Source organism: Dama dama, chromosome 14 (genome assembly GCF_033118175.1).
Source record: "Dama dama isolate Ldn47 chromosome 14, ASM3311817v1, whole genome shotgun sequence".
In the NCBI taxonomy this organism is placed as follows: Eukaryota; Metazoa; Chordata; class Mammalia; order Artiodactyla; family Cervidae; genus Dama; species Dama dama.
Window position 1 is genome coordinate 68,049,322 of NC_083694.1, and position 71,302 is coordinate 68,120,623.

The 71,302-nt window shown below is 46.1% G+C and overlaps 1 protein-coding gene across 4 annotated transcripts; it reads right to left on the reverse strand.

Annotated features, from left to right (window-relative positions):
* Positions 1–16,688: 16,688 nt before the first annotated feature.
* On the reverse strand, positions 16,689–60,207 carry TRAF5 (TNF receptor associated factor 5). Of its 4 annotated transcripts, none has more exons than XM_061161016.1 (11): positions 60,122–60,207; positions 32,977–33,195; positions 31,940–31,997; positions 30,224–30,325; positions 27,468–27,632; positions 26,771–26,848; positions 26,357–26,431; positions 23,382–23,474; positions 20,833–20,973; positions 19,300–19,468; positions 16,689–18,660 (listed from the first exon to the last, which is right to left on the reverse strand). In XM_061161016.1, exons 2-11 carry the CDS (start codon positions 33,192–33,194, stop codon positions 18,083–18,085), a joined length of 1,677 nt encoding a protein of 558 aa, XP_061016999.1. In that variant the 5' UTR covers position 33,195; positions 60,122–60,207; the 3' UTR covers positions 16,689–18,082. The 4 variants fall into 4 exon arrangements, with proteins under 4 accessions (XP_061016999.1, XP_061017000.1, XP_061016998.1 ...); XM_061161017.1 differs by lacking the exon at positions 60,122–60,207 and adding an exon at positions 59,980–59,998; XM_061161015.1 differs by lacking the exon at positions 60,122–60,207 and adding an exon at positions 36,597–36,819.
* Positions 60,208–71,302: the final 11,095 nt, after the last annotated feature.

The window sequence follows — 71,302 nt, forward strand, 5'->3', positions numbered from 1 at the left end:
ATCTGTGTATATGCATATATGCACATGTATATGTTTACTGGCTCACAACATAAACTGTATTTCTGTGGGTCACCAAAGGCATTTGGAAAATTCCAGCTATTTGGTGTTCATAATCAGTTTGCCATTGGGATTGATTATATGAACAGTTCTCCCAGGACACTTTATACTGTCAAAAATCTATTAAAGAGGCCAAAGAGCCATTGTTTATGTGGATTATATCTATCAACATTTACTTTATTAGATACGAAATGAAAAAAATACAATACCTTACTAATTCATTGAAAATAACAACTAGAAATCCATTACATATTAGCATAATAACATGTTTTTAATTACACATTTTAAAAAGGAAGAAGAGTGTTATTATTTTTTATTTCATATGTCTGTATGTATCCTTAATGTCTGGGATGGTGGGCACACCCTGAGGTGACCCAAATGAGTCAGATGAATGAGGGAGAAACTGCTACTTGCTGCTGCTTCTTTTTTAATTTTAGTATAGCTGGACTTCTCTGGTGGCTCAGTGGTCACCAGAGAATCTGCCTGCCAGTCAGGAGACACAAAAGAAGTGAGTTTGATCCCTGGGTCGGGAAGATCCCCTGGAGTAGGAAATGGCAACCCACTCCAATATTCTTGCCTGGGAAATCCTCTGGACAGAGGAACCTGGCGAGCTACAGCCCATGGGATCACACAGAGTCAGACACGACATTGAGACACAGCACACACACAATGGGAAACCAATACAGATTACTTCTTGTGTCAGCTTCTGCATTCACTCTGCTGTGATAAGTTGTTTTCATTGAAGTATATGAAGAAAATCCATCCTCACACAGACATTTAGATAGAAAAAGGAACCATATTTTAATAGCTTCTTCAGATCCTCTCCTGTGGGAGAGGGGACTAGAGAAATATTTTTTCATGGGAACAGAGTTTCAGTATGAGATGATAAAAAAGTTCTGGAGATAGAGAGTGGTGATAATTGCATAACTAATGTAAATGTACTTCATGCCACTCAACTATGCACTTAATAATGGTTAACAAATTTTATATTGTGCATATTTTACCACAGTTAAAAAAACAAATAAGTTGCCCATGATTCAGAGACCAAAAAAAGAGTTAGTTGCAATGCAGAATCTGAAATCATATCAATTTTCACACTGTCATGCTAAAATCCATTAGTCTATCTTGTACTTTAAATGGCTCTTTTGGGACTTCCCCGGTGGTCCAGTGGTTAAGAATCTGCCTTGCAATGCAGGGGACTCGGGTTCAACCTCTGGCCAAGGAACTGAGATCCCACATGCCAGGAGCAACTAAACCCGTGCACTGCAACTACTGACCCCACGCACATGCACTCTGGAGCCCGCGTGCCACAAGCAGAGAGCCCGCCTGCTGCAACGAAGACCCAGGGCAGCCAAATACACAAATATTTAAACGCCTCTTTTACCTATGTGTGACTTTGTAACATCATGCATTGATTATCTGAAAAATACTAGTTTACTGAATCAGGCAGATCTTCAAGAAGTTAATTATATGATATAAAAAGTTCATATTCATTAATATCACTAGTAATCTCATCAGAAAAGTCAAGTCTGGAGAAACTGTCAAACTCATGGTGTAAGAAAAAAAATGAGGAAAATGAGTAGTGGACACAGGTTTTCCAAAATTCTGATTTTTCTCCTGAGCACTCAAATTTTGTCGTTGGCAACAATTACAGTCAGATGTTATCCTTGAAGTGAGAAGCTCACTTCATTTATTTTAGAGAAAACATCTGCCAAATACTCGTCTGCATAATCATATTTGTCAGTCCTTTCTTCAAGTAAGAGTAGTGTTCTGTGGAAAAAAAAAAAAAAAAAAGCAGCTATTTCAGCTCAAAACTCCAACGATCATATGGTGTTTTCCCCTGAAAAACTATTGTACTTCAGCAGACAGAAGTCATTGTATGCAGTTCCTATTTTGTCACACAGAATACTACAGAGATGAATACTCAAGGGTTGAGTTTAATAAAATGAATGATCTTTACTGCCTCACCAAGAGCATCCTTTTTGAAACTGGCTGGCTTTTCTTCCTTCCTTCCTTCCTTCTTTCTCTTTCTTTTAGTGCATGACAGAGAAGAACACATTAGCACTGTTTGGTGCCACTGCCTTGATTCATGCTAAGGTATCAGCAGAAAACTGCTGGTAAATAAAAACCCACCATTGCTTTTGTACCATCAGTGCAAATGTTAACACAGTGAAAAAGTAAAATAACCTTTAGTATTTTTATGGAAGCATGTTTGGTCTCTCAGACCCCCTAAAGATGCCCTGGAAGCCCACAGACCACACATTATAGAGCTCAGCTTTTTCGCATGAACCGCCACTGTTCCTCCACCCCAGCAGCAGTACCCACCGCCAGAAGAAGTGCTCCAAAAGGGACCAACACATTGTGTTTCTCAGATTAACCTCCGATGGGGCTCTGACAGCAAATATTCTTTACCTATCTCTTGCTGTACTCTTTCTCTTGCAGTTTGTTCAGCTCAGTCGCTCAGTCGTAACCGACTCTTTGTGACCCCATGGACTGCAGCATGCCAGGCTTCCCTGTCCATCACCAACACCAATCCTGGAGCTTACTCAAACTCATGTCCATCAAGTCAGTGATGCCATCCAATCATCCCATCCTCTGTCATCCCCTTCTCCTGCCTTCAATCTTTCCCAGCATCAGGGTCTTTTCTAGTGAGTCAGTTCTTCGAATCAGGTGGCCAAAGTATAGGAGTTTTAGTTTCAGCATCAGTCCTTCCAATAAATATTCAGGACTGATTTCCTTTAGGATAGACTGGTTGGATCTCCTTGCAGTCCAAGGTACTCTAAAGAGTCTTCTCCAACACCACAAGTTCAAAAGCATCAATTCTTTGGCACTCCGCTTTCTTTACAGTCCAGTTCTCATATCCATATGTGACTACTGGAAAAACCACAGTTTTGACTAGATGGATCTTTGTTGGCAAAGTAATGTCTCTGTTTCTTAATATGCCATCTAGGTTGGTCATAGCTTTCCTTCCAAGGAGAAAGTGTTTTAATTTCATGGCTGAAGTCATCATCTACAGTGACTCTGGAGCCCAAAAAAATAAAGTCTATCACTGTTTTCTTTGTTTCCACATCTATTTGCCATGAAGTGATTGGACCGGATGCCATGATCTTAGCTTCCTGATGTTGAGTTTTAAGCCAACTCTTGCAGTACTCTTTCTAAAACACAGATTGGTTGTTCTCGTGATTCAAAACCTCTAAACAGTGTAAGATAAAGAGGGTATCTTAAACCAATGGGAAAGGCTAGATTATTAAATGGTGTCAGGACACTTGGGTAAACATTTGAGAAAGTTTTAAAAAATTATCTTCCATATATATCAAAATAAGTCCAAACTGATTATTGCTCTAAATATTAAAAATTAAATCATAAACTAATTTAAGAAAAAAGATAATATGTATCTGAGTACAGGATGCAAAATGTTTTTCTACCTAAATATACCCAAGTAGAATCCAATGGGAAGACCTAGTTTCCAAAGGCCATAGCCAAAGTCCATTGAGAAGAGGGTGAGGAAATGGGAGGGGCTAAGAGGTACTTTATCTTCTGTTACCCATCCCAAGTCCCCCAGGACTAAAAGGATTGAGTTGAGGGGGGCACCTCAACCTGACCATTAGTTTTCTTTGATGCCATAGACCTTGGTCTGCAAACACTCTACTTTGTGGCCTTGGCTGGGTGCGGGCCATATGTCCTATTGGCTCTGCTGCTGGCTCTTAGCTCAAGTATGAAAGACCAAATTCTTCAAACAAACAGTGGATAGGGTTGCATAACATGTGAAATGTCAGACTGTAGGAAAATTGAATGCCGTTATATTCTAAGTTGCTAACAGTGACTGGTTTTTATTAGACAGCGAGATGGTTTTTATTTGCTATGCGTTTTTAAGTTTGTTAATCCATCACACATTTATTGAGGCCCTAAAAGTGTCAGACTTTATTTTGGGGGGCTCCAAAATCATTGCAGATGGTGACTGCAGCCATGAAATTAAAAGACGCTTACTCCTTGGAAGGAAAGTTATGACCAACCTAGACAGCATACTAAAAAGCAGAGATTACTTTGCCAGCAAAGGTCCATCTAGTCAAGGCTATGGTTTTTCCAGTGGTCATGTATGGATGTGAGAGTTGGACTGTGAAGAAAGCTGAGCACCGAAGAATTGATGCTTTTGAACTGTGGTATTGGAGAAGACTCTTGAGAGTCCCTTGGACTTCAAGGAGATCCACCCAGTCCATCCTAAAGGAGATCAGTCCTGGGTGCTCATTGGAAGGACTGATGCTGAAGCTGAAACTCCAACACTTTGGCCACCTCATGCAAAGAGTTGACTCATTGGAAAAGACCCTGATGCTGGGAGGGATTAGGGGCAGGAGGAGAAGGGGACGACAGAGGACAAGACGGCTGGATGGCATCATCAACTCGATGGGCATGAGTTTGAGTAAACTCCGGAGTTGGTGATGGACAGGGAGGCCTGGCGTGCTGCGACTCATGGGGTCGCAAAGAACTGGACACGACTGAGCGACTGAACTGAAAAGGGCAAAGCACTGTACTAGGTGCACAGTCCCTGTGCTTATTACAGCATCTGAAACGCTATTAATTCTTTGATGATTCACTTAACCTAGCCCACCAGGCTCCTCTGTCCATGGGGATTCTCCAGTCATTTAAGAATACTGGAGCAGGTTGCCATGTCCTCCTCCAGGGGATCTTCCCAACCCAGGGATTGAACCCAGGTCTCCCACAATGCAGGCAGATTCTTTACCAGATGAGCCACAAGGGAAGCCCAAGTTACTGATTACCTACCATTTTCTTGGTCTTATGAATACATGTATGTCTCCTTGAGATAAGAAACTAAACCTCAAGAGTTTTTGGAAACGGCAATTATCTTTATTGTCTTACAAAAATTAGCTGCTCAAATGTTTGCTGAGGACAGTGGTAATGACAATGACAGTCACACTGAGGAAGGGGAAGAGGGCTGTAATGAGTACATACTGGGTTAAGAGTACATTCTTAAGGAAGCATAGCACATTGTAAAACTCAACATTCAAAAAACAAAGATGATGGCATCGGGTCACATCACTTCATGGCAAACAGAAGCGGAAAAAGCAGAAGCAGTGGCCAATTTTCTTCTCTTGGACTCCAAAATTACTACGGACAGTGAGTGCAGTCATGAAATTAAAAGATGCTCGCTCCTTGGAAGAAGAGCTATGACAAATCTAGACAGTGTATTAAAAGCAGAGACATCATTTTGCCAACAAAGGTCTGTATAGTCAAAGCTATGGGTTTTCCAGTACTTATGTAGAGATGTGAGAGTTGGACCATAAAGAAGACTGAGCACTGAAGAAATGATGCTTTTGCACTGTAGTGTTGGAGAAAACTCTTGAGAGTCCCTTGGACTGCAAGGAGATCCAACCAGTCAATCCTAAAGGAAATCAACTCTGAATATTCATTGGAAGAACTGATGCTGAAGCTGAAGCTCCAATACTTTGGCCACCTTATGTGAAGAGCCAACTCACTGGAAAAGACCCTGATGCTGGGAAAGACTGAGGGCAGGAGGAGAAGGGGATGACAGAGGCTGAGATGGTTGGATGTACGTGAGTTTGAGCAAACTCTGGGAGATGGCGAAGGACAGGGAAGTGTTCATGGTGTTACACAGAGTGGGACAGGACTTAGCAACTGAACAACAATAACAAAGCACATGGTCAGTCAGTTCAGTCGCTCAGTCATGTCTGACTCTTTGCGACCCCATGAGCTGCAGCACGCCAGGCCGCCCTGTCCAATACCAACTCCTGGAGCCCACCCAAACTCATGTCCATTGAGTTGGTGATGCAATCCAACCATCTCATCCCGTTGTCCCCTTCTCCTCCTGCCCTCAATCTTACCCAGCACCAGGGTCTTTACAAATGAGTCAGCTCTTCACATCAGGTGGCCAAAGTATTGGAGTTTCAGCTTCAACATCAGACCTTCCAATGAATACCCAGGACTGATCTCCTTTAGGATGGAGTGGTTGGATCTCCTCGCAATCCAAGGAACTCTCAAGAGTCTTCTCCAACACCACAGTTCAAAAGCATCAGATCAGAGGAGAAATAACTTAAGAAAGAATGAAGGGATGGAGCCAAAGCAAAAACAACACCCGGTTGTGGATGTGACTGGTGATAGAAGCATGGTCCAATGCTGTAAAGAGCAATATTGCAAAGGAACCTGGAATGTCAGGTCCATGAATCAAGGCAAATTGGAAGTGGTCAAACAGGAGATGGCAAAAGTGAATGTCGACATCCTAGGAATCAGCGAACTAAAATGGACTGGAATGGGTGAATTTAACTCAGATGACCATTTTATCTACTACTGTGGGCAGGAATCCCTTAGAAGAAATGGATTAGCCATCATGGTCAACAAAAGAGTCCGAAATGCAATACTTGAATGCAATCTCAAAAACGACAAAATGATCTCTGTTCATTTCCAAGGCAAACCACTCAATATCACAGTAATCCAAGTCTATGCCCCAACCAGTAACACTCAAGAAGCTGTAGTCGAACGGTTCTATGAAGACCTACAAGACCTTTTAGAACCAACACCCAAAAAAGATAACTTTTTCATTATAGCGGACTGGAATGCAAAAGTAGGAAGTCAGGAAACACTTGGAGTAACAGGCAAATTTGGCCTTGGACTACAGAATGAAGCAGGGCAAAGGCTAATACAGTTTTGCTAAGAAAACGCACTGGTCATCACAAACACCCTCTTCCAACAACACAAGAGAAGACTCTACACATGGACATCACTGGATGGTCAACACCAAAATCAGATTGATTATATTCTTTGCAGCCAAAGATGCAGAAGCTCTATATAGTCAGCAAAACCAAGACCGGGAGCTGACTGTGGCTCGGATCATGAACTCCTTATTGCCAAATTCAGACTTAAATTGAAGACAGTGGGGAAAACCACTGAACCATTCAGGTATGACCTAAATCAAATCCCTTATGACTATACAGTGGAAGTGAGAAATAGATTTAAGGGACTAGATCTGATAGACAGAGTGCCTGATGAACTATGGACAGAGGTTTGACACTGTACAGGAGAGAGGGATCAAAACCATCCCCAGGAAAAAGAAATGCAAAAAAGCAAAATGGCTGTCTGTGCAGGCCTTACTAATAGCTGTGAAAAGAAGAGAAGCGAAAAGCAAAGGAGAAAAGGAAAGATATACCCATTAGAATGCAGAGTTCAAAAGAATAGCAAGGAGAAATAAGAAAGCCTTCCTCAGCAATCAATGCAAAGAAATAGAGGAAAACAATAGCATGGGAACAACTACAGAGCTCTTTAAGAAAATTAGAGATAACAAGGGAACATTTCATGAAAAGATCGGCTCAATAAAGGACAGAAATGGTATGGACCTGACAGAAGCAGAATATATTAAGAAAAGGTGGCAAGAATACACAGAAGAACTGTACAAAAAAGATCTTCACAACCCAGTTAATCACAATGGTGTGATCACTCACCTAGAGCCAGACATCCTGGAATGGGAAGTCAAGTGGGCCTTAGGAAGCATCACTACAAAGCTAGTGGAGGTGATGGAATTCCAGTTGAGCTATTTCAAATCCTGAAAGATGATGCTGTCAAAGTGCTGCACTCAATATGTCAGCAAATTTGGAAAACTCAGCAGTGGGCACAGGACTGGAAAAGGTCAGTTTTCATTCCAACCCCAAAGGAAATGCCAAAGAATGCTCAAATTACTGCACAATTACACTCATCTCACAAGCTAGTAAAGTACTGCTCAAAATTCTCCAAGCACATGGTGGGGATGCAAAATATTACTAAGCTCAGAGTCTAGATGCCTGATAAAATGGAACACTCAAGAGTCTGCCTGAGAAGCTCTGAAAAAGTTCTTAAAGGTCACATTTCCATAAATAGGGACCTTTTAGACCACATTCAGAAAAAATTCTCTGGAGAAGCAACTAAGGGGAGAACGCTCAGGATTTGTGAAAAGAGGAAGGGGTGAGTGCAACAGCTTTGGAGCCAGCTACACAATGGATTCAGATTTCAACCCCAGGCAAACTGTTACCTCTAGCAAATTAACTTTCCTATGCCTCAGTTTCCTATTCCTCAGTTTCCATCGCATCCTACTTGCGATGATTAAAAAAAGAATGCCTGTTAAACACACAGATCAGTGACTCTTAAGACATTCTTTTCGTTAATTGTTGTGATTATTTAACAAGAAAGGGGTTTTTTAGAGGGGAGGAGAGCCGCTGCGAGGAGAGGGCTGGTCCCTTGGTAGCCAATTTAGTTAGAAGACCCCGGAAGATTCTGAAGCGGAAAAGGAAGGTCGTATTCCCGGGGCAAGTAGGGGGAGATATGATGGTGGGAGCATTCCCACGGTTTATAAGCAGGACGAGAAAGGGCTGAGACAGGTGTGTACAAAGAACACACCCTCCAGAATATAAGCCAGAGGCTGGCGACCGTTTCAGATCAGGGAAGAAGAGCTCATGGGAAAGGACACAGCTTCTGGGCCAACCTCGAGCGCGGGGAGTGGCGGCAGACAGACCCGGAGGGGCCCAGACGCCAGGGAGGGACTTAACGGGGGGGGTGATGGAGGGGGAACCTGCGGCCTCTTTCCAGCCGCAGCCCCGCCTGCCACTGTAACGTACTGGAAACTGCGAGGGGGTGCGCGGGGGAAACGACCTTTCTGGGCAGGACTCGCAGGCGCGGCGCAAGGACGCTCAGGAGGCAGGGCGGCGGCGCCGAGCGGTGCCAGGTGCGACCCGCGGCTTCTCGGGCGCGCACGCCTCAGCCGGCCGGAAGCGCCCCGCCCACTACGTGAGCGGGGCGGGGCCAAAGGGCCTCTTCCGGCCTCGGGCCCTCCGCGGGGTGCTGCTCGCGGGGTGCTGCTCGCGGGTTGACTGCAGACCGTTTGCCCACGTGTCACGAGCCTGAAACCAGGGGCGAATTCTGTCACAGGTTGTCACCAAACGGCAACGTTTTCCCGGAACTTACTTGGGATTCCGTTTCAAATCTGTAATAGATTGTCGCCAGAGGGCAAAGTTTTCGGTAGATTTGCCCAGATAGGGTACTTGTACAACATGGAGACGTACCATTGAGAAAGGTGGGGTTGTTTCTCCGGGAATTCAAGGCTTCCCTTGTTATTCTGGTTAGTCTTAGTCTGTTAGTCTTAGGTTTTGACGAACTGATGTTTAAAGTCATCAGGATGTGGTGACTTTTTGAGGGATACGTTTTTTTTTTTCTTCTCCCCTAGGAAAGTACCCATTTCATCTACATTTTCAAACAGTATAAAATTGTCTATGGTATTAAAAATTTTTGATCTCATATTCTTAATTCATTCTTACATATTTTATTGAAGTCTTTTTTCTTTGTGAAGTTTATTGAATCAACTTTTTATTTTATTGATAGCCTCTATCGTAAAATATTTTCCTCTTTAATTAATGTGCTTTCCTTAAGTTCTTCCATCTTATTTCTTTGGTTTATTTTATTCTTTTTGTAGAATCTTGTGTAGAAAGCTCATGTCTTTATAATGTTTAATGTGAAATGTTACAAACATATATAAAGTTACAGGAAATAATTTAATGAACACTTATATACCAGCCACCTAACTACTGTATTTTAGCACTTTTCCATAGTTGCTTCAAATTTTATATTACCTATTCAGTTAGAGCCTCCTAGGAACCTTTCTGCAATCTCATTCTCCCTTTCTTCCTCTCCAAAGGATGTCGTATCTGTCATTCCCATGAAAGTTTATATATATATATATAAAACATATAGTATTATTTCATAATGTTTTTTAAACCTAACATAAATATACCATTGTGTAAATTTTGTTATATTTGTGAAAGTTATTCATGTTGATTCATGTGTTTCTAGTTTTTTTAGCTTAAATGTTGAGCATCATAGGACTAGAAAGCAATTTATCCATTCTCCTGTTGCTAGTAATTTAATGATTCCTGATTTATGCCATTATGGTATGAATTAATGGCCATACTTGTACACATCTCACTAGGCACATGGCAAGAATTTTGGGTACATGTCTAGAAATGAAATTGCACAATTCAACTTTATTTGAAATTGCCACATTGTTCTCCAGCACTAGCACCAGTTTACCCTTCCACCAGCCATGTGATGCTCCACACCCATGCCATCCCTTGTTTGCTGGGAGCTTTTCCTCCCCCTTGTTCTTTGCTATTATAGACAATCCTGGCAGAAACTCTTGTATGTGGCTTCTGGGCTTGTGCAAGAGCATCTCTGGATATATACCTAGTTGTTCTGCTTTGTTTTAGATGAATATTTAAAAGCATATACATGTTTGAGATATTTCCTGTTTTAATAGTAACAGTTCACTCGTTATTTATGTGTCTGGGTTTAATTCTAACTTGTTTTTTCTATGTATCATACTTCCTGTTGTGTTCATTTCTGTATTTGGTTTGATGTTTCTTTTTCCAGTTTTTTTTTTTTCTTTAATGGGTTGGAAATTATACATTCAGTCTTTGTCCCAGTGGTTATTCTTATTATATTTTAACTCATTTAATTTTATATATTTTTAGAAGCATGTAGAGTTAATCAGTACCCATATGAGGCAGCCTTACATAGTAAGAGTGGAGCCTCTGAAGTCAGACTGCCTGGATTCAGATCCTGGCTTTACCATTTATTAGCTGTGTAAACTAGAGTTTATTACATAACTTCTCTGGGCCCACTGCCTCATCTGTCAGCAAGGATAAAATTGCATATACTCCATAAGATTGCTGAGAGGATTTGCATGTTAACATACATTGGGTGTGTAAAATTCTTAGGACAGTACTTGGTACATAGCACATAGCTCTCTCTAATCATCAGTTTTTTTCAACTATGAAATGGGCATTATACCTGCCTAACAGATTGTTACAAAGATTCTGTGCATAACCGTGTAATACACTGAGCACTTTTCATGCACTTGAAATAGACATGGTTGTTTGCCTTCAAGGAGTTTGTGATCTAGTAAGGGCACAGACTTGTGAAGAACTGCAGTATGGTGTAACCTTAATCCTGTCCCTGTGACTTCTGTGTTGCCTTCTTATCTGTGCTCTACACAGAGCAGTTTTTTCAGAACACGTCAATCAGATCATGCCTTCCCCAGCCCAAATCGGGTCAACTTTCACTGCACTTCACATAAACCGCAACCTCCTCACCATGACTTCAGCACTAGATTCTGGGCCCTGCCTCCTCTTCTAACCTCGTCAGGTGTTATCCTTTCCTTTTCTCATGGGCTCCTACCACTCTGGCCTCTTCTCAACTCCTTAAAGCAATTCTTTACTTATTCCTTGGTGCCCTCTGCCCCGAATTCTCATCCCACCTGCTCCCCCCAGGACTCACTCATCTTTCAGGTCTCAGCTTGATTCAGTCAGGGTTAGTTACAAACCACACGATCCACTCTGAACGTGACAGGGGCTTCATTAACATTATGTCACCCACAGAAGCTCCAGGAAGACCACAGAGGCCAGTATGGGTACAGCACAGCCGGGTATGACACCCAGACACACAAGAGGTAATGGCGAACATCCACTGCAGTGGCCGCCATCACTCGACAGCAACACCACAGCTTCTAGAAACACAACCTCCAGAAGTTAAGGACAGGCTTCCAGAAACTGGCTCAGGTCCACTCAGCACTGGGAAGTCAGAGTCTGGCACGTTTCTTCTTCATCTTGCAAACCTTCTTAAACAAAGAAGTTGAGTCTTTGCAACTGCATCTTTCAAGTTGAAGTTTTGCCTGATGACTGGGACCTGGGCCACATTCCTGTGCTGCAAAGGAGGTCAAGGAGGCAAGCTTCCTCAGGAAATGGCTCAGATTTTATAAGGGTGTTCCACCATGCTGAGCATCCAGGAGACATGTCACCTGAGCACTGACTATCATGTTACCTTCCCTGACAGCCCAGAGTGTGTACATCTTCTCCCCATCCAGCGCCATTACCCCTTTACTGTAGTCTGTCATTTTCTTGAAGGCATTTATCACAAGTTGTATTGTCCTATACGTATCCTGGAGCCAGAGTCTACAGTCCACGTGGAGTTATATTCAAGCAAGTGTGACTCAAACAGCCAAAGTGACTTAAACATGTAGTTTAGTCTTTTTTAAGTTAAATTTTGTTGGAGTGTGGTTGCTTTACAATGTGGTGTTCATTTCTGCTTTGCCCCTCTTTGTTAGATTTTCTTCCTCTTTGGGTCCCCGCAGAGCAATGAGGAGAGTTTGCTGTGCCGTATGGTAGGTTCTCATCGGGCTGCGCTTAGCTGTTCGGTCGTGTCTGACTCTCTGTGACCCCACGGACTGTAGCCCGCCAGGCTCCTCTGTCCTTGGGGATTCTCCAGGCAAGAATACTGGAGTGGGATGCCATGCCCTCCTCCAGGGGATTTTTCCAACCCAGGGATTGAACCCAGGTCTCTTGTAGGCAGATTCTTTACCCTCTGACCCACCAGGGAAGCCCAGGTTCTCATCAGTTATTTTATACATAGTAATGTGCATGTGTCAATCCCAATTTCCCCATTTGTCCCATCCCCCCCCCCCCCCGCCCCCTTTGTAACCATAAGTTTGTTCTCTATGTCTGTGACTCTGTTTCTGCTTTGCAAACAAGTTCATTGGTACCATTTTTCTAGATTCCACATATAAGCAATACTATACAATACTTGTTTCTCTCTTTCTGACTTACTTTACTCTGGATAACAATCTCCAGGTCCATCCACATGTCTGCAAATGGCACTGTTTGATTCCTTTTTGTGGCTAAGTAATATTCCATTGTATATATACCACATCTTATTTATCCATTCCTCTGCTGATGGACATTTGGGTTGCTTCCATGTCCTTGCTGTTGTAAGTAGTGCTGTGATGAACACTGGGGTGCATGCATGCTTTTGAATTATGGTTTTCTCCAGATAACACACCTAGAAGTGGGGTCGCTGAGTCATATGGTAGTTCTATTTTTGTTTTTTTCAGGAATCTCCATACTGTTCTCCACAGTGGTCATAACCAATTTATATTCCTGCCAACAGTGTAGGAGTGTTCCCTTTTCTCCACATCCTCTCCAGCATTTATTGTTTGTAGACTTTTTGATGATGGCCATTTTGACTGGTGTGAAGTGATACATCATTGTAGTTTTGATTTGCATTTCTCTAATAATTAGTGATGTTGAACATCTTTTCATGTGTTTGTTGGCCATCTGTACGTCTTCTTTGGTGAAATGTCTATTTAGGTCTTGTACCCACTTGATTGGGTTGTTTGTTGTTTTGATATCGAGCTGCATGAACTATTTGTATGTTTTGGAGATTAATCACTTGCCAGTTGCTTCCTTTGCAAATATTTTCTCCCATTCTGAGGGTTGTCTTTTTGTTTTATGGTTTCCTTTGCTGTGCTTTTAAGTTTAATTAAGTCCCATTTGTTAATTTTTGTTTTTATTTTCATTATTGTAGAAGGTGGATTGGAAAAGATCTTGCTATGATTTATGTCAAAGAGTGTTCTATATTTTCCTCTGAGCATTTTATAGTATCCAGCCTTATATTTTGGTCTTTAATCCATTTTGATAAACGCGTATTCTAGTCTTTAACATGGCTCTCTTGGAAGAATAAAAGCATCAGTTCCCATAGGAACTGTTCTTTCGTTTAATTCTCCCCAGTCCCACTTAAGTGGGCTGCTTTCGCTTTTCTTTATAAATTTCACCTTGGGCTCTTCCTTCAAGTGTTTTCTGCCTATTCTCTTATTTAGCATCACAGATATTCAGGATGGTCTGACAGATACATGTTTCTGGCAGTGAGTGGAGGTGGGGGAAGTAGGAGGCAAAGTCTATTGGGACAACTGGGAACATGCACACAGTGGGCATTTTGGTTCACTGCTGTGATGACCTCTAGATTATGTTTTATGAGGACAAGGACAACATCTGTTTTATTTGCAGCTAAAGTAAAATCTGACAAAAATATAACATTTGTTATAACAAAAAATAACATTTGTTTTCTGGAAAAAAAGTACAGGAAGTGAATTATAGGCAAGGAGGTATACGGCTCAGAGCAAGGGCTCCTGGAGGGTAGGAGTTGAGTGCAAGGGAGTAAGGGCTAGTTTGAGAAGGCATTTTGGAGAGGTGAGGCCAAAGTGGAATCCTAAAGAGCAAGAATCCACCAGACAATGGAGGAGGTGAGGATGGAGAAGAGTATTCTAGATAGAAATGAACACAAGCACAGACAAATGTCAAAATGGCTTAGTATGCTGTTGCTAAATGCAAGGCAGGATGGTCATGAGGTGAGGCTGGAGAGGCTGAAGCAGGTATGCAGGGCCTTGCCTGCCAGGCCAGGGAGGCTGGAGTCTTGTCCTGTGGGTGATGGAGCCACAGGGGGTGGGTGAGGTGGGGAGTCACCCTTGGATTTTCATTTTAGAGATTATTGGGTGTCAGTGTGAGTCTGGATCCAAAAGAGGCAAAAGAAAACACAGCGAGAACAGTGTGAATCAAAAACTGTAGGCCAGCAAATAGGGCAGTAGTAGACAGAAGGGACATGGAATAGCAGAAATAGTTTTAAGACATCATTTGGAGGTTCAGTTGGCACACTGGCTGGGTGACTGGATGGGGGAAGTGAGGGGAATCCACAGTGTCCAAGTTCTGCCATGGATGCTGACGTCACTCCCTGAGGGAGAACACACACGGGGAGTCATGGGTTAGTGGTGGCGGAGAGTGAGGAGACCTCCCGTTCAGTTTTGGTGAAGTGTACTTGAAGGTACCTGCGGGACTTCTGTGCTTAGATATTCAGCAGGTACTTGGACAGAGGGGTCTTCAGGGAGATGACGAGTTCAAGGATGCTGTGGAGTGCCCTGGAAGCAGCTGCTGTTCTCAGCGGAGATTTGGCCCTGCTGACATTCAGTTCTCTTCCCATCTCCCTTGGTATCTAACCTCTGACCTCTGACCTCTTCTCCAAATGCTTGGCAGGCTCCTCTTCCTTCTCCCTAAAATGTGGTGTTCCCAGGGAATTTCACCACCCAAGTCCTTTCTTGTGCATCCATCAAAGCTTTCTCTGCAGCCCAGAATTCTTATGTAAGATGAAGGCCCATGTCTGCAACCACTTTCAAGAGAAAAGAGGAAGTTGCAGCATGGACTGACTGTCCTAGGGCCCCCACAAAGGGTTTGTGGCACTCTGTCCCATTTGTGTGTGTTCAAGATAGACGCTGGGAATGACCATTTCTTGTTTCTCTGAAATCATCACATTCGGAGACCAAGTGTCAGAATTCAGATCTGCTGAGGTGTATTAGCATGTATGTATTCCACCTCCTCACCCTCCTTGAATCCTGCACGTACCTTTCTTAAGGTTGTTAAGTCCCCGTTTATGCCTGCTGTGTCATTTTCTTTTCATCAGGAACTGAATCAGGCCAAAGTGGAATAAAAATTTAAATCTTACAGAATAAAAATAACTATTCAGATCATAAAAATGGAAAAATAATTTTTGTGGATCGATTTCCTTACGACAAAATTCACAACTCTTATTTTGTGAGAAAAAAGTGCTTTTTATTATAGAATACCTTGTTCTGTGTTCACTGTTTTAATGATGAAGGGACTCTGAGCTTGTAAGCAAACCATGCCATAACTTATACTTTTTATGTAGAGAAGTTGGTTAAAACACAGAATCAGTGTTTTGATAAATTCACTTTAAAATGTTTTTCACATCAAAGGCTTAAAACTAGTCACAACAGTGTGCTCTCCCCTTCCTCAGAACACAAGGATGACTTTGGACCCGATGAGAAACATTGAAGACCAGCGCAGAGAACCACAGCATCCAGCTGTGCGGTCTAGAGAAAGACTTGCTGACTCTGCCTGAGGGGACAGGCTGACCGGCAGCTGCACCCTAGTTTACCAGCACCTGCAGGGTGGTTCTCTACCAGACTTCTTCTGCGAACTCAGGTCTTTGAATTTAACCCTTTGGGAAGATTTGTGTAGCATGAGTCTTTGGTATCTTGAAAATTTCACAGGAGAGAGGAAGAAAGTTCCAACTATTCCAGAAGCCACTGGTATAAATCATGCTGCTCCTGTGAGGTCAATCGATCAAGAGTTGTGAGGTATGTGGTCATCACTGAGTGAGCTGCTTGCCCGTACACGCTCAAGGGAGCCAGCCTAGTGTTGGCAGTGCTCAGTGGCATAACAAGAGTGAGGGCCCAGGAAAACTGGGTAGTTTTGGGTTAAGCTTAGGCTTATCAAGAGTCCAGGCTTCCCTGCTTGCTTAGGTGGTAAAGAGTCTGCCTGCAGTGCGGGAGACCCAGGTTCGATCCCTGGTTCGGGGAGATCCCCTGAAGAAGGGAATGGCAACCCACTCCAGTATTCTTGCCTAGAAAGTCCCATGGATGGGAGCCTGGCAGGCTACGGTCCATGTGGTCAGGACAAAGGTCAGGCAAAGGTCAGGCATGACTGAATGACTTCACTTCAGGCTCATCAAGAGTCAGGGCTTCCTTGGTGGCTCGGTCGCTAAAGAATCTGCCTGCCAATGCAGGAGATGCTGATTTGATCCCTGGGTCAGGAATATCCCCTGAAAAAGGAAATGGCAAGCCACTCCAGTATTTTTTGCCTGGGAAATCCCATGGACAGAGGAGCCTGACAGACTACAGTCCCTTGGATTGCAAGAGTTGGACACGACTACACTACTACCACCATGTCAAGAGTCAGAAGGACTTTGTATAGACTTGTATTTACACTTTCAGACCCATACAGATAGATACAGAGGAACATGATCTTTCCGTCCTTCACAAAGTACTCAGGACTTTGACAAAAAACATCGTAAGTTTACATAAATGCCAATTTTCATGCCAATTTATGAACTCAAAATTCTACTCAAAAGAAAAAGAGACACTCTTTTTAGCCATCAATTTCAGATGGGAGTTCTCATACCAGAGGAAATTGTAATGGTGTTCTCCCTAGGTTTTAATTCCTCTTATCCATATGACACTTTCTCCATCATATACTAAATATTGCCCATCCTCATATTAATTTACTATAACTACCAAAATACTTCTAAGCTATGTTTAAACATGTATGTATATATTATTTATTAAGTTGAATCTTTTGAAATTGCTAATATTTGATCATTTTGTTTATAAACAGTTTTTTCATGTGGTTGGACCTAATAAGATACAAACTTTAGCTGGATGGCTGTAAATCATTATATGTATACTATGCAGTGTTTTCTGCTTTACTTCAGCAGGAAGAATGAAAATACTTACTCTATTCACAAGTTCTTATGCAGCCTTGCAAAACTATTCTTGCTGACTACTGGTAAATTTCATGAAAATATTAAAAGTGTACTAGCTTCCACAATACAGTATTTAACCTAAAAAAGTTTGATCCAAACTGGGTATACTGACTTCGAAGTACACTACCTATCTACTTGGGCTTCCCTGGTGGCACAGGTTAAAAAATCTGCCTACCAAGCAGGAGACACAGGTTCAATCCCTGGGTTGGGAAGATCCCCTGGAGGAGGAAACGGCAACCCACTCCAGTATTCTTGCCTGGAGAATTCCACAAACAGAGGAGCCCAGTGGGCTATAGTCCATGGGGTCGCAAAAAGTCGGACATGACATAATGACTAAATAACAACAACAACTCATCTACTTAACTGAAACAGCCTACCCTAAAAGATAGCTTTTGTAGGCTAAGGTCAGTTCTAGAATCCACAGGCCAAATATAAAAATACCAAAGCACTTTTGACTGGAAGTTCTATTAATACATCTGTGTCCTCAAAGACATTTAATATTATAGAAGGCTGAGACCCTGAGACCCCACACTAAGCACCAGTTAAAGAGGTATGCTGCAGTCCTTACATTAAGAAAATTAACGTCTTTCAAGAGATACAAAAATATAAATAATGAGAAGATAGTCTGAGTATTTTAAGTTTCAAACTGGGACAATAAAATGTAAAAAGAAGACAGCACTTGAGAAACCTTAAAATGACTTCACACGTTAAGGACAAAAAGCCAAGTACAAATGTGTACTGAGCCCAGATCCAGTCACTACATTAACCAAAGGTTCTGGATTCAAGGAATCCTTTTATCCCCTGGAAGCAATGATTAGAGATCCTCTAGGTCACTTAAGTCCACAGCCACTTTCAAGAAGAGGGTGTCATCTTTAATGTAGGTGTTCTTGGCATTCTCCAAAGTGGAATGAGCCACAAAGCGAGGACAGCCAGAGGCGATGTTCATCTCCCCATCGGGTCTCTTAAAGCTGCTGCTGTTGGGATCGGCCTTGAAGGTCTCCATAATGTGGTTCTTTTTGCCGCTCTGGTCCAAAAGCATCAGGGTCACCCTCTGCCTGAACGGCCACTGCAACAGTGAGTCAAACTCCCCTCGCATCACCACAAAGTACAAGGACAGGTGCGTCCCTTTTCCAGACCCGTCCCCGTTCAGGTAGGCTCTGGCGCAGAGGCGGTAGCCACACCGGCTGGTGTAGAAGGGCTGGCTGAAGATGGATACTGTGTGTCCCTCCAGCGCCTCCTTCTTCTTCAGCTTGTAGTCCGTCACCTTCCAGATGAGCTTTCCGTTATAGCAGGCACTTTCCAGCAGCTTAAATCGCTCTTCGTTTTTATTCAGCTGTGCTTTATGAATATTAATGTGGGCATCATGTTTGTTAGTCTCCCCTTCCAAAACAACTGCAAAGAAAAAAAGATTCTGAAGGCCTTAAAGCTGTCTTTCAAATATGCCCAAAGTGAAATTTGGTTATCCAAAGAGAACCAATAGAATTCTGACTTCCCCAAGATGAACTGAATTCAATGTCCACCAATGTGCCATCCATATTAATAATACCGACTCCGTGATTCTCATGTCTTGGAAAGACTGGCCCCAAGAAAACCCCAATGCGTCCTCTTGAACTGAAGCTCCCTGAAGTGTAGAGAAGACCCCCTCAGCACATGTCTAGCAGACTTTTGTGGTAAGCCCCACTACATTCTAAATGGGATGCTTTTAAACAGTCAAACTTGGCTCTGCTTTTCTATACTTGAAACAATGTTCCCCACCACATCTTTCCCCTAGCCTTCTCATTGTCTACTCTCCTTAAAAAACCATCATTTCCTGTTCTTGGAATTTCCTGGCCCATCTCCACCCTGTCCTTGTTCCAGTTTCCACTCAGGGCCCTTCATCAATTTTGTTTGAGTGGCCAGAACCTCATGTTGTTCTGTTTCACAAATACCAGACTCAGCACTGTTGACCCTGGACAGCTGTGCCTTTCCATTGGCCTATTTGCTTGTTTTCGTGAACACATGCAGAAGAGAAGTAGAAAACATTAGACATACCTAGTCTTTGGTCATTGGTTTCTAGCAGGGTGATTTTCTGTTTCATTGTATCAATTGCTTCCACCAAAGGCCTCAGATCAAATTTACTTTGTTGCTGGTTAGCCATTTGTAATAACTGACGCACTTGAACTTCTAGCCAAGCCGACTTGTCAATGTGACTAGCAAGAACCTTTCAGTACAAAATGGATCATCATGTCAAAAAAACGTGAATGATTCGTTGAGATCACATTTTTCAACTCAAACATTTCACCTTGAATTAACCAATTAATGCAGTGAAAAAATGCACGGTTCAGAAGAGAGAGGATGTCAGAGAGATGAATCACCTAATACCTTCCTCCCCCTCTGCAGTATCTCAGCTCCTGTTTCAAATCTTTGAACTGTTCTTCATCTGAGTCTTACTTCTCCCTTGGATTTTTCTCCTCTTGGTTCTTTAACCTATCTTTATATTTATGTTCTCCCTGACTGTCCTCTTGCCTTATCACTTCCTTCTCCATTGCAATGCTTCTGATTCACTCCCACTCTGCGAGAGGGCAGAGAATGTGCTGGAAGAAGGCCCATCTGTTCCGGTCTGAGCACTCCAGGTGGTACTCAGCGCCCCAAGATAAGGCCTGAACATTTGGTTGCTCTCTTTAGATGAAGGGATTAAATAAAACCGTATTTCTCCTGCCCTCGGCGCCTTCACTCTTGACTGGTTTTTGTGTTAGAAAAAGGTCAGAATTAAGATAATAATAATTGATGGATTTCCATACACACACACATCCATACAGTATGTGGACAAAGTATGGAAATGATATGGCCTACATTTTCTGGTATAATCCTCAAAAAGACTGCCCATATCACATTATGAAATATTTTGCACCATAAATTTTATAATCACAATAAAGACATTATTATTTAGAAATCTCTATTTATGGTTATTTAACATTCATGATTTACAAAGTAAGTTTTGCTCTATTTTAGTGATGTTTAAAGCATTTTCTTCCCAAAGGAATTAATAGTTTCACTTTGTTGACTGCAAAATTCAGAACTACAGATGCTCTCAATAAATCTGAAATCAGGTGACTAATACTCGGTCAATAATGACAACCCTCATTGCCATAAATTGTGTAAAAGTACTGTACCAGTGTAAATGTGTACTGACATGGCTAAGTGTACTGGGTTATGTAAAAGATCTCTATTCTTAGGAAATACATCACGAAGTATGCAGGGGTAAAGGGCTATAATAGATGGCTTACTCTCAAAGGGTTCAGAAAGAACACCCAAAAAGAGAGAGAGAGACAGGGACAGGATGGGGGCTAAGGACAGGGTTGGGATGAGGAGGGGGAGACAGGATGAAGGAAGCAAATGGGACAGAACACTGTCAACGAGTGAATCTGGGTGCAGAACACATAGGTGTTCTTTGTACTATCTTAGTTTTGCACATTTGAAATTATCTCCATTTAAAAAATTAGTTTTTCCATTTAAACAATTAGTTAAAAAACTAACTGGCTGTGAAGTTAAATCTTGGTTATGAATAGAAAGGCCATTTCTCACCTGCATATTTGACAGGAAGCTTCCATTTTTGCCAAACAACTGTGCAAATTGCTTGAACTCCTTTTCGAATTTCTTTACCGTTTCCGCTAGCTGCTGGATTTTGATTTCTTTTTGTTCTAGGCTCTTATATAAGTCAGAAATCTAATAACAGGAATATGAATGAAGTCATTTAAATGCATGCAGCCAAGTTAAAATAATTTGAATATAGTTCTAGGAAAATACTACAGGTAAGAAAGTATTTTAAGGAAAAATATATACACATATTTATAGAAAATATTTACAGGTAGATTACTATATAATTCTAAGAAAATGTTTGAAGTTACTTCAAAAAAAGAGAGCGAGATCCACAGATTTCTTGCCAGCCTTTGCTGTGTGTAACCCACTTTGATGGATCATCTCATGCTAGTGACATCACTTGACTAAATTTGCTGAACTGGTTCTTGTCTTTCTTTTAGCATGCACTTACTAAACAACCAGGACTCCCTGTAGCTCAAAGGGTAAAGAATCTGCCTGCAGTGAAGGAGACCTGGGTTCGATCCCTGTGTCGGGAAGATCCTCCAGAGAAGGAAATGGCAACCCACTCCAGTATTCTTGCCTGGAGAATCCCACGGACAGGGGAGCCTGGTGAACTTCAGTCCATGGGTTGCAAAGAGTTGGACATGACTGAGCAACTAACTACTACTACTAAACAACCACAGAATTCAGATCACCACACCACATGAGATGCTGTATGCACGGTGTCAACAGTAATAGCTGCAATTTACCATCCAATTGTCATATTCATTAGCTCTTTTAATCCTCAAAGAACCCCATGGGTTGGATACGACGGTCAGCCTCATTTTATAGATAAGGAAACAGAGGCAGAGAGTTTAACCTGCCTACTCTACTGCTCGTGGTATAGTGAGTGGCAAAACACACCACCTCTCAGAGTTTGTAATCCCTTTGAGGGAAATAACTAAAAACCTCTGAGTGATCCTAGACAACCTTCTCTTACCCCTGCATCCATTCAATCAGCAGTACCTGCCAACTTTAACTCCTGACAAAACAAAACAACTCTTACAACCACTTCTCCCTGTGCCTTGTTGCAGCCTGGCCGGTCTCCCAGCTGGGCTGCTAGGATAGCTTCTCAGCCGTCATACACCGTCCCTCACACACACACGCCTGAAGGCAGCTCTGCAGGGGCTGGCCTGGCATGGGGCCTGTAGTCCACTGGACCTCCAGCAACTGGTTTGGGGCCTGGCACCAGTGGGTGCTTGATAAATATTTATTGAATGAATGAATGAACATTCCCCCCGTCTTTAGCCTTGTTTGCCTCCAAATCATACTTCATACTATGAAGTATAAACTTTCCCCTTCTGGACTATCCTCTTCCCACAACATTTTAACTGACCTTCTCTTTCTTCAAGACAGTACAGCTTGGAAAAGCCTTGAAAAGCCTTACGCACTCCCACAGGGCAACCTGCTACAGCCTCTGTACCCCAACACAGGGCACCCCCATCCCATTTGCTACGGGGACAGCGTCTTATACATCTACATTTCGGTGAGCTCTTCAAGGGTAGGTGCTGGGTCTCCCCTGACCCAGTGTCCACAGCGACTAGCCTTGTACCTGACACACGGCACATGTTTGTTGAATGAATGGATAGCTGAACGAGGCAACTGTTACGGAAAGAACTTGAGAACGGCTGGAGGCAGCATGCCTTCTACCAAAGTTACAGTTTAATCAGGCTTTCTATTTTCTCCACCATCTGACCCTGAAACTCACATACCTACTTTAACATGGAATCAGACAACATAAAATAATCTGTAGCAGTAAAACTCAGCGCCCTCTATGCAGATGGATGGTTTCCTTCCCTACCAGGGTTTTAAAAGTCTGATCCTCTGTGATGCCCTAACAAAATGATGAACTGTTGGAATAATTACTCAATAGAATCAGCATTGAATGCTGTCCACTATGAATATACCAGGGACTACGGCTGCCATTTGCACACATAATTTCACTTGATAATCACAATTCAGTGAAATAAATATGTACATATGCATTGATTAGGTTGCAAAGTTAGTAAGTTAAGACTTATTACAAAATGTATAATACCCACAGTGCCCAGAACAGATAGTCAAACGTTGTTTCAAGGTAATACTGATTTCATTTAAAAATGCCAAACACCTACTACGTTCCTACTAGGGAATAACCAAGAGGTGTGTGGATAGGCTGCAGAGAGGCAGTGTGGTGTACCCTGAGGAACACTGGACTGACAATCAGGGGACATGGGTTTGAGATTGAATTCTGCCCCTTGAAGTCATAAACACATCAAAATTTCTTTGAACTTAGTTATTTCATCTGTTGGTTGAGGAAGCTAGACCCAAAGATCTCAAAGGCACTTTCCAGTTTAATGTGCTCTAATCCTAGAAGTCTGTCTGGTCACTTAGCAGAAAAACATCTACATCCAGTAGACTTCCACTTAAAACAGAGGAGGCTATAAAAATGCCAACAAGTACAAATCCCAGTGATTCTGTTGCCTCCCTTTATATTTGAACCCTTGAATGTTTACCTGCTCCTCTAGTTGGAAGTTCTTTTCTAAAACCAGAAGCATGTGGTCCCGTAAGGCCGAACGCTCATGTTCCTGAAGGTTCCCCCGTTTATCCTTTAAGATGAAGAGAAACGTGAGTCAGGTTGTTGAAAGGCTTCCAACTTGAGGGTGGTGGCAGGATATTCTGCAAAAGCAGAACTTTAACAACTTTGCTAACTTGTCTCAAGGTGGGTTTCAGGGAAAAGGATCCCTCCCAGGCTCCTTTTACATCTTTACGATTTTTTTGGTACCCAGGAGACACGGAGAGTCAGGCCACTGTCAAAATTCTTAATGCTGCTTTCCTTCCTTGCCCTGTGCTGTGCTCAGACGTTCAGCTGCATCTGATTCTTTGCAACCCCATGGACTGTAGCCCGCCAGGCTCCTCTGTCCATGGAATTCTCCAGGCAAGAATACTGGAGTGGGTTGCCAGTTCCTCCTCCAGGGATCTTCCCACCCCAGGAATTGAACCCAAGTCCTTTTATCTCCTGTGCTGGCAGGCAGATTCATCACCACTAGTGCCACCTGGGAAGCCTTTCCTTGCTCCCGGAGTATATGATTGAGGGCTAAGTGTAGTTATTATCACCTCTCAACTATTCCCATATAAAACCTATCTCCTTGGTGGGCTACCTCCTGATCAGCCTACTGAGCACACTTCTCTACCACTTTTTATCTTGCTACCACTTGCTATTACAGGCAGAAAGTGAACCGAACTGTAGTTTCAGCCCATGAAAATTTTGTTGCCCTCAAAATAAAATTATATGTTTGCAAGAACAAATGGTTACTTTTTCCCTGATCCTTAAAATTTCATTGCAGATTGCCTCTATTACTAATAAAAGCAAATGGTATGGGTGACCCATAGACTCTAAGTAAACATTTATAATCAATTTCATTTCAGTTTAGGTTTGGCCCTCTTCCAGAGCACAACTCCCCCAGCCATCCCCAGCTCTGGTACTAAGGTAAGTCCTCGAATACAATCCAAATGGGAGCTTGAGCCTAAATGTAAAGAAGATTCCTTTCAGAACTGGAAAGCAATTCTGTGTTTCACGTGAGAGGAAGGTAAACCCCATCCTTTCTGTAGCCAAGACAACCACGGTTTGATATGTGACACATTTATGGACTCTTCACTGATTTTTTAAAAACATGTTTAAAATAGTTTTGTTTTGTTTTTTTAATAAGAGTAACATATGCTTGGGTCAAGGGCTCCTCCAGTGTCTCTGTGGTAAAGAATCCACCTGCAATGCAGGTGACACAGGAGTTGTAGGTTTGTTCCCTGGGTTGGGAAGATCCCCTGGAGGAGGACACGGCAACCCACTCCAGTATTCTTGCCTGAAGAATCCCATGGACAGAGGAGTCTGGCGAGATACAGTCCATGGGGTCACAAAGAGTTGGACAGGGCTGAAGTGACTGAGCATGCTCCGCATGCTTATGTCAAACAACACAGGAAGATGTAGAATGAAAAGTAGAAGTCCCCTTTTCTCTGTCTCCACATTCAATTCCCTAATCTCACTCACCAGAGTCAGCGAAGATATATATACATTTTCAACACAGTGAGGTCATAGTGTGAGTAATTTTTAAAATATATACCTCATGCTTTTTATCAGATGCCTAGTACTCCAAAATATGACTCTCTCTCTCTCTCTCTCTCTCTCTCTCTCTCTCTATATATATATATATATATATATATATATATATATTTCACTGTTGTGGATTTTTTTGCTAAATACAGTAGTCCCAGCTTAGTCAGAGTTTTGATAGTTGTGGTTTCAGTTACCCATGGTTAATTATGGTCCAAAAATATTAAGTAGACAATTTTAGAAAATAATTAATACTTTAAATTGTGAACTGTTCTGAGTAGCATGATGCAATCTTGTTTCTTCCTGCTCTGTCCTGCCCAGAGGTGAGTGATCCCATTGTCCAGGTATCCAAACTATACATACTACCCACCCATTAGTCACTTAGCCATCTCTGCTATCAGATTAACTGTTGCAGTTAAATGCTGTGGTCAAGTAACCCTTATTTATTCAATAATGGTCCCAAATGATGCTGGCAATTCAGATATCCTCTTGCTGTGCCTAATTTATAAATGTGTAACTTTATCTTATGTATGTTATAGGGGATATAGGGTTTGGTATTAACAATGGCAACCCACTCCAGTACTCTTGCCTGGAAAATCCCATGGATGGAGGAGCCTGGTAGGCTGCAGTCCAGGGGGAAGTGAAGAGTCAGACATGACTGAGCGACTTCACTTTCACTTTTCACTTTCATGCACTGGAGAAGGAAATGGCAACCCACTCCAGTGTTCTTGCCTGGAGAATCCCAGGGACGGGGAGCCTGGTGAGCTGCCGTCTATGGAGTCGCACAGAGTCGGACATGACTGAAGTGACTGGGCAGGCAGCATGGTTTCAGACATCCATTGAGGCTCTTGGAATCTATGCCCCATGGACAAAATGTATTTATGTGTATGTGTGTTTGTGTAGGTGTGTGATCTTTGCATACTTATGAAAGGATATCTGTGAAATAAATTCCTAGCAGTAGAACTGCAAGGTCAATGTGTCAGGTCACATTTTTATTTTCATAGATATAAGCAAACTTCAAAATGTAGGTATTATAAATTTTATGTATATATATATAAATTAATTGTTCTGTTTCTCTGGAGAACCCTAATATAATTGTCAGTCTTTTTTTCTCTATTCCATATATAGTTATTATAAAATATTGGTCATGTTCCCTTTGTGCATTATATATATACTTTTAGCTTATTTATTTTATACATAGTAGTTTGTATCCCTTAATTCCCTACTCCCATCTTCACTCTCCCCACTGGTAACCACTAGTTAATTGCCAGTCTTACAGTTTCACAGACACTGAATGTCCTGTACCCTGAATGGAATCAGAGTAAAATGAACTCGACAAATGAATGATACGGCAGAAGGCAGACAGACACAATTACTCCATACCTTTACAGTACAGCCATAGTGCTTAAAAGGACAGTCTTGTTCAGCTTCAGGACACATGGCCAGGTGTTCATCCACCTGTGAAATAGACAGTCTCAGGCTGTAGAAATGCATCCTGACTCCCTAGCTACCTGGTATAACTGCAGTCAGCAGGGAGCCAAGGGTGGCTTGGGGAGAAGACAGGAAACAGAAGGAAAAAACGCCAAGCTGAGGCTGGGGCCAGGAGAGCTAACATGGAAACAGAGAATCCTCAGGGAGAAGAATTCTCAGGGAGAAGGTGAGGGAAAACAAAACCATGGTCATCATGAGGATAAGGTAAGCGTCAGGCCCCTGCCTATGCGATTTTATCAAACACACTGCAATGATTACTGAAACTTTATCTTACATAAAATCACTGAGAGAATTATTTACACTTACCTCAGTTCTTGGAATGATCTGCAAACACTTGTTGGGACAAGATACTGGGTACTCAGGGCACAAGTTTTCCTCATGATTCTGAAACAATGAAAGGGTGCTGAACTAAAGCCAGCCTGGCTTCCAAAGGCTCCCTGTATGTCCTCAGAGTGTGTGTATATATGACCCCTTGGGGATCTATGCAATGTGGCTCACCCTCTATAAGACGGTACAGCCTAGTGCCAAAAAGGTTCCAGATGGCTGTTTTCTCAGTATAAATGAATTCAATTTTCCAATTATTCCAAAGAAGGTCAGAGGTCATGGGGCTGACAGAAGACAGACAATGCGTGTCACTAGCATGGCTCCTTTGGCACATGTAAAAGGTACCCACGCTTTCTTCTTACGCCTGCATCCTGCCTCGCCAATTGTCAGAGCATCCTGAGGTCAGAGAGTGTGGTCCCCTCCTTGTGACTCAGCTCCAGGTGTCACTCCTGGCCCACTCACACTCAGCAGGTGATCAAACAGCATTTGTGCCAATGACACATGAAAAGAGTCCTACCAAGAAGCCTTTCAGCTTTTTATAGACCCCTCAGATAAGTTATTCTTTAGACCTCTTTCTGCACAAAAATAAATTCAGAAAAGTGCTTCTGGTATCCCCTCTGATTTACTGTGACCACTCAGACAGAATTTAGTCCCATAAAGATGCTTTTTTTTTTTTTACCTGTAGATTGATGACTACCACTTCCTTTTTGCAATAAATGCATTTTTCCTCTCGAAACCGGCAGAATGCGCTCAGATGCTCTTTCAGATCTTTGCGAAGGACTGGCTCCTGACAGTTTTCATTAGAGCACTGCACAAGCTGGAACAGGCAATGCTGAAGGTGGTCCTGCAACAGGTAACAACAGGTCAGTGGGACACGCGGAGCAGGGCACTGGGAAGGGGAGCCGGCTGCAAGGCCTGGGGAGGGCGGAGGCGGGAGGACCCCGGGCAGCAGGAGGACAAGCTGGGACGGTTGGTGGGGGAAGGACAGCTCCCTGCAGAGGCCACCTGCTGCCTCTGCTGAGGACAGGGCATGCAGAGGGCCATCTGCGTGGAGGCTGAGAAAGCCAGCCTGGTCTGGAGGACAGGGCTTTGAAGATGGGTGATGAAATCAGCATGCTAAGTTTATCTTAGATCATCTACTAACCTGCTCACATTCTCAGGTTAGTCCCTGAACATCTTCCTTAGCTTTGCCAATTAATTTACCAGCTCGGTCAAGGCCATTTCTTTTGTGCGCCCTCCATGCCCACCCCCGGCACCAAGTCCTAATCTCTGCACTCTGCTGTTGTTGCTTAGTCGCTCAGTCGTGTCCAACTCTTTGCGACCCTGTGGACGGTAGCCCACCAGGCTCTTCTGTCCATGGGGATTCTCCAGGCAACAATACTGGAGTGGGTAGCCAGGGGATCTTCCTGACCCAGGGATCAAACCTGCATCCAGAGCGTTGGCAGGTGTTTTCTTTACCGCTGAGCCACCAGGGAAGCCCCAGGTGGTAAAAGCCGAAACAGAGGGCCGAGAGGGAAGAAGAGAAGGCCAGCTCCTAAGTAAGTGAAGGAAGGGGAAGGACTGGAGGAAGGAAGGACAGGGAGAGGGAGCTGTCCCAGAGGCAGTAAAGCAAAGCAGTGAGAGGAATTCAGGGATCAGAATCCCAGGCCCAGGAGAAGCTTGGGTCAGCCTTGTCAAATCGGGAGATATTCATAACCAGCATATTAGAAAATGATGACATGGACAAGGTTTGGTCCAGTGTTGTTCATGTTACAGACTTTTATAAGCAGGCAAGTCTTAACAAGACCTGGGGATAACACTGCAAGTTCCTGTGATGCTGACAAGGTATCAAAATTCTAGTGGGCTTGTTCCCCACCACAAGATCCTTTAAAACATGGCTGGCAAGCTACAGCCCTTGGGCCTAACCTGGCCCACTACTTGTTTCTTCAAATAAGGTGTAACTGAGAACACCCGTATTTCTTCCCATGTTGGCTATGACTGCTTTCCCTCCAAGATGGGAGAGTCAGGCAGCTGGGACAGACACTGGCTGGCAAAGTGTAAAATATTTACTATCTGGCTCCTGAGAGAAATAGTTTGCTGACCCCTCCTCTGAAGGAAGAAAAAAAAGGGCACATAGTTTTTCTACAGGAAGTAAATAAACATGATAGCTATTCTCCTTTGCCTCTAGTAATGACAGTGACAGCTGAAATCTACATCTTCTCCAAAATTCACGGATGCTACCCCTCAGCTGTCACCAAAACAGTCAACATTCCTCAAGACTCTGCATCCTGTGAAAATCCTACAGCTTACCACACAAGTGACGGAGAACAGGGAGTAAGAGGAAATATTAACACAAAAGAAACAGGTGAAGAGAAAACCAGCTGCTATTCTCCAGAAGCTGATGATCTGGTCACGAGAGCTAACCTCATTTCCTTCTCAGGCTTAGGGACAACCAAGTTGGTCAAGAGACCCTACTATTGGACCTGACTATCAAAACAAGTGGTGAGGGACTGTCTCAGGAAAACACAAAAACCTTTCCTGAATGTCCAAAGAAATTCTTGGGTTAACAAGGAAATCATCTACACATTTCTGAGCTCAGTGCCTGGGGGTCTGGAGGAATGCTGGGGAAAGGACTGAATCACTAGAAATACCTTCCACAACGTGGTGTGGGGGCGGGGGCGTGGGGCGGGAGGGGCAACTTGCAGCAGTCTCCACGCAGTTCCCTGGAAGCTAGAGACATCTGCCTCATATTCACGCATGGGGTGATGGAACCTGACCTGGGCCTGCTCTGGCAAAGCCACGTGTCCTGTTTCCCATTTAACGACTTTCTGCTGATGGATGGGAGAGTGAGGGAGGGCAGTTTCATCTGAAAGGAACTTGACAACCCGTCACCTCCCCTATACCTTGTTTGTCCGCATCTCTTACCCACGCTTCACCTTCACACTGCATCCTAGCTCTGTTCTGGTCTATGTCATCTCCCTTTAGATCACAAACTCTAAGACAGCAGGGCCCATAGCAACCAGGAAACACCCACCCCAGCACCTGCAATGCTTCTGGGCAGGGACCCCTTACAACTATGTCTTTCTGCAGTCATGCCCTGGAATCCCAAATCCTTCACAGTTTTCCAAAAATGACGTCCCCTTGGCTCGACCATTTCTTTTGCCCAGCACGTCCCATTCTCTTTTGAATCAATGAACCTTAACCTGTAATTCAAGGTCTAGCACACATTGGTATGTTCTCCATGTGTTCCATACAAAATGAAACTTCTTGTGAGATTCATTTCATACCTTAGCCCTTGGCGTGCTACACTGTAGCCAACTGTGTTGCTAGACAAGAATTCTCCGAGGACCACCCACCGAAACCTGGTTCCATGCTTAGCCCAGGAACTGACACATAAAAATGTGTTCAGTACACGACACTGGAAAATGGCAGACACTGTTCATGAGTAATACCAACCTGGTATCGTCCCAGAATAATCTTGGCATTACATCTGGGAGCATTTTTGCAAAACACATACAAATTGAGGACTTCCCTTTTGCAGCAATTGTCTTTAAACACCTAAAAGATAAACATAATAGATTCACACACTCCAAAGCTTTAGAGCAACATGAAGGAATCTATTATTAATTTGGTCTTCAGTACATCTCAAAAGTTGGGTGGAAACTTCCAGTCAGTGGTTGGAATGGAAATACCAGATTTGCCACCATATAAGAAAAGACCGTCTCAGATACATCTGACAGGCCACCAAACATACAAGCCAGGTAATTCAATGCTTACTGCAGTAGGCTGAAGCTGGGGGAAATCTGGTGGTGAACTTGACCCCACATGCTCAAAGGTCAAGAGGTGGGGCTGTGGATGGGGGCGATGCTTTCAGCTTCCTGTCCCAGGGTAAACGTTGTATTAGTCATCAGGTGGTATCACTGAAGCTCTGCTGACTTATTTTTCAGCGCAAGCCAGGGGTTGGCAAACTTTCTCAATAAAGGGTCAGAGAGTAAATTATTTTCGGCTTTGCCAGCCACATTGTGATGTCCTCTGATGCCACTATTCAGCCCTGCTGTACACAATACTTTAGTGAATGGGCATGCCTGTGTTCCAATAAGATGTTATTTATGGACACAAATGTGAATGTCATATGACTTTCACATGTTACAGAACATTATTCTTTTGATTTATAAATTTTTACTTTGAAATAGACTCACAAGAAGTTGCAAAAATAGTACAGAGTTCCTGTGTACCCTTCTTTTGATTTTTTTCAATGATTTAAAAATATAAAAGCCACTCTTAGCTCACAGGCCATACAAAAACAGGTGGCAAGCTGGATCAGTCCCAACAAATCCCATGTTGTAGTATGCCAACCCCTGGCTAGTGGGTGAGGCAGACACAAGTACAGCTAGGCATACGGAAAACACATTGTAAGAGCAAAGAGAAGGCACACAAACTTTTGACTAAAAAGACAAATAACCCACTTAAAAAATGGGTAAAGGATTTGAATAGAAATCTCTACAAAGAAGATATCCAATCAGCCAAGCACATGAAATAATGCTCCATGTCATCAAACACTAGGGCATCAAAACCACGAGGTATCTCTTCATAACCACCAGGAAGGCTATAATCAAAAAGATGGACCACAACAAATTTTGGCAAGGATCTAGAGAAATTAGGAACTCTCATACCTTGCTGGAAAGAATGCTGCTTTGGAAAACAGCCTGCTGGTTCCTCAGAATGTTAAACATAGAGTTACCATGTGACCCAGTCATTCTGCTCCTAGGCACACACCCCAGAAACATGCATACTTTAAAGGCAAATTTTATGGCATATGCATTGTATCTTAATAAAGCTATCGTTAGACTTAATAAAAGAAAGTTTGAGAGACTAAACAGATTAGAAAGTGAATTCCAGGAAATAGGATGTTTCATTTCTGCAAGCAACTCACAGTAACTGGAGCTTATATAGAAAGAGGGTAAAGAGCATGTGGGAAAAAAGACCTGGGGGTTCAGTAAGGACCCAAACACTCCTCTTTCAAATAGGGGTGGGAGTGGGGTCCAACTGACCACACGGCAGAGGAATATGGACTCCAAGGAAGGGTCCCCCTCCTGCTCTCCTGCTCCAACTTCTCTGTTCAGTTCAACCAAGGACACTGGCTGCTCCATCCCAAACCAGGGATCATCTTACCTCCTGAGATTTGATCACCTCCTTATCTACAGGGCAGAGTGGGACTGCGTCCAGTTCTCTGGAAAGAAAAATCAACATGAAGCCAGAGTTAAGGGTTGACCTCAACAACCTTTCTAAGAGCAGCCCCACCGCTCCAGCCACACTTGACCCCTTGAAGTTCCCCCCGAGCAGGCCAGGCCCCATCTTTACTCATGCTGTTCCCTCTTTCCAGAAGGGGCCCTCTGGTACCCCAATTTCAGCACCTCCTCAGTGAAAGTCCTGAAAGTCCCATTCATCCTCCAGGACGTGAGTCTAAGAGGGAGTCCGCAGGCAGAGTCAAATGTCCTCTGCCAACGTTCCTTTGGTGGTCCTATGCTATCACACTGCACTACCACCTGTCTCCTCCACTAGAAAGAAGATTCTAGAGGGTCCTGTTTTGCACTGAACCTCTAACTCTTCACCTCTGTGCACCAGAGCTTTGTTTAGACCCAGGTGTCAAATGAACAAACCCAGGAATGAATGAGAATGTGCTGCAATAACCCCCTCTCCAAGCTCGGGAGGGTATAACTTCCGTGGTGCCCCTGTATAGGCCCCCAGAGCCTGCTTCCATGTCTCACCTGGTCTTTACCCTCAAAACGACACGACCCAGGTTTTCCAGCTGCCGAGGAGTCGACAGCATCCAGGGCAGCAAGGAAACTTCTGGATGCGACACCAGCCCTGCCTCAAGGCAAGGGAAGGTCAGGGTGCCTACAAGAAAGACCCTCTTGGCAGATAGGTCCTTCCCCGTGTGGCCTGTGCACCGAGGTTGGCCCTCGCATGCAAAACGGGTGTGGTCTGAATTTTAAGAAAAGGTGACGATCAGTAGGAGAGCAGGAAGAAAATGAAGGTTATACTCCTCAGGCTCTCAGAGAAGGGCCTAGGGAGAGCCCATCCTCATGTGGTTCTGTGGGCAACCACAGCAATTCCCGAAACCCTGATCGTAGTTGAGCGGCCACAGACGGCCGCTCACAGGGACACTCTGGCCGCTTCTGGCCAAAGTGGAGGCCCCGCCCGCTCACCTCAGGGACAGGATGCAGTGATGGCAGAACCGATGCCCACAGCCCGTCTGGTGGGGGTTGTGGAGCACAGAGCGGCAGAAGGCACACTTGTAGCGCTCTTCCAACTGCTCCACAAACTGGTACTCCGCGTCGGGCTCAAAGTCCAAGGAAATGGAGTTGCCAGAATTCTGGCGGGTGAAGCCACAGGGCACACCTCCTTGCTCCTCAAAATAGGCCATCCTGGGGGATCAGAAGAGAAGGAAAATTCAGTGTGCGAACACCAAAACCATAGAGCCATCGGGTGTTTTAATTATTTGTTCCCTGATTGGTGAACATCACCCACAGGGGCCTTCTGTCGTGACTGTGTAACAGTGACAACCTCCTGCCACTGGAGGGCTCCTGCAGAAGGGAGATAGATGGCTTTGGGGTGCTGGGGTGGGAGTCTAAACCAGATGACTTCTAGCAGGGTTGTATGAGACTTTCAGCTCTGTCCATCAAAGAGCTAAATTATCCTTCAGTGGGGCTACATGCTTGGACAAAATAGATCCGAGTGTTAACTACATTCTGAATAAACTCATTATGGACTTTTCTTCCACTCAGTTGAGAAAACTGAAACAAATGTTGTGTTAACAAGCAAGAACCTTGCACGCCAATATATTTCTTGCAAAATATATAGATATATCACCACCACCAAGCCACACTGTTTCTCACCTGAGCTGAACAAAAGCCCATTAACTGCTTTTCCTTCCAATCTCTTCTCCATACTACAGCCAGGGTGATATTTTCCCCAAAAAAACTATGAGGGAAGTTTATCTCTCTTCATCATTCGGTGGCTTCCCAGGGCTTTTAGGTTAAAGCGCTGAGCACACTCCTCACTCAGTAGCTTCCTGGACGTCCCCTGCCCTTGCTTCCTGCACTCCAGCCATACAGGCTTTCTTTCTAAGATATCATGCTGTCTCTAGCCCCAGGGCCTTTGCACAAGCAGTTGCCTCTGTGCTTCCCCCATCCCCTTCCAGTCCTCTTCATTAGTTAACTCACATTCGTGTTTCAAATGTCATTTCAAGTTTCATATTCTCAGGTAAGCTTTCTTTTCTTCCCCTAATTTGCTAGGAGGCCAATTCACTCGTCTGTAAAACAACTTAAAGCTTCCAAGGAGTAGCTGGAGGTTGTGAGTAAAGGTATGTGTGAGGGGTGGAATTTTTGCTATATAATCCTACTGAATTTTTGAATATATTACCTATCCAAAAATATAAAAATATACAAAACCAAAATGCTATTCACCCACTGTTATATCTATCACAGAACCAGGTTCTTTCCCTTCAGAGCAATGCTTGATTTGAGACTGGATATGCATTTGTGTGGTTATTTTATTTATATCTATGATTCTCCGAGACAAACAGATAGCATCTGGCCTTGCTCACTGTTGCGTTTCCAGCCCTCAGCACCAAGCCAGGCGTGGAGAACAACTCAGCTATTTGCTGAGTTAATGTTATTGAATGGAATTTTTTTCAAAACCCTCAACAGGGCAGCTATAAGCAGTGTTGGCCTCTAACATGGTGATTCTTTTCTTTTTTTTTTTTTTTGGTAATAGGGGAGAGAAATTAAGAGGTACAAACTTCCAGTTAAAAAAATAAATGAGTCATAACACAGTGATTCTTAACCTTTTCTGAGCAAGGACTCCCCCCACCTTTGAAAATCTGATGAAAACTCTAGACCCTTCTACCTATGAAATAGCACAGACACCTCACACCTGGACATTTAAGGACCATGGGGACCCCCACTTGTGGTCCCCAGGTTGACAAGAGCTCTGCCTGCCCCGCAGGCATGCTGCTACCCTTGGCCCAGTGCCAGGAGTGATGCTCTCAGCATCTGCAAACGGTGAGAGCATGGGTGGTCCTTGGTGAATGGACAGGAGTGACGTCCTTCTGTGTGGTTGTGGTACAGGAAGACCTGGCCTTCGGGCTTGCTTGCTTTGGCCTGTTCTCTGGATCCCTCATGAGTCTCCTGTAGCTGATGTGGCCAGCTGGGCCTGGGAGCAGCTGTGTGTGGCCTCACCACATCGGTGGGACAGGAGCGGCCCCACTCAACCCTCAGCTCTGCCCAGGTCAGCCGCGGGCCTGTCTCACTGCAGCCGTGGTCTGAGGCTGGGCTGTGGCCCGGGCGAATGGAGCAGAGAAAGAAACTGGCCTCTTTCAGCAATTCAAGCTTTCCCTCTCTGGACAAGCTCAGCAGACCAGGGAATTTTTTCTTCTCCCCCTTATCCTGGGGTTTAAGACCAAAGTTCCACCTTTCTCCTCTCTGTATGTGTTTCCTACAGAACTTCAAGGGTGGCAGGTGAGCAGACCAAGATGTGGTTGTTCCCCTTTTAACGTGGTTTACTCTTGAGATTTAACAAAAGTTTTAGTTATGAAGATAAAGAGGCACAGCACTTGATCTACACACACAACCTGATAACCAAGACTGGAGAACCTATCCCAACTGCCCTGACCTGCCCTGTGTCATCTAGTCCCAAGCAGGAGGATAGCTCACATTCTCTGCCCCTGTAGGACCAGGCTCATGTCTGGGTCACACAGCATCTAAATTTGGGCCCTCACAGAGATACCCTAAAGCAACAGGCCTATTCAACTCCAGAACAAGGCAGGAGGATGTACAAAACACAGTTAGGGTTCCCCTCCACCACATTCTCTCCTCTTTCTTAGCACAAGAATCTAATGCACTCATCTGAGTGTCTGTCCATCTTTCTCTATTTTCCACTCAATTTTGTTAGGAACCCAAAGCCACTCCACAAAATAAAATCCCTTAAGAAATTTGAGGACCCCAAAGAGTTTTTCCTTATATGGGTTATATGTATTAATATTTACCATATTTGAGATTAAAATTGAGGAACTAAAAAAAAATCTCTTTATTAATTCACTTTAAGATAATAATGGGATTTCCCTGGTGGCTCAGATGGTAAAGAATCCACCTGCAATGCAGGAGACCCGGGTTCAATCCCTGGGTCGGGAAGATCCCCTGGAGAAGGGAATGGCTTCCCTGGTGGCTCAGTGGTAAAGAACTTGCCTGCTAATGCAGGAGACATAAGAAATGTGGGTTTGATCCTTGGGTTGGGAAGATTCCCCTGGAGAAGGGCATGGCAACCCACTCCAGTATTCTTGCCTTGAGAATCCCATCGACAGAGAAACCTGACGGGCTACAGTCCACAGGGTAACAAAGAGTTGGACACAACTGAAGTGACTTAGCACTCGAGCACACAAGATAATAATGAGCTATATGTTATATGTTAACATAACTCATATTTTTATGAAAAATAATCATTTTCCAAAAGAAAAAAATTAGTGAGAAGAGTGGCATTTAAAAAAAATATTTTTGCACATCTCTGGGCTTAAGATAGCTGGATATTCATATCTACTCTGCATTCAGTGTGTTGCTTTATCACGTCACGTAGCTTCTGCACACTCATTAAAGAGGAGTAAAAATGGAAAATGACATCTTAGTATTATTATGCAGACAATTTGCCCATGCAGATCCCCTGAAAGGGTCTCAGGGAGCTCCAGGAAATGGTGTGGTGGTAAATGCCAAACTTCTGCTTTCCCTGGGGAAAAGTTGCAAGTGACAGTTGTCAATTCTATGCCAAAACATACCTGAATGATGTACGTGTCCATTGGCTGTAGAAAGCCCATGTCCTAGTAACAGCCGCTCCTCAGGGCCCCTGAAGTCCACTTTGGGGACTACTGCTCCTGAGGCTGCCCGGTGGCCTGCCCCTTGTCAGTCTTTATTCCAGCAGGCCCAGCATGTGACCCTCACAGATAGTCTCCTTCCACCTGCTAAATGGCCCATGGAGGACCACACTCACGCTACCACTGTGTGTCTCGCCCAGCCCTGGTCAGTATGCCTAGGTCATCCACTGACCTTGTTCACTCTCCAAGATGTTGTCTTGTCCAATATATGTCTTTACGCAATCAAATTTTTATCTCATTAGACACACAAAAATATAAGCACTTTTGTTCTATATAATAAGGACTTGTGATGTTTCAGGGCAATGTTCTTAGCCAACCAGAACCAAGCAGTAAATTTTTCCAGGGCAGGGTCTGTCTCCTTCCTTTGAAGCTCCATCAGGCCTGTGACTCAGCTCCAAAAACGGAATCGATGCACTGTGCTCGCTGACGTTAGAGAGCCCCAATAATAGAACTATAAAGGCTGATGTTTCTTTGTCTAACAAATACATTTCTCTAACCACTTCAACATTTCCAGCTGGTACTCTGTCATTCCTAGGAGGTTATTTAGTGGAAATGAGTAAGAGCTCCATTTTATTAAAATCTTTTCCCTCTGGGTATAATAGCTTACGTAACAGGAACAAACAAAGATTTCTTACAAATAAGAAAAAAAATCATCAAAATTACTTTTAGAGCTTGTGTATCTCCTTACTGCAGTATACAGTGCCTTATTCCTACCATCAATGGAATTATAATGGTCCTCCTACTAAAGAGTTATTAACTCAAACCAAAATAAGACAAGAGAAAACTACATCCCAACTGCTCCCTAAGAACTCTTACTGAGTTCCTTTTAAATGTTATTTTTAAGCTTCATAAACGGATGTATCTTTTACCTGAGAACTTTCTAGAAATTCCAAAGAAAGTCTGTGATGTCACTATTTAAATTATTTCTTCCCTCTTCCCCTTTCTCCCTCCCCTTCTTTCTTCCTTTCTTGAGAAGCTTTGTCATGTGCTTTAATATCTGGTAGATCCCGGGCCTCTACTTGACCCCACTTTTCTTCTTCTTCACTTAGGTATTTCTTCTTATTCATTTTTGGGGAACACATAATAAATAAACTAACATTCTGAAACAGCATGCATTTGGCTTTAGTTAGAAACAAAAGGACACAAGTCTAGCAGAATTCAGTCTCAGGTTTAACAAAAAATAGGAAGGTCCGTGCCTGTCTGGCCATGCTATCGCCACAGTCTCCCAGTATATCGTATAGATTAATGAAAGTTTGCAAAACTCAGGAATGCTTCTATATGTTTATTATGTTTTACTTTATAATACATAAGCCCAGGAACTGTCTTCAGGGTTTTCAATTTCTGATCTTTGAAAATTCAAGATCAAATCCCAGAGTGAAAAGGGCCCTGGACCGGAGACCTGGGCTGAAGCCCTGCTCTGCCACTCACCGGCTGTGACATGGTGGGGAAACACCCCAGGGCTTCCTTGTTTGTACATGCCTGCATGGACTCAGCACCTACGTGCCCTGGGTTGGGTCCTGAGAACGTGCATACCTGTGACAACACGTCTGCCCTTGAGGGTCTCCAAGAGGAGCAGCGGAAATCAGACCCGGGAATGATACCTGACAACACTATAGAGGCAAGTCCCATCAAGAGAGACCTAAACAAGCTGCTGGAGCCCAGGTGAGGGGTAGCTAACGCTTTCTGAGGTGTGTGCTGATTCCAGAGTGAAGAAAACATCCCCGCTAGTCTTGAAGAAGGAGGAGGTATTTTCTAAAATGAAGGCGATAAAACCATTTCCCAGAGGGTATCACAAAGTTCTGGAACAGTTTAATGATTAACTGTAGCTGAACTGGAATTAGGGGAACACACCAGTCATCTGCCTGCTTGCTCTCAGATCCACCCTCTGCCCTGGTCTCCAATGTGAGGGGAGTCCCCCCCCCCCCCAAAAAAAAACTCTGTTTGTAGGGTTCCCCGGCTTCTGGCTCGGTTCAGCCAAGGAGGCACACTGGCAGGAGACTGCAGGGTGGGGGGAACGGAGACGTAGGTGGTTGTCCCCGCATCCCTCGGTGCTGGGCAGCACCTCAACAATGACTGGGCTCCTCCGCGGCTTTCATCCCCGCCAATGGCCGCCCTCTCTGTGGACGAGCTCCAGCGGGCAGGTCCCCAGCTCCTAAGCTCGGGAAACGCCATCTCCTCTCTTCTTCGTCCCGTCAGCTCCAGAGTGGGTGGGCAGCTTCCCGCCGTGAGTCCTCTTGGAAGGGCCTCACTCCAGCCTCCCTGTGGCTTCCCAGTTTCGCCGTCCCCCGTGGTGGAGCCGTTTCCTGTGTAGCTAAATCCCCTTCCGGGAGCGCCTCGCGAGGCGCCTGTGAGAGGCGCGTGGTGAGGGGGGCCAGCACGCCGTGAAGGATGAGGGGGTGCCGGTCAGGAGTCCCGGTTTTCACTCCACGGTTTTCCTCTTTTGGGGGATGACAGACGCAGAAGACAGACCCAGGCGGGAAGCTGAGGGAAAGCAGCACCGTAACGGGCCAAAGAAGGATGACGACAGCCTGATCTAAGGCAGGGGCAGAGAAGAGCCGTGTTCGTGAGGCGTTTCTGAGAGAAAATGCGTAGATTCCGAAACGGGTCTAATGGAAGGGCTGCGAGAGAGGACACGGAGGAGGACCCTCGGGTTCCAGTGCGGAGGACTGAGTGACGAGGGCACCAGTGGGACAGGAGGCAGGACGGAAGCATAGCAAGTGGAGACTGTGGGGAGAGACATAGCCAGGGCCAGCCTCAGGGCAACGGCGGTGACTCAGACCAGCCGACCTCTAACATCTCTTCCACCATAAACTACATGGTTCCGAGGAATGGCCACATTTTCTCTGGGCTAAGGATAATTGTTTTAGAATTGTCCAAGGCCCTTTTTTTTTTTTTTACATTGGCTGTCATTTTAGTGATGACATTTGACATACCAGGTTTAGATCTATCTCAGGAACATAGCATCTGGAGAGATAAGACGTTCCAGAGCAATAGTTGTGGGGGTGCTAGTGCTGGAGTCTGCTCTCCGGTCCTGCCCCAGCACAGCCCCTGCTTCTCCCTACTTGGGACAGTTTATTTATTATTCTTGGCTGTGCTGGGTCTTTGTCGCTGCGTGGAGGTCTCTCCGCCTGTAGAGGCAACATGCTCCATAAAGGGCTTTTCTTTTTCTTCTTCCTCTTTCAGCCCCCTCCTCCTCCTCCTCTTCTTTTTCATTTGGTTTTTAGTTATTGTCTGTTGTTTGTTTTCATTTCCCTGCTAGTCACCCTTCTTCCTGGAAGAGTAGCATCTCAGAACTCAAGGGCCAGCAAGTGGGGCTATTTTTCAGTCATGATGTGCGGGCCTCTCGTTGCAGGGGCTCCTCTTGTCGCGGAGCACAGCCTCTAGGCATGAGGGCTTCGGTCCTTGCAGCTCCCGGGCCCTCGAGCACAGGCTCAGTAGTTATGCACGGGCTTAGTTGTTCTGCGCCATGTGGGATCTTCCTGGATCGAGGATGGAACCTGTGTCTCTAGCACTGGCAGGCGGATTTTTCACTGAGCCACCAGGGAAGCCCCCTGTTTGAGATTTAATAGGTGCTGCTTCCCCCCAAGGTAACCCCCATTCAGCCAGTGTGACCCCCCCCACCCCCACCCCTCTGTGAGATCCCTACAACCAATGACTGGATTTGACAACAGTTCCCAGGGTCCAGGGACGGTTGTTAAATGTACCTCAGTGCCTGGCAGGGGGGTGGTCTGGGGAAGGTGGGAGAGGACTGCAGCCCCTCCTGAGGCCCCTTTGTTTAAGACAGGGTTCTGAGAGTTGAGACACTGCTTCCTCTGGGAGGTGAGACCTGCAGGCCTGGGTGACGAGATGGGGGCACAAAGGCTGGCCAGGTGCCCCAGGGTGGTCCCTGAGCTGTGGGCAGCAGAAGGGTAGTACCACATCAGTCCCTGAAGCTGCCAGTCACAGGATGGGCTCCCGGACGGCAAACTGCCCATTTCTCAGCTCTGCTCAGGGCCTCCTCGGGACCATGAGAAGCCAACCCCCTGAAGGGCACATTTGGCAACAGGGGGCAGGTATGAATACCTTATTTCCCCAAACTGACCCAAGACCCAGCAACGGGTCCTGGGCTTAAAGTTAAGGGAGGGGAGATGGTGGTTAGTCCTGAGGAAAAGTTAAAATGTGGCATTCCAAGATGGGGTGACTCAGGGAGATGCCAGAACTCGTGCCTGTGATCTGATACAGAAGAGCCCCGACAGGGACGGCCAGACGCCCACCCGTGGGAGGACAGGCAGTCCACTTTCTCAACGCCATGTCTGGCCCTTGAATTCTGAGATACTGCTCTTCCAGGAAGATGGGTGACAAGCAAGAAAATTAAAACAACAACAATAACTAAAAACCAAACAGAAAAGAAGAGGAGGAGGAAGGAGGCAGCAGCAAAAGAGGAAGAAGAAAAAGAAAAGCGCTTTATGGAGCATGCTGCCTCCACGGGGAGAGAACCGAGATGGGCCCCAAGCTGTTCCCAAAGCCTCTGTCTGCAATGGCTCAGAAATCTGCTTCCTCTGAAGGCAAAAGCCCTCAAGACTACCGCCAGGTCTCTGCTCCAACCCGCCACCTTCTCTGCCTCTCCGCTGTTCCCACAACCTAACACAACAGCACCACCACCGTGTGACCTCTGGGACAGACTGGGTTTTTTGTTTTTAAAGGTTTATTCATCTATTTATGGGTGTGCTGCATCTTCAATGTTATGTGCGGGCTTTTCTCTAGTTGCAGCAGGTGGGGGCTACTCTCTAGCCATGGTGTGCAGTCTTCTCATTGCGGAGGCTTCTCTTGTGGAACTCAGGTTCTAGGGCTTGAGGGCTTTGGCAGGTGTAGCTTCCGGGCTCTAGAGCACAGGCTCAATAGTTGTGGCTCACATACAGACTTAGTTGCTACCAGGCAGGTGGGAATCTTTCTGGACCAGGGATGGAACCCATGTCCCCTGCGTTGGCAGGCAGACTCTTTACCACTGGACCACCAGGGAAGCCCAGACCGGGTTTATTTTCATTAACCTTGAACCACGAAGGTTAGACCAAGAGGAAGGGCCTTGGAGAAATGCAGACAAAGCGAGGTCCTTTTCCATCAGGTCTAACAGGACGGGAGACCACACAGGAGACCACATAGGAAGCAGGTGACTCCTGCCTGATGACACATGACAACAGGCCCCCAACTCCAGCCGTCCACCCACAGGATGGCTGGCTCTGATGTCACAGCGGCAGAAGGAGGGTGTCTTTTCTTTTCCTTATACTTTTGCAGAAGAGGCTTTTCTTGGATGAAGGATGACGTGGGCATGATTTTAATTCCTTTGAAGAGAAGTGTGGTTTCTCTCCAAGTTGTCAGGAAACCTCTGGTTCCTTATTTTCCTGGGAGAGCAGCAGAGCACTGTTGGTGGAGAGAAGGGGGTGGTCAGGGGCTGAAGGGCACCCCTGCCCGGCTCCTGGCTCTGTGGCGGCTGCTGCTTTCATGTCAAGTCTCGCTCGGGGAAGCCTTGAAGGGAACTCTCTCTCCTGCTCAGAACCATTCAGAGTCCACCTGCTCCAGGTGATGCTGCAAGAGACCTCTGGGATGTGGTCTCAGAAGTTAGAGCAAGAGGAGAAAGGACTGCTGATCTTCCCACAAGAGCTTCCTCTAGAAGAAACTTTGACTCAAGGACCCTCAGCTTCAGCTGCATGTCCACTGCTGTCCCCACTTCTAGGTCTGGGGTCCACTCAATGAGCTGCTGTGGGAGGGGGCTGTCCTCATTAGTCTCCAGGCCCCAGAGTCAGCCAAGAGCCCACACAGAGCCCTCCATCAATGGTTCCTTTTCTGAAGACACTCCTTCCTTCAGGTGAGAAGACAACTACCTCAGCCCATGGAGACTTGCTTACATATTCCCAAACCCTTCCTATGTTCTTCTCATCTTTTCATGTTTCCTCACTCATCTGTTTGCTGTGAATGGACTTGGCTTTTTCCCTTGTAGCTCAGTTGGTAAAGAGTCTGCCTGCAATGCAGGAGACCCGGGTTTGATCCCTGGGTCAGGACGATCCCCTGGAGAAGGAAATGGCAACCTACTCCAGTATTCTTGCCTGGAGAATCCCATGGACAGAGGAGCCTGGTGGGCTACAGTCCACGGGGTTGCAAGAGTCAGACACAACTTAGCAATTCAACCACAAGTACCCACATTACTACCCCCATGCCCTCACTCAGAAGTGAAAATGATGAGTAGTAAGTCTGATGACAGAGTCCTGTGAGCCCACCCCTCCCCCCATGTCTCCTACTTCCCCACCCCCACCCCCACCCCGCTTCAGTCAACACTCTTACTAAGGCCTTGATAATCTTGTGGGTGGGCACAGCTCATTGCTGACTCACCTTCCCATGCATGCAGCAAGGTGGGTTTTCCAGAGACCACACCCCCCCTTCCACCCCACAAGGTGCTGCCCCTTCTCCTCTGGGAATTTGACTAAGCTCACTGCTTCTCCTCTACCCTTTCTGTTGCAGTTTTCTCATGTCTCCATTTCATCCTCCAAACACATTTTCCTCCTCGCTTCACCCAATGCATCCTTTCGAATTCCTGGTTACACTGGAAGATCTCCCACTAAACACGGTCAATCAGTCACTTTTGTAAATCATGCTTTTGCTGAGAAACCATCACATGCAGACACTGATGGGGAAAAAGAAACGTAGCATGGAGCGGGGAGGAATCCTCACAGCAGCACCACCACCCCATAGCAGGGAGTGGTCTCCAGGCTACTCAGCAACCAGCCCAGCAACACCGGCACCAGCCACTTCTCCCCTCCCTTCCCCTCCTGGCTCCAGAGCCGTCCCTTCAGACCCGTGTCCCTCCTCAGATCTCATCCACCTGCCACCATCCCTCTGCCCTTGGACACGCTGGGGGCCCAAATCACCTGGGCTTACTACGTAAGCGGTTTGGAAAAGCACATTGTGTTCAGTCGGCTCTAAACCATAACCACAGAATCAGACCTGCCACCTGGCCTCTCCCAACCTGGAGCCCTCTTGCCCTTTATGTGGCATTTGGCACTTCCTTCTCAGAACTCCCCTGGGGACACTGTACTTTTTTGCTTCCCCTCCCACCCAAGACCACACCTCCGGGTGGCTCCCTGCAGGGCTCGCACTGGGGCAGGCTCAGCCCTCTGCCCTTAGTTCCTGCCACAACTCCCACCTCCCCTCATTTGAAAGGCTCCCCCATCCTCAGTCAGACTGTACTTCTGAGTGTTGGTGAGGGTCCCTGCTTCAGCGGGTCACTGGGCTACTATCTCAGACTCAGCTCTCTCTCCCTTCCTGATGGTCCTTTTTCTCCTAAAGACGGGCAGGCAGAGCACACGCTCTCAGAACGTGATGGAGACTTCCAGCGGCCCCACGAGCGAAGCGACAAGGGAGTTTGGGAACACCGCCAAAGAACAGCAGTTCAGATTTTAGCTTGGGACTTCAAAGTATGTTGGAGTGAGGACTGGGGCAGGTCCCACCCTCCATGGCCTAAGGGTGCTAAGAAAAGAGGAGAGACTGGGACCACGCTTGTCAGGCTACAGAACAGACGTGCCAAGAAGGATCCAGAAACCCTGACCTGACCTTTCGGTGACTTTCAGCTACCAAAGGCCAACCTCATCTGAGCTGCGCCTCAGCTTCCCACAAAGCTCACACACACCTGCCATTGTGTTTGGTTCGTGTCTCCAAAGCTGACCACAGACCAGTGACATCCCGTCAGCTGCAAAAAGCGCCCGGAGCTCTGGGAGAGTCTGTGGCTGGGGCATGAGTCGGTGGCCTGGGAGAGGCAGACGGGCAATCCCCGTCTGACCAGCAACCTGGGGAGGAAGCAGATGGGACCAAAGGCAGTCCTCTCAGCCCAGCCCCGGGAAGAGAAGCTCCCTGAGGCCCACTGCCCTAGGCGCCCAGCCCACACATGGGCAGGCAGCCTAGAGTCCCCTCAGTTCAATTCTTGACGTCAGGCTATTGGGGCCTATGGGCTTGATCAGGAAGACAGAGGGGAAGTGGGTGGGGAGCCCAGAAGGGGCACCCAAGAGAAGACAATCTGAAGAGTGGCTTCCCACAACTGAGCCAGTCAGCTGTGGAGGGTACTTAAGGGTTATCAGCTAAACAAAAGTGTCACAGTTCTTCAGAAACAGCCAACCTGTCAAACCAAATGTCAGGAAGAAACATCAATACATAAAGGATGGTACAGAGGAACTGGTCTGGTTAAACAAGGCATGTTGGGTTTCCTACAGTCTACACCCCTCTGGCAGCTCTTTCGGTAATCAATTGTAGGGGTTCCACAGTTTGATCTTTTTTTCAAGTTAATAATACCCTACCTGCACAAGGACTTTGCAATTTGTACTTTCACAGACAAGATCACACCCAGTCCTCATACGAACCCCATGGGGGAAATCACAGTCATGTTTCTGATGAAGTATTTGAGGCCCCAAATTGTGAAGTACCTATGCCCCCAAATTACACAGCTAACAGGTGATGCAGCAAGAATCTGAATTTAGGCTTTCTACCTCCAAATATAGTGCTGTTCACTTCATGTCATGGCTGGAAGAAAAGGTATCACATCCCATCTGGTACCAAAAAGGAGGTGTGGAATGACAGGCAGTACAGCCTGATGGTTAGAGACCAGCTCTGGAACCAGACCACTGGGGTCCAAACTCTTCTGCCATTCACTTACCTGTGTCACCTTTTCTTTATCTAGAAAATAAGACAATAATGGCACCTGCCTTTAAGGCTCAGAGTTAGGATTAGATGTGTTGATTCACGTAAATTGCCAGCACACAGTGTCTGGCACAAAAATAAACACTTCATATCCATGCCTGTCCATTCTTCACTCTTGGCCAGCATTTATTCAGTGCCTGCTACATGCAGAGGTCTGAATCTCATTCTACTGTGGGAAAGGGTGCAGTGGGACAGTACCCCAAGTTCCTGTTTCCAAGGGGTTTTCAATTCAGTGGGGAGCATGCCTAGGTGAAAAGCACAGCAACAGTTTCCAGATTGGCTCCGTCCCTGGATGCTCTGCTAAGAATGTGCCCTGGGACATGATCAAAATGCTGGCTTGGGGACTTCCCTGGTGGTCCAGTGGCTAAGACTCTGTGCTCCCAATGCAGGAGGCCCAGGTTCGATCCCCAGTCAGGGAACTAGATCCTGCATGCTGCAACTAAGACCCAGCACAGCCAAATAAATAAAAATACATATAAATAAAATATTTTTAAAAAATACTGGCTTGGACACCATACCCAGAGAAACAGACCTCTGTTTCGGGGGCCCACTTGTTACAATAGTCTGTGCTGTGCTTAGTCGCTCAGTCGTGTCTGACTCTTTGCGATCCCACGAACTGTAGCCCGCCAGGCTCCTCTGTCCACGGGAATTCTCCAAGCAAGAATACTGGAGTGGGTTACCATGCCTTCCTCCAGGGGATCTTCCCAACCCCGGGATCAAACCCAGGTCTCCCGCATTGCAGGCAGATTCTTTACCATCTGAGCCACCAGGGAAGCCCAAGAGTACTGAAGTGGGTAGCCATCCCTTCTCCAAGGGGATCTTCCCGACCCAGGGACTGAACCATCATCTCTTACGTCTCCTGCACTGGCAGGCAGGTTCTTTACCACTAGTGCCACCTAAGGAAGCCCAGAATAGTTTAGAGTGCCCTAATTAACATGTTTCAGAATCAGGATCCCTCAGTAGTACCCAGAAGTCTGCCTTTTTAACAAGTTCCCCGGCTCGATTCTAGCCCGTTACAGTGTGACGTGTGCCAGCTTCCAGGTCACCTTCTCCTCGCTGGCCACTCCTCACTGCCCCACCTCTCGGGCACCCAGGCTGGTGCTGTACCTCTTCCCTCTTCCATCTACACTGGTGCTATTATTGTGAGCTCATCAGGGCTTCTGCCTCAGATGTCATCTAAGGCTGACAATTTCCTGGTTCCTATCTGCAGGCTGGGTCCCCATCCTGAATACGAGTCATCCCGACTGCCTACTCCAGAGCTCCACATTTATTCACTATGCATCTCAAACGTGACACATCCAGCCTTCCTCCTTCCAGCTGGCTCCTCCCACCACCTTCCCCCAGCTCAGTAAATGGGCACCACCAATCCCCCTGAAGCTTGGACCAAGAGCTGTGAAGTGGCTCCTCCCACTCCCCATCTCACAACACCAAATCCTATTGGCTGTTCCTCCAAACACATCTACGCACGTCTCACTACTGTCGGCATAACTGTCCGGGTCTAAGCCACTGTCATTCCCACTGGGTACAGCCCTTGTTCCCTGGCTGGTCTCCTCTGCGCCTGTCCCTTCACAGTGCAGTCACAACCCAGCAGTCAAACAGAGTCAGATATGTGTCCCTCCTCTGCCCCACGGACCCCATCTCACTCAGGGCGTGAGCTGGTGTCCTCAGATGCCTGTGACCTGGTCTCCATTCTCCGTCTCCATTTCCCAGGACACACTCCAGTCACAGGAGCCTGGCTCTCTCTTGACTGGCAGACGCGCCTCCTGCGTGCTGTCTCCCTGCTGGAATGCTCGCACCCCCGACCCCTGAATAGTTCATTCCTCACTTCCCTGCTCAAACACGAGCTCACAGCCAAGGACTTCGCGACCCACCTGGAATCATAACATCCCTAGCAGCCCCCTAGGCTGCTGCATTCCTCCTCAAAGCACTTATCACCATGCAGCATGGCAGCTGCTTGCTTCTTCACTACCTTCCTGCCAGAATATAAGCTCCGTGAGGGCGGGAATGTTTCCTCTGCTTCCGGAGGTAAGCAATACTTAGAACAGGGCACATGCTGGGCGGGCGCTCAGTAAGAACTCACGAGAAGACTGAACAGCCTCAGAGTTTCCGGAGGAGACAGGACAGGCTCTGTCCCACTGAGAGAGCTTCCCAGGGCCTGACACTCCGTCTGAGTCCTGGTAGTCTACCGGTCACAGCTGGAGAAGGCAAAGCTGGCCGACGATGGGTACTTGGTGGGCGGTGGGGCAGCAGGCCTGAGGAGGGGGCTGGAAGAGTGGAGCCTCAACGATGCTCGTCACTCCCACCAGCATGAAGCAGCCCCTGGGTGGGCAGACAGGTACGTGGGAAGGTGGGAAAATGCTGAGAAGGACGTTTTGTTCAAAAAACAGGTATGGGGTCCTCATGGAGGTGCCTCACAAAGTTCTAGATTCAAAATCGCGTTGGCGCGAGTCCTTCACCCGAGACTTCTTTCAGGCGAGCCGGTCACAGGGCTCTGGGCCAGCTTGCCTTTCAGCTCCCTCTCTTGTTTCCAACATCTCTTGCAAACCTCTCTCCTCTACCCAGACCTCGACCACACCCCCCTCATCTCACCAGGAAACTTCACTTCCTACTGCACAGAAAATAGAAGTCTTCTGACCAGAGCTACCTCCACTTCCTGCCACTGAGCAGGGCCTGCAGGCTCTGTTCCCCTGTGCGGGTGGAGGGGGGCTGCTCCGCGGCCCACACCCCCTCGCAGAGGTGACCTCTGCACCAGGCCAGGCTCTCTGCGTGCCCCAGCCTCCAGCCTCACCCCCTACAGCCTCTCCCTTTCAGCTGCCTTCTTCCTTAGCACTCACACAAGCACAAGTCTCTTCTAAGATGGGCAAGCCACCCTCCAAATTCCCACTCTCATATTTGCCTAAGAAGCTGGAGCTTGCCTTCCTCTCCCAGCCAAACCTCCTGACACACCCCTCCCGCCCCACCTCACGCAGTGGAGTGATCATCCCCACCAGCCTCTGGTCAAGCCGATCCACCCAATCCTCAGCCCACTCTGGTCTGGCTCACACCCCCACCAAGCACCCCATGCTGCTCTCACCCAGGGCCCAGGGACTTCTGGGTCACTTAAGCCAGTAGTCAATTTCCCATCTTTATCTCAGCTGGCTTCCCAGCTACATCAGATATTAGGGACCCCGCCCCCCACCCCCACCCCAAACGCACACTTTAAAACACTCTTTCCCTTTAGCTTCCCCGAAACCCCAGTGTCCTGCCATCAAAGACCATTAACAAACAAACCACTCCCCAGTGTCTCCACTGCGTCTGGACCCACCTGGCGTCTCCTTTTCAGTGTCTCACAGGCACTCCAGCGCCAGCCCACCCAAAATGGAACCGATGTCTCCTCTCTGCAGGGCTCCCTCTCCATGAAGGGCCATTTTTTATCCTGCTGTTGTCGCCAGACAACTGGAATCACCCCTGGTAGCATCTTCTCTCCTCCTCCAACACCCAGTTCACACCACCCTCCCATCCGCACCGGTCTGCTATGGGCCTCCCCTCGTAAAGCTGGTCTCCCTACCCCACTCACTGCCCCAGGCATCCCCCACACAGCAGCCTGACTGGCCTTTGAAAAAGTCACGGTGTTTTTACTCCCACAGACTTTCCACCACCTCCCATCACTCTCACGGTTCCAAACCCTTCACCGAGCTAACCACGGTCCCGCCCACTTCTCCAGAGCATCTCCCTCCCCACCCCTTATTCTCCAGGCTCTCTGGCTTTTTTTGCCACTCCTCACAGGAGTGGAGACCCTTTTTTCCTCCAGCCCTCATCGTAAGGCTGGTCTCCCTTCGCTCAAGCTCTTGTCTCTACTCTGGAAACATCCCCTCCCTGACCCCCACTCTCACTGAACTCAAGTCATCCGAGCCCAGCTTAAGCCTCACTATGCAGCTTAGCCTCTCAGGCCCCCTCAGCCAGCTTGGCCCCCTTCTTCCTCAGCACAAGCCCATCATCACACTGTACCTCTCCTTCATCGCACTTCTGAATACACTCATTTTAAATGCGATTATCTGTTCAACATCAATCTGCATCCACACATGGAAAGCAGGGCTGGGACTCTGTCTCGAGCAAGCACTCGAATATGTGAGTAAACGAACAGCTGCCCCTTTGGGTGCCTGCAATGTGCTAGATCTGTGGCTAGCTGCTTCCTTCGGGTTGTTGCACGTACTCTGCACAGCAGCCCCATGAAGGACGGGCACTAGTTTCATGACACATGCTCGCCTTTTACAGATCAGGTCCTGAAGCTCACGGAGCTCGACAAGCATGATCAGGGTGACACAGCGGCCGATTGCCGGGCTGGGACTCAACCTCGGGCTTGTCTCCTAGCAAAGCCACTGCACTACGCTCCCCTCCACGCCCTCCGTGTTCACTCACAGCCCCGGACATAGCAGGCGCTCAACCAAGCAGGGTGGATACCCACCAAGTCATCTCACTTGATCCTCGCAGTCACCCTGGAAATCTACAAACAAGAACTACAACTCTCCTTTTCCAAATGAGGAAAATGAAGTCTGCGGGATCCAAAGGGTCACCCAGCAGTAGGTGGCCATGTTGGGCTGGAACCCGGGTCTCCTGGCCCCTCACGTAGGGGGATTCTCTCTGTAGCATAATTATAGTTAGGCACTGAGGTGGGATTAGTTAGGGACTGATGCTGAAGCTGAAACTCCAGTACTTTGGCCACCTAATGCAAAGAACTGACTCCTTGGAAGAAACCCTGATGCTGGGAAAGATTGAAGGCAGGAGGAGAAGTGGACGACAGAGGATGAGATGGTCAGATGGCATCACCTACTTGATGGACGTGAGTTTGAGTAAGCTCCGGGAGTTGGTGATGGACAGGGAAGCCTGGCGTGCTGCAGTCCATGAGGTCGCAAAGAGTTGGACACGACTGAGTGACTGAACCAACTGAGGTGGGATTATGCAGGGAAGCTGGGCAGAAAAGGGTTAAGATAGCACAGCTGCAACTGCCGCCCCAGAGAGGTCTGCTTACAAGGCCGGCCCTTGCATGATGTCTGGGAAAGTGGATTTGGGGTGGGCTCTTCCCACCCTGAGTTGCTCCTTGTACCTAAACTGTGCAAACAATATGGTTTAGGCTGAACATCTGCTGTTTGTTTTTTTTTCCTGGAAGTCTGGGATTTTCGGTGTATGCTACGCAGAAGGTGCCTGTATGACCAGGCTCCAGTAAAAAGCCTCGACGCTGAGTCTCCAATGAGCTTTCCTGATAGACAACATTTCACCGGTGTTACCACAATTCAGTGCAGGATGAATTAAGCACGTCCTGTGTGACTTCACTGGGGGAGGACACTTGGAAGCATGCACCTGGTCTCCTCCAGACTTTCTCCCAAGTGCCTTTTCCCTCTGCTGATTTTGTTTTGCATCCTTTCACTGTGAAACACCTTAGCTGTATGACTATTCACTGAATCCTGGGAGTCCTCCTAGCAGATTATTGAACCTGGGCATGGTCTTGGGGGCCAGCCTTTCTAATGAGAAACAAATTTTGAGTTTCCTTTGAAAAGAGTGAAAGAGGCATGGAATAGTAGATTAAAACAGGAGACATTCCAGGCAGGAGAAATGACATGAAGAAAGTTAGGAACAGATAAGTCAGGTATAGAAGGCTATCAACTACAAACTGGTGCTTGCCAAGGGCATTGGCCATCTACCTCTACGGAGACTGAGCCCTGTGCTGCTCCAGCTGCTGACCTTCACCTGCAGGCAGATCAGGGTGGACAGTGAAGCACTCTGTGTTCCAGGGAAACTGGTGGAACAGAGCTTTTGTTGCTGTTCAGTCTCTAAGTCCCGTCTAACTCTTTGTGACCCCATGGACTGTAGTACGCCAGGCTTCCCTGTCCTTCACTATCTCCCAGAGTTGGCTCAAATTCGTATCTTTTTTGAGTTGGTGATGCTATCTAACCACCTCATCCTCTGCCACCCCCTTCTCTTGCACTCAATCTTTCCCAGCATCAGGGTCTTTTTTCAATGAGTCAGTTCTTCACATCAGGTGGCCAAACTATTGGAGCTTCAGCTTCAACATCAGTCCTTCCAATGAATGCTCAGGGTTGATTTCCTTTAGGATTGACTGGTTTGATCTCCCTGCGGTCCAAGGGATTCTCAAGAGTCTTCTGCAGCATCACAGTTCGAAAGCATCAATTCTTTGGCGCTCCAGCCTTCTTTATGGTCCAACTCTCACATCTGCACATGACAACTGGAAAAACCATAGCTTTGACTAGATGGACCTTTGTTGGCAAAGTGATGACTTTGTTTTTTAATACATTGTCTAAGTTTGTCATAGCTTTTCTTCCAAGGAGCAAGTGTCTTTTAATTTTGTGGCTGCAGTCTCTGTCCACAGTGATTTTGGAGCCCAAGAAAATAAAGTCTGTCCCTGTTTCCACTGTTTTCCCTTCTATTTGCCATGAAGTGATGGGACTGGATGCCATGATCTTATTTTTTTTTTAATATTGAGTTTTAAACCAGTTTTTTTCACCCTCTTCTCTCACCTTCATCAAGAGGGACTAAAGTTCCTCTTTTCTTTCTGCCACTAGAGTGGTATCATCTGCATATCTGAGGTTATTGGTATTCCTCCCAGCAATCTTCATTCCAGCTTGTGAGTCATCCAGCCTGGTATTTCGCATGATATACTCTGCATTTAAGTTAAATAAGCAGGGTGACAATATACAGCCTTGACGTACTCCTTTCCCAATTTGGGACCAATCCGTTTGTTCCATGTCTGGATCTAACTGTTGCTTCTTGACCTACATTCAGGAGGCAGGTAAGGTGGTTTGGTATTCCCATCACTTTAAGAATTTTCCATAGTTTGTTGTGATCCACACAGTCAAAGGCTTTAGTGTAGTCAATGAAGCAGAAGTACATGTTTTTCTGGGAATCCCTTGCTATCTACAATCCAATAAATGTTGGCAATTTGATCTCTGGTTCCTCTGCCTTTTCTAAACCCAGCTTGTACATCTGGAAGTTCTCTGTTCACATACTGCTGAAACCTAGCTTGAAGAATTTTGAGCATAACCTTACTAGCATGCAAAATGAGAGCAACTGTATGATAGTTTGAATGTTCTTTGGCATTGCCCTTCTTTGGAATTGGAATGAAAACCAACCTTTTCTAGTCTTGTGGCCACTGCTGACTATTCCAAATTTTTAGCTTTGTTTGTAGTAATGCTTCCTAAAGCCCACTTGACTTCACACTCCAAGACATCTGGCTCTAGGTGAGTGATCACACCATCATGGTTATCCAGGTCATTAAGACCTTTTTCATATAGCTTTTCTGTGTATTCTTGCCACCTCTTCTTAATCTCTTATGCTTATGTTAGGTTCTTATCATCTCTGTCCTTTATTGTGCCCATCCTTACGCGAAATGTTCCCTTGATATCTCCAATTTTCTTGAAGACATCTCAAGTCTTTCCCATTCTATTGTTTTTCTCTATTTCTTTGTATTGTTCATTTGTGAAGGCTTTCTTATCTTTTCTTCCTATTGTCCAGAACTCTGCATTCAGTTGGGTATATCTTTCCCTTTCTCCCTTGCTTTTTGCTTCTCTTCTTTTCTCAGCTATTTGTAAAGCCTCCTCAGACAATCACTTGCCTTCTTGCATTTCTTTTTCTTTGGGATGGTTTTGGGAACAAGTCTTTAGATAGATATTTTCAGGAACTGATTTCATAATCTCAAATCCCTGCCTCTCTTCATATCTGGAAAAGCACCAAATCCCTTCATGATGACAACTCCTTGTGACTAGCAGAAAACCTCTTGTAAACATTTGATTGCATTGAACTTCCCCTTCACCAGAATCTTATACATTGACCTTCCCCCACTACCTCTTTGCAGCAGTCTCTCAGAACTATCTGAGGTGCTGTCTCCCAGGCTGCAGTCCTCAATTTGTCCCAAATAAAAGGGAACTCACAACTCTCAGGTTGTGCATCTTTTTTTTTAGTCGACAAGGCCCTGCAGCTGTTCAACACAGCATAACCAGAGTTGATGTAACCCAGCATTATAGTCACAGGGTGGAAGAGATAGGGGCTACAGAAGTCACACTTGTTAGAAAGATCCAGTGTCAGTGAACCACTGAATTCACATATATGGAATTTCTGTCAGCATCAAGGAAAGATTGAAAGAATGTACCGTCTGCCCATCCAAAGCAAATACATGGCACTGGACATTTTTGAGGAAGGTCTGTGGGAATGCTATGGAGAGGCTGAAGCAAATTCCAAATTATTGGGTGTCTCTCTATAACAACTACCTCAGTATCAATCCATTCTGGAATAATCTACTTTCCATCCATTAAGAACAACTATTCAGCTGGCTCCCCAGGTGGCTTGGTGGTAAAGAATCTGCCTGCCGATGCAGCAGATGCAGGAGATGGAGACAAGGGTTCAATCCCTGGGTTGGGAAGATCCCCAGGAGGAGGAAATGGCAAGTGACTCCAGTATCCTTGCCTGAGAAATTCCACAGAGAGAGGAGCCTGGAGGGCTACAGTCCATGGGGTCGCACACACACATTCCTTCCTACGTCCTTCAGAAACGCCTTTGCCCAAGGCCCAGTATTCCCTGCCCTCCTCCCAACTATCCATCCTCCCATTCCTCAGGAGGGGCTTCCTGGAATGATCCCACCAGCTGCTCAGTCATTTCTTTTACTCTGCATCTACTTAGCACTCAAGCCTTCACTTTTTTGCCTTGAACCCAGGGAAGCATGGGATGTTATCTTAGGTTGTATCAGGGATACCTGCCCAGTCTCTTCTTCAGAGTCCCCACATCCTGAAGGCAAAAGACAGACTTTCATGACTTAACTTTCAGCTTAACTCCACGCCCACCCCCACCTCCATCCTCCAGCATCAAGGGCTCCTCTAATGGAGGGTCAGGGCACAGACGGGGGTGTCCCGAGCCACCCCCTCAGGAAAGGAGCGTGGAGACGGCTCCGGCTGGCAGCTTTGCCCCAAGTCGACTCACTCCTCATTCTGCTCTGACCTCACGGTTGACTCCACCAAAGTGACGGCTCTGTTCCTGGTGACCAAGCCAGTGCCTATATTTGACTTCCCAAATCCATTTGATTTCTTCTGCTGGGCCCCTGGGCTACCTCACTGCCCAGCACTATTATTCCTCCAAGGTTGCACTGCTCTGCCCACGAGTCTTTCTCAGGACTGGAAATCTCCCTGTGACACCCACCCCCTGGAGCTGAGCCTCCTTTTATCTGGGGTTGTCAGCCGCCCTCTCTGCCCTCTGCCTGCTGTGGGCTCAGCCCAACTTATCCGCACCATGCCCTGCCCCGGGCCAGTTCACCTACTCTGCCCTTGAGGTTGACCTGGCCTAGAGATTGCAGAGTGGAAGCAGTAGGCTAGTTTAGATGATGGTCTACCCTGGTATGTGGCAGGTCTTGTGCTTGTCGGGTTTTAATTTAAATTTGAATGCTTTCAGGCTAGACAAACATTTTTCACCTCCCCAGAGACCCCACAAACCCCTATGCTGTCAAAAACATAAAAGAAGAAAACCAGCTTCATTGAATACTTGCCAGACACTAAGCTCTGTGTATATAATTGGCTCATTTAATCCTTCCAGCAACCCCAAGTGGGTGACATTACTATCTCTGTTTACCCGTGAGAATACAGAAGCTCATGGAAGCTGGGCAACTTGCTCCAACCATACAACGACAACCGGCAAGTCTTAAATAACAGATCTGAAGTCCACACTTTCACCACGCCATGAGTGGAAGGAGTAGGTGTTGATTAGACTCGCAGTAAGGAGGCCCCGCTGCAGCGGTGTGAAGAGAAGAGAGAGGAGCAGGGAAGTGAGTGAACGGACAGCTCAGGTCGTACCGGAAGGAGGGGGCTGGACTGGGGAACTCAGGCAGCAGCCCTGGGGAAAGATAGCATATCGGGACCAGCTGGAGACAGGACAGAGGTGACGAGGACACAGCAGGGATGTCTGCCAGGCTCAGGGAGAATGTGGGGGAAGGAGTGTCTTGGGTCGAGTGTCTAAGGGGTTCCTGGGAAAGTGAAAGTCGCTCAGTCGTGTCCGACTCTTTGTGACCCCGTGGACTATACAGTCTGTGGAATTCTCCAGGCCAGAATACTGGAGAGGGGAGCCCTTCCCCTCCTCCAGGGGATCTTCCCAACCCAGGAATCAAACCCAGGTCTCTGCATTGCTGGCAGATTCTTTACCAGCTGAGCCACAAGGGAAGCACAAAGGGCTCCTGAAACATCACAAATCAAACTAGCTAAGAATAGAGCTGGTTGAGAGGCAGCGAGTTGATCAGCCTTTCCCTACGAGTGCTGGTTAACCCTGGCTGCACTGCAGGGCTCCAGAGGAGCCTGAGGACACAGCCATGGCCCTGCTCAGGGCGGGAAGAGGACGAGGAGCTCCAGGTCAAGGAAGGAAACATCCGTGGGGACAGTGCGGCCCCCTTCCAGGAGCCGAGCAGCAGCTGCAGAGCAGGCTGGTGACTGAGGATTAGCAACCCTGGAAGCCTGCAAAGGGCAACTTGGGCAGCGGGGCAGGTGCACGGAGCCAACGAGGAAGAGAACGCCAAGGGCAAGGGCGAGTGCCGGCTGCTCTTTCCAGAAGCTGGTTGGTGAAAGGGCGAGGAAGCGCGGCATCTTATTTAACAGAGACGGAGCATGTGGAGGAGAGAAAGGAGTCAGTGGCCAGGGAATTAAGAAGGGACCGGGTCTGTCTCTATCTCCGAGAGAGGCGAGGGCGGGATCGGGGTGTAGATGGAGAAGGTGCCCTCCTGCTGGTCAAGAGAGCTCCTTTTCCTCCAGAGAGAAAAAAGAAAAGCTGTAGGGGAAACCTCAGGGATGCTTGGACTTGGAGAGGAGGGGTGCTGATGGAACGCGGGTCAAGAAAAAAGGCGTGAGTCTCTCCTGCGAGAAGTGAGGCGGGTACACCTTCCCGCAAACGCTAACCCTGGGGCGGGGCGCTCACTGGGCTCCCTCAGTCACCCCCGGGGCCACAGGGCTTGCACCAACTCTTGGCTGCACGCTGTCCTCTCTACAACCCTGTCTCAGCCTGTATGTACCACTGCCGGCCTCCAGGCGACAATGGGCAGAAAGTACTTATCACTGTCACCGCAAAGGGACTTTGAATTTTTCTATGAGAACCGCTGGGTGTTTTCACTTTTATTTTCCCCCTGGCCCTCCAGCCCACTTCCTCATAAGACAGGGCCTGCTGGGGACCCTAGAGGAACGGCTGCTGTCTGGCCCTCCAAACGCAGTTTCACTCTGAGCAAAGCAGCAAACGCTGTAGCCTGGCTCTGGCCTCAGCAGCCCTGGGGGTGACTTCTGCCCTGCAGCTTGTTCCTCGAGACACACACACACACACACACACACACACACACACACACGCACGCACACACACACCCCACCTACAACACTGCTGGGGTGACAGCTCCTGCCCCAGAGGAATGTCGGGAAAAGTCACCATCTGAACAGGTATCGCTGTTCAGAGGAGGCCTCAGCCGCTGCCCTCCGCCCCCTGGTCTCCTGACTCTTATTAAAGAACCCGGATGGGTAACAGAGGGGTGAGGCAACCTTTGATAAACGCCCTTCGGGTCCCCCTACCCTCCCGGCCAGAATCCTGGTTTCCTCTAGCTACAAAACTATCAGAGCTCATGAACTGGAGTCAGAAGGCATGGGCTGGGGTCCTGGCTGCTCCCCATGTGCTGTGAGATGCTTGAAGTCACGTCTGAGGCCCAGCTTGTAGCCCGATAACGTGCAAGAACAGCAGCTGCCTCTCCCTGCTCTCAGGGAGGCAGTGAGAAGTTCAGCAGGTGAGACAAGCTATTTGTCAACTGGACAGCGCTATGCTGACTTCAGGGTGCAGATGAGCCCTGCTGGCAGCGTGGTGTCTCCAGAGCCCCACCCAGGATGCATTTCCCAGCCATCAGGCCCCGGCAGTGCGAAACCCAAGGGAGACACACTTCCAGGGAATTCAACAACAGCATCTGTTCAGTCCTCCTCTGTGCCAGACGCCAGCCTCCAAACAAGACCAGACACGGTCTCACCCTGAGTTTGCTAGCGGAGGTAGAACTAACACGGGGGTGTCTGTTCATGCCATGGCCAGGGTCTCCAGGAGAACTTGCTCTGGGTTACTGGGAACAGATCATCCAGGCATGATCAGAGTCTGAGTCTGCTCGTTAGCTGCTCAGTCATGTCTGACTCCTTGCCTGCCAGGCTCCTCTGTCCCTGGGATTCTCCAGGCAAGAATACTGGAGTGGGTGGCCATTCCCTTCTCCAGAATATCTTCCGAAACCAGAGATTGAACCTGGGCCTCCTGCACTGCACGCAGATTCTTAGCCATCTGAGCCAACAGGGACGCCCCGGTGGCCCAGCAGTAAAGAATCCACCTACAATGCAGGAGACTTGGGGAGATGTGAGTTTGATCCCTGGGCTGGGAAGATTCTCTGGAGGAGGAAATGGCAACCCACTCCAGTACTCTTGCCTGGAGAATCCCAGGGACAGAGGAGCCTGGCGGGCTGCAGTCCACAGGCTACAATCGCAAAGAGCCAGAGGCAGCCAAGCACAGCAGGCACGCAGGTACGTCCCCTTTCCACCCCTCTCTGAGCCGGAGATGGGCAGATGCAGCTCTGAGAAACCACGGTGAGGGGCCCGGGGCAGAGGAGACCCAGGCCTGGCCCAGCGGCGGTGCCCAAAGGGTTATTTCACTCTCAGTGCTTCACCCTCCCCATCCGGGCCATGTGGACAATAATCCTGCTTTGGCCTGACTCTCAAGGGTATCGTGGAGGACAAAATGAGAACAAAATGACCAGAGCAATGGGAAAAATGCTTTGAAAGGGGAAGGGCTTTATGAACAAGGCTTTAATATTTTCTTCTTCAGAGTCCTCTCCAGTAAAGCTGAGATAATCACAGGAGGTCTGTTTCCCAGGCTAGCCTGATGGGACTGACTCAGAGACATCCAGCCCCCTCGCTCTGCAATCATTCCAGTGGCGACAGCGAGTACTTCCAGTGGATGGGACCCCATCACCTTTCCATAGTTTTTCCACTACTCTGCCACCCAGGGCTGGTGGATGATGCGTGCGGACCAATGGAAACCCTGCTTGTCCTCAGACCTCAGCCCAGAGGACCCGAGAAAGTCACCCCCTCCACCACCACCCCTCTGGCAGGGCTTCCACAGTTTGGCTCGGACAGAAGGCTTTCTTTTCCGGTGTCCAGAACCCAGGGACAGAGATTCCAGCATCTGAGGGTCAGCCCATTCCACCGAGTCCAAAACAAGAACCAAAACAGCAACAACCACCACCTGGATAAAGGCTGGACGTTTTCTGCCTCAAACACACCTTCATCTCTTCTGCAGCAACGTCTCTCTCTCTTGTTCAAATTGGAGTTGGAGGTGGGAGTGTCCAGATGGTCAGGTTTTCACCCAAACCATCAATTGTGCTAACACCCCTGTCTTCAGCTGTCTTTGGGGAAGGCAGGGCAGGCAGTTTGCATGCTGCATTTGAGAGGTTCTAGCCCAGGCTTTCCCTGCCTAAAATTATCTCACCCCCCTCCCCCAGAACTGTTCTATACCCAGAAGCACTTCAACCAATTTCTTTGCATTTTATGTCTCCTTTTGAAATGCAAGTATGTCTGAAAGTATGTATTCCACTGGCCCTTGCCCACTTCTCACCCAGCACCGGTGCCCAATAAATATTTACTGAATTCAGTTGGTTACTAGAGGCCTGTCCGGAAGGAACACGGGTCAGAGCCGGGGCTGTGGAGGGTGGGGTGCGCAGGGGACAGTCCCGGCAGGGAGCCACTCCTTTCACCAACCCCACCGCGAGCGCAGAGCAGCCCAGCCTGTCACTGCGAGGTAACTGACTTCTGATGAAAGTAAATCTGAAACAGCCAAATATGGAAACTGCAGGAGGGGGCAGAAACAGCCGAAAGAGTCAGAGGAGACGCCCTGGGGGTTAATAGCAAGAGCAGTGGCCCCAGAATTCACTGAGAATTCTCAGAACTGCCAAAACCCTGCAGAGCAGTAACAAGGGCGAGGCCATTTGCTGTGGAGAGCCCAGTTTCCACCAATTCTCTGGGTGTTCCCTGGGCAACTCGTTCCTACCTGAGTCTTGGTTTCCTGCCAGACCCCCTTTGAGCTCTCCTTGGCTGGGGGTGAGGGTGGTTCTAAATGAGCACGCCCAATCTAACGGCTCTCCTGAGGTTCCATGCATGCCAATATTTAAGCTTCATTCTAGAATATTCTGGCTGGAGAGTCGTGCAAAAGTGGAAAGAGGGGATGCCTCAGGGCGCGATGGGGGAAGCCAGGGGTTTGCAGGCGCACGTGCCAGGCACGCCTAAAGTCCCTCCCCGGCCCGCGCACCCCGACCTGCCTCTGGTCCCCGGAGTGGACACCCGCGCCCTGGAGGCGCTCCCCAGCTCGGGACCCCCAGTCTCCATCCTCGGCACACCCCTTCTCTGCTCAGAAAACTCGCTCCGGGCCCCGGAACCCAACCGCCCCCCCCCCCCCCCATACACACCGCACCCACTCGCCCGCATCAGGGGCCACCTGCCCCGCTGGCTTCTCCCGACCCGGGGTCCGGGCCCCGGGGCCTCCTCGCGCGCACCTCCCGGCCGTCGGGGACTCGCCGGGCGCGAGCGGGGCTCCTGCCGCCGACGTGCTTTCGGTTTCAAAGTCAACGCGACGCGCTGAGAAGCGGTGCTCCGTGACCTCCCTCCGGCCCCACGCGGCGACCCACCGGGACTCACCTGGGCTCGGCGCGCGGGCGCTCGGCGGGCGCCTGGCTGCTCCGAGGCAGCGGAGGCGAAGCAGGCGCTCGGCTCTCAGCCCCGGGGCCCCGGGCGCCGGGCCCCGCCCGCCGAGGAGTGGGGGCGGGCCGGGGCCCCGGAGAGGCGGGGCCTGGGGGGCCGGGGACGGAGCGTCGGGAGGGGCGCGCCGGGGCCGACGCGCAGGCAGGCGCTGGCGGGATGCTGAGAGACAGGTAGAAAGCCGGCCAGTTGGAAACCTGACCGACCCTCCCTCGAATCTTGGGTATCTGCAAAGAAGAATCGTCTCTGATTTCCCTGGGTGCATTGAACTGTACTCGTCTTACCCTTCAATCAGGGAAGACCAGGCTCAGCCAGTCCTTTCATAGTTTGACGCAATGGCAACCCACTCCAGTACTCTTGCCTGGAAAATTCCATGGACGGAGGAGCCCGGTAGGCTACAACCCATGGGGTCGCAAAGAGTCGGACACTACTGACTGACTTCCCTTTCCTTTCCTGAAAATGTGTTAGTCGCTAAGTCGTGTCCCACTCTTTGGGATCCCACAAACTATAGCCTGCCAGGCTCCTCTCTCCATGGGATTTTCCAGGCAAGAATACTGGAGTGGGTTGCCATTCCCTTCTCCAAGGGAATCTTCCCAGCCTAGGGATCAAACCCAGGTCTCCTGCGTTGCAGGCAGATTCTTTAACATCTCAGCCACCAGGTCTGGTTCAAATCAAGCCCTACTGACCTTCCTTCCCAGCAGGACCAATTTGCCAGCCCCCTCCTTGCTGGCTCAGCAATCCCTTAGAGTTGTAGGGCTTGCCATTGTACCTAGGACTCTCCAGACATCTCCTTTGATCTTAAAAACCTTGTGATGCAGACCTGGGCATCCCCATTGTACACATGAGCCATCCGATGCCCAGAGAGCTGACATGAAGTGATGTGCCCAAGGTGTGACACCCAGCAAGTGCCAGAGCTTCCTCCTGAATCCAGGTCTCCCTACTCCCAAATATTGGACTCTTTCTTACACCACTTCTCTCCATGAGTATATGTTCTAACTGATATTTGTATTCCACATAAATCTCCTCTGTAGAAGGTTGATGGAGCATGAAGATCATGCATTTTAGAATATAATGGGCCAAAATTCCAATTCTAGTTGCTTCACTTTCAGTTAGGCAACCTTGGGAAAGTTACTTAACTGCCTGGGCTTCAGTTACTCATCAAACAGGGTTAATAAGAACATGCAGCATTCCGATGTGCACAGGAGCCAGGCAGGAACACACAGGAGAGAGGTGAAAGGTGTGGTCACTGGGAAGGCGAGGGACGCCGCTGCACTGAAGGCCATGTGTGGAGTCCAGAGGAGCAGCCAGGCTCCCTGCCAGCCTGTCCTTGTCTGATTGCTTCTTTTTCAACAAGAGCCAGAAATCCAGATTCAAACCTTTTGGTTGGTAAGTCAGATTAACGATCTCATGGAGAGAGAGGGCCTGTGTTCACCTTCTCTTGTGGTTGCCCACAGGCACCTCCTTTCTCATCGTCAGCCCCTTCCCCCCACGCTCCCCAGCATGCTTACAAATCAATATGTTTTTGTAAGGTTATATCTTACACTGGCTAAAAACACAATGTCTTGAATGCGTGTATGCAGGTAGGCTCAGGGCCCTGGTACTGTTACTAAATATGATTCAATTGTCTCTCTCCATCCCTCTTGCCCGTCAATTGAATAAAGCAGCCTATTTGTCTCAAGAATGATATCCAAGCTTTAAATATGATGAGATCAGATTCTGGGATAGAAAGTGAATCTTTGAGTGGTGGGAAGGGGAGCCCACATAACTCCAGGGCTGGGAATCTCAGTGGGAAGATAGAGGAATTTCAGATAGGTGGTGGTCAGAACTCAAGAACAAGTTCCCATTTCCCCTCGTTGATCACAGAGCCCTGGGCAAGGTGTCTGGGAGAAGAGAGAAAACCAATCCTGGGACCTAGCTGATGGAGACATTCTCTCTCTCCTCAAGGACCTTGAAGATGGATGGGAAGAAGAGGACATAAATACACATTAAATCGTAGAAACACACATTAAACATTAGAAGATGATAGCTCATATTAAGTTTTATTATACATTGGGTACTGTGCTCAGTATTTTATCTATATTTACCCATTTAATCATGAGCCCTCTTTTACAGTTTGAAAAGCTCATCTCTTGAACCCTTTGCCTCAAATTGTAAAATTCTTAGTTTGGGGGAGGTGGGATTTGAATATGGGCAGTCTGGTTCTTGTGGACTTTTCGCTCAGATGGTAAAGAATCCGTCTGCAATGCAGGAGACCTGGGTTCACTCCCTGGGTTGGGAAGATCCCTTGGAGAAGGGAACGGCTACCCACTCCAGTATTCTGGCCTGGAGAATTCCATGGGCAGAGAAGCCTGGTAGGTTGCAGTCCATGGGGTTGCAAAGAGGCGGACACAACTGAGTGACTTTCACTTCACTTCAGTCACTCCACCACATTGCCCCTCAAAAAAGTGGTTGATGTGACATCAGACAAAACATCTGAGAAGGAGATGAATTTTAGCGGTTTTAGTGTTCTCGAAATATTTGCAGTATTCTAAACAGAATCCAGTTTTCAAGCTAAATTCATCTACAAAAATAAGGGCAGGATTGGACTATACACTAAATTTTTGCACAGAAGGGATAAACTTTTAATCTGGGTAGGTTCTGAACACCCTAAGATTACCTCCCAACTTCAGACCTGGCCTTCAGCTGTTTAATTTGCCGGGTAAATTGCTAAGGATAAGGGATGGCAGCCTTGGCGGTCAACGGAATGAGGATGGTGATGGAGGGCAGAGGGCGCCACCTGCTGGAATGATGGATGGATGCATTATTTTCCTCAGGCTGCCCCTTTCTGCAGAGGGATCAATATTGTGGGTTAGTTAGAGTAGGGTAAAATGTCATATTTTCTATCATGGAGAGATCGGTAAGATAAGATAAGGAGGAAGAATCCTCTCCTTGGGCCGTAGATTGCACGTCTGACATCATTTGCAGGTTACAATGGAAAGTTCTTGCCCGCAATGGAACCACAGGTGGAAAGCGTGATACAGCAGCAAAACACCTCCCAGGCAAAAAGCAAAACCGCAGGGTCCTAAGCACAGAGAAGGCTTCCCTGCTCTTTAAACAAGTCCTGCCTTGAGACAATAAGTGAATGCATGCCTGTGGATTTTCTGTATTTAATTTCTTGATCCAGTGATACGTGGTCCCTTTGCTTTCATCAAACAACCTTCACCCACTGACTCTGCCGTCAGTGCGCTGACCACCACAGGGAGAGAGGCTGGGAGTGCCGGGGGTGCGGGCTTCAACCAGGACCAGCGTAATTGTTTTTAAAAAACTCCTTTCCCAAATGCACATCCGTTGTCTGGATGTATCGCAGTTTGTTTATTCATTCACTTACTGAAAGAACATCTTGGCTGCTCCCTGACAGCTCAGTTGGTAAAGAATCTGCCTCCAATGCCGGAGACCCCAATTCAATTCCTGGGTCGGGAAGACCTGCTGGAGAAGACAGCAGAAGACAGGCTACCCATGCCAGTATTCTTGGGCTTCTCTTGTGGCTCAGCTGGTAAAGAATCCGCCCGCAATGCAGGAGACCTGGGTTCGATCCCTGGGTTGGGAAGATCCCCCCAGAAATGATTTGATTTCCCAGTCCTGATGGTTGCTCCCAGGTTTGGGCAGCTATGAATAAAAGCTGCTATAAAAACTCACGTGCAGTTTTGGTATGAACACACATCTCCTAAGCACAGGCATCCAGCAGGTGCTCTTTTAGCTTTAGTAGCTCAAGAAAGGCCCATACTTCTTTTGTTCTACTCGCTTCACTCAAGTCTCGTCCAGGTTCACCACCAGTTTAAGGAAAACAGACTTACACTGTACCTGTATGTTCTGTCTCTGTTCCAGGGGGTCTCCACTCAGTACACACACTGACCCACTCCCCTCTCGTTCTGTAGGAGAAATTAGATTTTTTTTTTTTTTTTTTAAATTAGGCCTGCTGTCTTCATCGTTGCTGTTGTTTGCTGGTTAGTTGCTTGGTCGTGTCTGACTCTTTGCAACACCATGGACTGCAGCTCGCCAGGCTTCTCTGTCCATGGGATTTCTCAGGCAAGAATACTGGAGTAGGTTGCCATTTCCTTCCCCAGTCTTCATTGTATGCTTGGCTAAATGTGGATTCTGCCCATTTGACAGTTCCTTTAATAAGATTCACACATACAAATTCCCATCAGTGCTTAGAAAGACATTTTAATGTATTAATTCTGCCTAATCCCTGTAAGACATTAAACTATAGGTTTTAAAGAAAGAAAGAAAAGAAGTCGCTCAGTTGTGTCCAATTCTTTGGGACCCCATGGACTGTAGACCACCAGGCTCCTGTGTCCATGGGGTTTTCCAGGCAAGAATACTGGAGTGGGTTGCCATTTCCTTCTCCAGATCTTCCCGACCCAGGGATTGAACCCAGGTCTCCCGCATTGTAGGCAGATGCTTTACCCTCTGAGTCACCAGGCAAGCTCAGTTTCAGGTTATTATTTAACACTTAGGAAGTATGAAGTAAGATCAGGGGTTTGATGGGCGTGATTTGATTTTGTTAGACTTTGTAATAAGTTAGTAACAAGGAAGACTTTTTCTTTTTTTTAATATTTCTTCTTTCTGAGAATTGTGGCTACGCTATGTGAAGAGATTTTAAACAATACTCGCGTAAACTTTGCTGACCAGATCCTCTGTTTTATAGAAAACAGGACAGAAGAATTAATAAGGAAAGGCAGAAGCTGAGGAAGCGGGTTATCCTGGGAAAATCTGACAAAGTTCAGATATCTTTGATTCCAGCCACACCTCAGTATTCTGTGACCTGCCCCTGTGTCCTGAGAAATCCCATCCGGTCTTCCGTGGGCCCGAGGGGTTCTCTCGCTGCGGAAGCACTAGGATCCCTGCACATGCTTTGTTTTGTTCTTTTTCCGTTTTTAAACAACTTCACTGTTATATTTTCAATACCATTCACCCAGTCAATGAATTTTATTAGATGTATACAGTTATGCAATCATGACCATCATGAAATTTTAGAACAAATCCATCACCCCTTGTGTCCTCTTGCGGGGGTCAGTCCCCACTCCCAGCCCTGGACTAAGGCAAGAGCAATCTGCTTCCTGTTTCTGTAGGTTTGTATTTTCCGGAAATTTTCTGTAAATAAATAGATTTCACTTTGTGTCTACTGGCATAATGTTTCTGAGGTTCATCCATTTTGTTACATATATCAGTAGTTTCTTCATTTTAATTGCTGCATAGTATGCCGTTGTAGAGATACACTACATTTTGTTTATCCATTCACCAACTGATTGATATTTGGATTATTTTCAGCTTTGTGCTATTATAAATAATGCTCCTAAGAATAAAAGGAAAAAAAAGAATGCCTCCGTGAATATTTGAATACTAGTTTTTGTGTGGACATAAATTTTCTTTTTCTTTAGGTAGACCTAGGAATAAAATTACGGTGTTATATTGTACTTGCATATTTAATCTGTGGGAAATTGCCAAACAGTTTTGCAAAGTGACTTATCACTGCAGCATACTACATTTCTACCAGCTATGTGAGGGGGTTCCAGTTTCTCCACATCCGTGACAACAGTTGGTATCATCAGTCTTTTTAATGAGCCATTCTTGTGGGTGTTATATGCACCTCGTGGCTTTACTTTGCATTTCCCTTATGACTAACAACACGACATCTTTGCAGGCGTTCATCTTTCATTTGCATATCTTCTTTGGCAAATGTCTATTCAAATCTTCTGCCTATATTTTTTGTTCTCTTATTATTGACTTGAAAGAGTTACTATTGTTTAGTTCCGAGTTCATATATATTTTAGATACAAATCTTCTAACAGCTTTATGTTTTGTAAATATTTTCTCCTGGCCAAATGACTTCCCCTTTTTATTTTCTTAGTTGCATCCTTTGAAAAGATCTTTTAAAATCTTGATGAAATCCAGTTTGTCAGTTTTTTTTCTATTATAGATCATGCTTTTTGTTACATATTTTCTCCTAAAAGTTTATAGTTTTAGGGTATACACTCTGGCATATAATCCGTTTCAAGTTAATTTTTGTGCACAACTTTTTTTTTCTTTCCGTACAGATATTCTACCCTTTCTGCCACTGAATTACCTTGGCATTTTCACTGAAAATCAACTGATCAAATATTTGTGAGTGATTTCTGGACTCTATTCTGTTCCATTGATCTATATTTCCATCATTACACCAACTTCACATTGTCTTCATTACTGCAACTTTATAACAAGTATGGAAATCCTTAGTGTTAAGTAACTCTGTTTTTTTTCTTCTTTTTCAAAAAATTTTTGGCTAGTCTAAGTTCCAGGTTGCCACTTCATTTTGTAAATAAAGTTTTATTGACATATGGCAATACCTGTCCATTGTGCATGTTCTATGACTGTTTTTGAACTACTTTGATAAAGATGAATAGTTGCAACAAGAATAGTGGAGACTGAAAAGCCTAAAATATTTACTGTCTGGCCATTTAGAGAAAAAGTTTCCTGGCTCCTGGCTTAGCTCCTTGCTTTACTATATAAACTTTGGAATTAGCTTATTAATTTGTACAAAACAAGTCTACTACAATTTTGATAGGGATTGGGTTGAAGATATAAATCCATTTGAGAAGAACGGCCACTTTAACAATAGTTAAGTCTTCCAATTCATGAATATGGTATGTGGTTCCCCCCCACCCCTGCATTTATTTATATCCTAATTTGTCTCAGGACTATTTAATGTATTTCAGCAAACAGGTTGTTCCCATTTGTGGTAAAATTTATTCTTAGATATTTTATTATTTTTAATCAGTTCAGTTCAGTTGCTCAGTCGTGTCCAACTTTTTGCAACCCCATGGACTGCAGCACGCCAGGCCTCCCTGTTTTTAATACTATTGTAAATTAAATTGTTTTCTTAATTCTATTTTCAGATCATTCATTGCTAGTACATAAAAATATAACTGATTTTATATTAATCTTGTATCTTGTGACCTTCTTGAATTCATTATTCTTTAAGTGCTTTAGAGGTTTATTAGTAATTTTTACATGCATAATCATGTCATCTACAAATAAAAACAATTTTTGTTCTGCCTTTCCAATCTGTAAGTATTTTCCTTGCTTTATTGAATTGGCTTGACAGTAAAATGTTTATTAGAAATAATGAGAGCAATCATCCTTAGCGGATTCCAATCTTAGCGTAAAGCATTCAGTTAAGTGTGCTGTTACTTAGAGGCTTCTTGTGGATTTTTTTTAAAAAATCAGGTTGAGACGTTCTCTTGTATTTCTAGTTCTTTGGGAGTTTTTATCATGAATGAGTGTTGGATTTGTCAAATGTCTTTTCTGTGTCTATTGTTATGACCATTTGCCTTTTCCCTTTATTAATATGATGCATTACAATGATTCTTAATTGAGGGGTTTGCTCCCAGAAGAGACATTTGGTAATGGCTGGAGACATTCTGGCAGCTTCCCAGGGGGTGCTAGTGGTAAAGAACCTGCCTGCCGATGCTGGAGATGTAAGGCGTGGGTTCTATCCCTGGGTCTGGAAGACCCCCTGAAGGGGGGACATGGCAGCCCACTCCAGTATTCTTGCCTGGAGAATCCCATGGCCAGAGGAGCCTCACGGGCCGTAGGGTCACAGAGTCGGACACGACTGAAGCGATTGAGTATGAACATTGTGATGTTTTCTGCCTTACCACAATTTTCTTCTTGATCTAATGCATTTTCTGTCTGAAGGATTTTTTATTTTGTTGATCTTTTCAAGAAGCAAGTACTAGTTTCAGGGATTTTTTTTCTATTATTTTCCTGGTATCTATTTAACTATGATTTTTATTTCCTCTTTTGTGTTATATATACTCTTTTCTTTCTAGCTTTCAAAGAAGAAACTGTAGATGATAGATTTTTTCTTCCTGTATAATATAAACATTTAAAGTTATCCACTTCCTTCTAGGCACAACTTTGCTGTAGCTAATGATTTTTATATAGTTTTTACTCATATTCAAGATATCTCCTAATTTCTCTTGTAACTTATTTTCTGATCCATAACTTATTTAAAAATGAGTTGTTTAATTTCCAAAGATTTAAGATTTTTCCAGATTTCTGTTGGTGATTTCCAGTTCCATTGTACCTAGAGAACATATTCTGGATAATTTGAACTTTTTCATTTATTAAAACTTACTTATGGCACACAATATGGTCTATTCTTGGAAATATTTCATGTGTACATGAACAGACTGTTTATTCTGCTGCTGTTGGGTGGAATGATCTATAAATTTCAATTTCGTAAAAGTGGTTGATAGTGTTGTTCAAATCGTCTATATTCTTACTCATTTTTGGTTTCCATGTTCAATCATCTCTTAAGAGATGGGTATTGAAATAACTGACTTTAATGGCAGATTTACCTTTTTCTTCTTGCAGTTCTATCAGGGATCCTCTTTATCCATCTTTATCATTATTCAGTGAACATCTCTATCTTTGACAATGCTCTTTGCTTAGAAGTCTGACATTTAGTCACTCCAACTTTCTTTTCATTGTTAAGATGGTGTATCTTTGTCCATTGTATTAGTTTCTACTGCTGCATAGAAATAGTTTGTCTGGTGGCTCAGATGGTGAAGAATGCGGGAGACCCAGGTTCGATCCCTGGGTTGGGAAGATCCCTTAGAGAAGGACATGGCAACCCACTCCAGTATTCTTGCCTGGAGAATTCCATAGACAGAAGAGCCTGACAGGCTACAGGCCAGGGGATCAAAAAGAGTTGGACACAACTGAAGTGACTTAGTGCGCGCACACACACACACAGCTGCATAAAAAATTACCCCAAAGTTAGCAGCTCACAACACTTTACAGTGTTGTCACAGTTTCTGTTAAGAAATTTAGACACAGCTTAGCTGAGTTCTCTGCTTCAAGGCCTCTCACAGACTGCAACCAAGGTGTTGGCTGAACTCTAGTCATCCCAAGGTCCAGCTGGGGAAGGATCCACTTGTAAGCAGACATGATTGTTGGCAGGGTTCAGTTCCTGGCAGAGTGTTATTCTGAGAGTCGGTTCTGTGCTGTCTATTGGCCCTGGGCTTGCCTCAGATCCTTGCCCCAAGGGCCTCTCCAACATGGAAGCACGCAAGCAGAGAAGTCTAAGATAGAAGACCCCATTTTTTAGCCTAACCATCACTTTTGTTGTATTCTGTTGGTCGGAAGTAAGTCACTAAGTCTGGTCCACACTAAGTCCAGCCCAGTCATAATGACACAAACATCAGGAAGCATGAATCCCTGGAGTCTGCTCTGTGTATCTGCGTTGAATTTGAGGTATTTATGGATCCTTTTGGGAATGTCAGTGTTTTCCTGCTCTTTTGCCTTGTGGAGCTGAAAGGTTCTTTTTTTCTGTGAGATTTTGGTCTCCATCTGCTGGTGGCACCTTCTCTTGCTTCCTGGCACTGGTCATTTCACCAAAATTTAGGGAAGAAAATAACTAAGCTGAGGCAGAGAGAGGTAAAGTAACTTTCAGTGGAGTTGGAAAAAATGTCACTGCGGTAGAAGAACTCTTTTTATATGTAAGTGACAAATCCCTCAACGATTCTGATTGTTTCTAAATTCTCTTTTGGAAAGGCACAGCATGTGGACTGAAACAGTCTTGAGAATAAAGGCCTTTTTAAGTCAAATTCTGCCAATTATGAAAACTGGTCTGGACAGTGATATATAGATACCCTGTATTGTGGTATTACTCAGGATTTTCTTAGTTACTGGTAGTTGTACCTTATCTATTTAAGTAAGATTAAGTTATATAGACTTTAAACCTTTCTTAAAATGATTCAGAAAAAAGACATTATATAAAGCATTCTGAAGATTACCCTTTATGCCATTTACAGTGTGAAGACCACTCCTAGGTATCTTTACTTTCCAACATCTTTTCCTGAGCCTGCTCATTCAAATTCCAGCTTTAGGATTGTAAAGTTCTGATCATCACTTAGCAAAGATCCATTCCCTATCAATATCCTACTTTAAATCTCGCAATGATAATTTGCAAACATCTCAATCCAACACTAATTTCTGGTCTTCCTTGTTTCTCCCTTAAGTATTCTTCTGAAAACACCAAAAGGGAAGCTAATGCCACGTGGCCTTTTAGACACAGCCCCAGTGGCTCAGGGGTAGAGCCCACCCGCAATGCAAAGCAGGAGCCACAGGAGACATGGGTTCGACCCCTGGGCTGGGAAGACCCCTTGAAGGAGGGCACAGCAACCCACTCCAGTATTCTTGCCTGGAGAATCCCATGGACAGAGGAGCCCAATGGGCTACAATCCACAGGGTCGCCAAGAGTCAGACATGACTGAAGTGACTTGGCATGCATACGTATAGAAGCATTCCTCTTAATGTTTACCCCCAAAACACAAATTTACTAAAATTTATTGTTGCTGAACATCCCTTCACTAAGGCAGCTAATCAGGATTTAAGCTGGTAGGAGTTACATGAACCTTTTTCCCTGAGAGCAGAGATGTACTACCACAAACACATAAAAAAATGAGGTAGTTTCTTGTAGACATTATAATATAGCATGGTTTCACAAACTTTCCTTTCTGTATTCACTTACTCTGTAATCTTATGAATGATGTGTCTATAATGAACGTCAAAGTTAAAAAATACACATTTTCTTCTGTTTCCTATAATCAGAATGTATTTGTCGTTTATTCTGGGAAAGCACGAGAGAGAGAGAGATACTCCTTTGAGTTCTAAGTCAGATTATTCTTTTTGAGGAGACGCTGCCACCCCAGTGTTAAATGATCAGCAGTTAGTAATATTCATGGATAACACTCTTTTCATAGCAGGAAGAAATATTAAAAGAATACAATGTGTTTAATAGCTAAACCTGGTACTTTAACCAAAGTACTTGCGATATTCTTAATATAGTTGAAGATCACTACTGTCAGGTATTTTTTTGCTTGTTCTCTACATCTATTCCTAAAAAGAATGTAGGCCTATATTAAGACAAAATTTGACATTCTTTCATTTTTATTTTATATTATATTTTACTCACTTTATTGTAAGATTATTCAGAAAACGTTTCAATAGTACCCTATCTTTACCTCCATCAATATTACACTGGAATTAACTCATATAGAAAAAATATTTTTTCATGAATAGTAACAGATGTGT

Coding starts and splice junctions, on each gene's coding strand:
- TRAF5 (XM_061161016.1), bottom strand. CDS start 33,194: ATGGCCTATTTTGAGGAGCAAGGAGGTGTGCCCTGTGGCTTCACCCGC. Junction 30,326..31,939: donor AGGTGATCAAATCTCAGGAG/GTAAGATGATCC, acceptor TTTATCTTTTAG/GTGTTTAAAGACAATTGCTG. Junction 23,475..26,356: donor ACTATGGCTGTACTGTAAAG/GTATGGAGTAAT, acceptor TTCATCTTAAAG/GATAAACGGGGGAACCTTCA.